Source organism: Carassius auratus, chromosome 21 (assembly GCF_003368295.1).
Source record: "Carassius auratus strain Wakin chromosome 21, ASM336829v1, whole genome shotgun sequence".
In the NCBI taxonomy this organism is placed as follows: domain Eukaryota; kingdom Metazoa; phylum Chordata; class Actinopteri; order Cypriniformes; family Cyprinidae; genus Carassius; species Carassius auratus.
The window spans coordinates 2,795,719-2,867,807 of NC_039263.1; the positions used below are offsets into that span (position 1 = coordinate 2,795,719).

General features: G+C 38.7%; 4 protein-coding genes across 5 annotated transcripts; 2 read left to right on the forward strand and 2 right to left on the reverse strand.

Annotated features, from left to right (window-relative positions):
- Positions 1-15,833: 15,833 nt before the first annotated feature.
- LOC113038215 (15-hydroxyprostaglandin dehydrogenase [NAD(+)]-like) lies at positions 15,834-24,012 on the reverse strand. Its single transcript, XM_026195479.1, has 7 exons — positions 23,841-24,012; positions 22,871-22,994; positions 22,599-22,705; positions 18,544-18,640; positions 16,885-16,961; positions 16,527-16,690; positions 15,834-16,419 (listed from the first exon to the last, which is right to left on the reverse strand). Exons 1-7 carry the CDS (start codon positions 23,931-23,933, stop codon positions 16,269-16,271), a joined length of 813 nt encoding a protein of 270 aa, XP_026051264.1. The 5' UTR covers positions 23,934-24,012; the 3' UTR covers positions 15,834-16,268.
- Positions 24,013-25,447: 1,435 nt separating this feature from the next.
- On the forward strand, positions 25,448-35,686 carry cdc23 (CDC23 (cell division cycle 23, yeast, homolog)). Its single transcript, XM_026195483.1, has 16 exons — positions 25,448-25,592; positions 26,278-26,350; positions 26,432-26,569; positions 26,666-26,708; positions 26,788-26,893; positions 27,970-28,102; positions 28,194-28,371; positions 30,962-31,059; positions 31,241-31,322; positions 32,145-32,298; positions 32,485-32,604; positions 32,717-32,792; positions 32,881-32,942; positions 33,023-33,101; positions 33,764-33,883; positions 35,451-35,686. The coding sequence occupies exons 1-16, from the start codon at positions 25,483-25,485 to the stop codon at positions 35,616-35,618; spliced, it is 1,740 nt and encodes a 579-aa protein (XP_026051268.1). The 5' UTR covers positions 25,448-25,482; the 3' UTR covers positions 35,619-35,686.
- A 10,502-nt stretch (positions 35,687-46,188) lies between these two features.
- Positions 46,189-56,303, reverse strand: LOC113038220 (lipase member H-like). The gene is made up of 11 exons (XM_026195484.1): positions 56,042-56,303; positions 54,631-54,691; positions 51,926-52,296; positions 49,016-49,124; positions 48,835-48,936; positions 48,666-48,755; positions 47,627-47,794; positions 47,459-47,548; positions 47,215-47,323; positions 46,956-47,129; positions 46,189-46,384 (listed from the first exon to the last, which is right to left on the reverse strand). Exons 1-11 carry the CDS (start codon positions 56,279-56,281, stop codon positions 46,300-46,302), a joined length of 1,599 nt encoding a protein of 532 aa, XP_026051269.1. The 5' UTR covers positions 56,282-56,303; the 3' UTR covers positions 46,189-46,299.
- Positions 56,304-61,412: 5,109 nt separating this feature from the next.
- poglut3 (protein O-glucosyltransferase 3) lies at positions 61,413-69,321 on the forward strand. 2 transcript variants are annotated; one of them, XM_026195486.1, is made up of 9 exons: positions 61,413-61,889; positions 62,583-62,777; positions 62,991-63,274; positions 64,153-64,369; positions 64,987-65,183; positions 66,093-66,287; positions 66,377-66,481; positions 68,169-68,322; positions 68,488-69,321. In XM_026195486.1, exons 1-8 carry the CDS (start codon positions 61,667-61,669, stop codon positions 68,307-68,309), a joined length of 1,557 nt encoding a protein of 518 aa, XP_026051271.1. In that variant the 5' UTR covers positions 61,413-61,666; the 3' UTR covers positions 68,310-68,322; positions 68,488-69,321. The 2 variants fall into 2 exon arrangements, with proteins under 2 accessions (XP_026051271.1, XP_026051270.1); XM_026195485.1 differs by having other exon boundaries at positions 61,414-61,889; positions 68,169-69,321.
- Positions 69,322-72,089: the final 2,768 nt, after the last annotated feature.

Sequence of the window (72,089 nt, forward strand, 5' to 3'; positions counted from 1 at the left end):
GCCCAGCTGGTGGAATGACCTCCAGATCTCAATGAGTCTTTACTCATTTTCAAGAGACATCTAAAGACTCATCTTTTTCGCCAGCACTTATGCACTTTCATACGTTTATAAAACAAAAACAAAAAACTGGCTATGCGTTCTGTACTAGACTAACTGAGACTTGTCATGGCACTTGTATACTGTTGTTGTTCTCTTGTTGACCTGACTGCTTCTATTGTTCTCATTTGTAAGTCGCTTTGGATAAAAGTGTCTGCTAAATGATTAAATGTAAACGTAAATTAATGGGACATTCCTATTCCTAAACTTGAGCAGCTTGTCTCCTCAGTCCCCAGACATTTTCAGACTGTTATAAAAAGAAGAGGGGAAGCCACACATTGGTAAACATGGCCTTGTCCCAACTTCGAGATGTGTTGATGCCATGAAATTTAAAATCAACTTATCTATTCTAATCTATAAAATATTGAAATTTGAAACTTCCACATCATTGCATTCTGTTTTTATTCACAATTTGTATAGTGTCCCAGCTTTTTTGGAATCGGGTTTGTACTACTATACTGTCTTGTACCATGCAATTTAAATTTATTCAAACTCTCTCAATCACTTGTTTATGCTCAAAACATGTAGATGTAGTACTAATATAATTACAGACAAGGTGACTTACTCATCTTGTTTTTTATCTTTGGAATCTAATCTTTGTTAATTATAGACTGGTGGCTGAACAGAAATAGAACCTGAACATGATAGCAGGTGAAGGAAAGACTAAAAATACCACAAACATTTGGAATCATCTGATTTTATGAGATGGGGGGGGGGGGTAGCATATCAGTATCATATATCAGCCACCCTGATTTCTAAATATCAGCATCGTCCAGGGAACCACACACATCAGTCACCCTCTAACAATGATTGCCTACTTCTAGAAGAGATGAGAGAGTGTTTTTTTTGGTTAAGGTCCTGTGATCAAACATAAATAAAATCATCAACTGCTACTAGTTCTTACTCTGTACATCTGTAAAAGTCTTGGGACATATTTGTCAAGTCCATCAAAGAAAGACTGCTGGAGATCCGTAGAAACCAGGCGCATAAACTCAGCACCAATCTGTAAGAAGACAATTGAAAGAAAAAAGTACATGAATATAACTGTGTAAATATGGCTTATATGAATATGGCTGTACAGACAATTAAAATGTAAATTTTTTTCACCTGGGCTAAACTAAAGAAAAAAATCCTAAAATCAAAAAACAAAAACAATGATTTTGGGGGGAGAACAAACAAACATGACAACACTCAAATCTAAGTCTGAAATTTAAATATATTTTGAATGTTTTGAAGTAGGTTTGTCAATGGGCTCGCCGCACAAGATTGGGCCGGTGATATTCAGTGAAGCGAGTGTGTGCATACTCATTTACTGTAAGGGAAACTTACGAATCTTGGCTAGATGGATATAATTAATGTTTTCAAATTAAACAGCGGATAGTGGTATATCAAGACATAATAAAACATCCTCCCTACGTTGTTGCATAACCCTATGTGAAAATTCATCAAGATACAACGTGGAGAAAGCTTTATTTATTCATCTGTTGATTATGCAGATCAGCGTCAGGTTAATCAGTCCACGGGGATCTTTTAATTAAAACACAAACCTCTCAAATGCACAATACTTAACATTTTCAAGCTGATTTTGTTCTGACGGTTATCTTTGAGATCATAAGGTTTCTCACTGTCAAGTGAGACAGATTTCTGATAAAGCACGTATGCTTTTTTAACTTTACTTGATAACATAATTTTTACAGTTTTTTTTTTTTTTTTTACAAAATCTTTAACAGTACAATTTAACATAATATAATTATGGTATGTTTACATTAATTAAAAGATTGGTGTTTGCATTCATGTGTATTTTTATCAATATTTATCTGTTTTGTAAACGATCTGCAACATAAATCATTATCTGTCTATTACCAGTGCATCTATATTTTCACAATTTCTTTGACATTAATTATCAGATAAAACAAATATTAAAATTAGTCATGTATTAGTTATATCATTTTACAGGCCATTTTTTTCATTAAAAAAAATATGTTTGATGCAAATTTAACTGTATAAAATATTAAAATATGTTGTGAAAATAAAGATGAAACAAACTGATGTATGTGCACAACTGACAAGTGGACATTAACGAAGATAAATCGCAGCCCACATCTCACAAAGTAAATATTTCACACACGCTTGCTTGCGGTTGTCCATCAAATCTGATGATGATGTCCACTTCTGTCTTTTAACGGTGAGTTTTCTGATGGCTGAATAATCTGATCCTGGATCCACAGGTTCTATTGCAGGTGGGGCATATATACATGCTATCGGTGTTACTGGTATTTATGGGTGTGTTTCTCCTGAGCCTTCTTTGTTGTCTCCTAACTGTCCTTTCCTCCTCCAGTGCTTGGGTCTCATCTAAACACTGCTGGTGTTACCAGGTGTTACGGTCAGCAGCCATGTTCTCCAAGTCCCCAGGTTTTATTTTGCACCTCTTAAGCGCTTAAGCGCTGCTGCATCTAGGACAGACTGGAGGTCTTGTGGAGAGTGAGATACGAGAGCGCAGTCATCTGCATACTGCAGCTCAAGTATCCTCACTCTGTGCAGTTTGGTGGTTGATTGCAGTCTCCTGATATTAAAGAGGTTACCACCTTGCTGCCCCTGATGCCAATGTATTCTGCCAGTTGTTTCCTGAAGCCTTCCCAGTGGCCTTCCCTAGCTGTTCCTGTTTATTGTGTTCCTGTTGTTGTATCGTGCACTTCACCACCCTCTTCTATCAGTCTTTTGTCAAACCCTTATATCTCACTGCAACTGGGTCCTCCTTCCTAGATCCCTGCCACTAAAAGAGACAAACAAACATTAATGTTAACAAGTTTTGATGCATACAGTAGAAAGCAATCGACACTGTCAATTGGGATTTTCTGTACAAAACGTTATCAGTAATGGGACTCCACCCAAAACTTGTAGATTGAGTGAGTTATTTACAGAAATCCAAAATCTTATGTCAGAGTAAACTGATGCTTGTTCTAAATTTTTTAAGCTACAGAGTTGGGTGAGGCAAGGGGACTGCTCTTTGCTATAAATAATGAACAATTAGCAGCATCTATAAGACAGAATGAGGAAATAAAAGACATGGGAAATACCACATTAGATAAATGGCTATCCAAGTTTATTCAAGGAAAGTGACCCAGACTTAAATTTAAAAGACTACTTTGCCCAAAGGAAAATGGAGGTCTGGACTTGACCAGCCTTAAAGGGGGGGGGGGGGGGTGAAATGCTATTTCATGCATACTGAGTTTTTACACTGTTAAAGAGTTGGATTCCCATGCTAAACATGGACAAAGTTTCAAAAATTAAGTTGCACGTTTGAAGGAGTATTTTTGTTGCAAAAAAATGATGGATGGAGCTTATTTTTACAGAGCATCAACGGAGTTGTGCAAGTGTTTTTGTTTGTTCCCTGCATTTCGAAGATGCTTGTTTTACAAACAAAGCCCAGTTTGACGCCGGATTTGCACATCATTTATTTCTTAAGGCTAATGCAATCCCAACGAAAAAGGGTCATGATCGTGTGTTGGAACCGAAGGCGGTGAGTAAAACTGCTTCAAATATCTCTGTGTTGTTAACTTAGCTATCTGCGCGTAAGCACATCAAGTAAACAACATGCGATGTTGTCATCAAACTGCACTTTCCACATGTACAGCTTAAAAAAAAAAATATAAAAATAAAAATAAAAACACATAAAGTGGAACTTAGTCATTTTCCAAAACCGCTAAGCAAATATATATAGTTTCAGTACATACCACATAGAGACGTCGTTGATGCTGCTGCTCTTGTTAAATTTCAGCCTCTGGATCTGATTCTGGATCATAAATAAACGGCTGAATCTGACTGTTAGCCATGGTTTGTTTTGGATGATGTTTTTTTCCTCACGGTAATGTCACAGCTTCCAAACGCTCTCAACGCAAAAGCCTACTGGTGCTCGTGATTCTTTAGCTCCGCCCACACGTCACGCCTCCAGCGGCTCGTGTTTTTCCGGGAAAAATCGGTGCAGACTATCTTTCTCTTATGAATATAATAAAACTAAAGACTTTTTGGAGTTATGAAGGATGCAGTACTACTCTATAGGTACTCAAGATTAACAGGATATTGAGTGAAAACGAGCATTTCACCCCCCCTTTAAATCATACTATTGGGCAACCCAACTGAGATCAATGGTTTGTGTGGATGTCCCAAGACACTATATGGGTTGGAATGGATCAGAGTGAATGCCCAAATTTGCCATTAGATTCAATTTAATTCCTAAACCAAAACATATCAGGGGGAAAGAAGATTACTAATATATGGAGTAAAAAAAAACACCTTAAAAATATGGTCAATTGTGAGGAAAAAACTACAACTTCCCATAACTATTTCCAGAGCTATAATGATTGACCAAATCAAGATTTCTTTAGGTACTTACAAATTAGACATTACCTCCAAAATCATCAAGAACGGGGAAAGCTCTGCTCTCTACCAACCAAAATAGAGCGCTTCTTCATATCAGTAACAGAAAGAATAGTGAAGTCAAAATTTATTTCACATATTTACAAAATATTGTGGGAAAGATTTTAAGAAAATAATTAAGTTATTACAGAAAAAATGGGAACTAGAAATGAACACAATAATAACAGATAAGCAGTGGGAGACTTAATGCAGTCAAGGACACAGGGTAACCAGTAGTCCTAACTGCAAGGAATTTGGATGGAAAATTAAAATGAGATATTTTAGAACTTCTAGTTTATAACATCAAAATGGAGCAACACCTCAGACGGCTGTGGCTTGGTGGGAGACCACACGCATATATTTTGGGAATGCCCAAAGATATCAGAATACTGGCAAAATGTACAAAAAGAAATAAAAAATGTCTCTGTATAGAGACATTTATTGTAAAATTATGGTACCATCCTACTTTGTTATGGGGTACTGCCAGCTGACCTTGAAGAGAATAGCCAAACATGTTTGCTGAGAGTCCTTCTTTTAATAGCGCATACGTTAAGGTCAGCTTCCTGGCTGAAGTCACACCGTCCAACAGTTGCACAATGGAGGGAAAGAATCCAACAATAACAGTTTATAACATGGAGCATACAACAGCATTATTACAACTGAAACCAGATGTATTCCTAAATAAATGGTCTTTAATTTCCCAACATATGAAATGTCTTTCATTAGATATGACTATTGCAATATCTGGCAAAGTTCATTCCCAATATGTCTGACATAAGTGCAAATTTGAGGAAATTGCTGGAGAAAGAGACAGAGTGGCACTGGGAGGATGCTCAACAGCAAAGACTGAAAAACTGAAATATAGTCCAACTTTGAAATTCTTTGATGTGAGCAAACCGATCACATTGTTGGTAGATTCCAGTTCAGAAGGAATAGGAGCTTTGATTCTGCAAGAAGGAAGGCCAGTGGCTTATGGCTTATGACAAACTGAAAATGAGTTGTTAGCCATAGTTTTTGGATGTGAGAAATTTCACCAGTATGTGTACGGAAAGGAAATCATGATTGAAAATGATCACAAGCCATTAAAGAGCATATTTAAGAAGCTGCTGCAACAGGCTCCTATGAGATTACAAAGAATGCTTCTAAGACTACATTGATACAATCTGAAGGTGATGTACAAACCTGGTGAGGAACTATACATAGCAGATGCTCTAAGTCATGCTTATCTACATGAACAGAAGGAAAATCGGCTGGAAGAGGATCTAGCAGTCAACTGGATTACGTCACAACTTCCTATTTCAGAAGAGATACTGGATGCTTTCAAAAAAGCAACAGTAGATGATGCAGAGATACAAATTTAAAAAAAGGCAGCGCTGAATGGATGGGTGAAAAAAAGATCAGTGATGCCAAGATCAATACAGCAATACTGGACATTTCGAGAGGAAATCAGTTATGAAGATGGTCTGTTATTTAAAGCAAATAAGCTCATTGTTCCAAATCAGCTAAGACAGGAAATGATCAACAAAATACATGAGTCACACCTGGGAATTGTCAAATGTAAGGCAAGAGGCAGAGACATTTTGTACTGGCCAGGTATGTCGACACAAATTGAGGATGCAGTATCCAGATGTGCTACCTGCAATGATAACAGGAGCAACAATCAAAAGGGCCATTGTTCCAACATAAAGTGCCAGGACAACCTTGGAAAAAAATGGCTACAGACATTTTTTACTATAGTGGTTCAGCATTTCTGTTATGTGTGGACTACTTTTCAAAGTACATTGTGGTAAAACTACTCAGGGACACGACAAGCTGTGGAGTCATCAGGGAAATGAAATCCATCTATGCAAGACATGGGATTGCAGATATAGTCGTATCTGACAATGGACCTCAGTATGGATGTGCTGAACAGTGAAAAATCTCTTACAGAAAGCGCAGAGTAGTCAATGTGATCCGTACATAACACTACTGGAGTACCATAACATGCCAGTGGAAGAGATAGGATTATCACCTGCACAATAACTGATGGGGAGACGTCTCAAGACAAAGCTACAAACATCATCTGCATTACTTACCATGGTGACAATGTCACAAGTGCATGAGCAACTTAAGCAGAGACAGAAGAAACAGAAGCAGTACTATGCCAGGATTGCAAAATACCTGATCTGCAACCTGGAGAAGGAGTAAGGATCCAAAAGGGAGATTCATGGAAGCCAGCTGTTGTTCTAGAAAAGCATGAACAGCCACGTTCTTTTATAGTAAAGACTCCTGATGGAAAGCTGTTCAGACAAAATCGTAGACATTTAAGAAAAACAAGAGAAACAAACTCTTCAACATTTGAGAAAAGCATTGACATGGATACTGATAGTCAGCAGTCGGTTGATGCATCACAGTGCAATGCACTTATGACAGTAAGAATATTTCAAATGAAAGAAATGTCAATGAAAGCATAGAGAAAGAGCAAGCTTACCGTACAAGGTCTGGAAGAATTGGAAAAATACCTGAAAAATACAAAGACTGAAAGTTACTACAATGTATGTGTATTGTTGGATGTGTAATACATTGAAATGCAATAGTTTATGAGTATATATGCATTTTTGAAAATGTGTTGAATAATTTTGTAGTTATGCTGAAAGTTTGGTAAATGACACTCAAATGTTGTGTTTAAAAGTTTGTGCAGAAGTTCTATGCATCAGTATAAAGGAATGTAGTTAAGGGGGGTGTAACATATTGTATATGTTATACATATATGAGGTTATGAGGACATCTAGTGGTCATCTGATATAATGACATCCAGAGTTACGTGTGTATGCTTTGTTACTTAAGGCAGTTGAATAAAATCATGTTCATCTGTCTGTCTAAAGAACAGAACATGCAGTTACAAGATGACCTGCACATCGGGGACATCACGCAAGTTATGTTGGTACTTCTTCATATTGTAACCTTATCAAAGAACCTAATAAAACATGAAAATATATATTCCAAATATATAATATAGGCTATACTGTAGGGAATTGCACTAGTGATGGTTCATTCCTAATCCATTACTCATCCATTTTTGTTTTTTGTTTTTATGATCAAATTTTTATTGAGCTACACAATGTTATTGTACAGAAACAAAAAGTAAAATAAACATAATTGTGAACACTTCTTTTTTTTTCCTCCCACATACCCAAGGCGACCAACCCCCCCCCCCCCCATCTCCCAAAGGTACATTCAGAGCATACATAATCAGTGAAGAACAAACTCCAAATACAATAAGTAAAAATAACAACATGAAATATAGGTCTTAAAGACACTCGTTAATTTTTAAAATGACCCCTGACCATTTTCTTTGCAGCAGTAAGTCCACAGAAAAGTAACTTCTTCTGAGTTAAAGAGAGAGTATAATAGGAGTCATCATTTAGAATCAAGAGTCTTGGACAGCATGATATCTCCAACTCCAAAATGTCCTTTAATGTAATGGTAACCTGTCTCCAAAAATAATTGACTTCATGGCAATCCCAAAACATGTGCATATATGTCCCTATACACCCACTCGAACACAAGTCACATTTAGGAGAGGAGGAAAGCTTCATTAAATTATGCTTCCTGGGAGTGAGATACATCCTATGAATCATCTTGAAATGGATCAGTTGATGATTAGGATTTTTAGAGACATGTTTGAGGTTAGCCCATACGGAGTCCCAACATATGTCAGTACTGTTTTCAGAATCAGACTAATAAATATTCATGTGCCAAATTTCCACCACATGTAACCTTTTATAAGAGGCTTCCAAAAACATAATGTATAATGAAGAAACCATCCCCCTTGTGTTTCCATATGAGGTAAGCAAGAGTGCAGAGTAAGACTGGGAATATTAGAACCCCAAGGAAGCCCATATGCACGCATGGAAGATCTCAGGCGCAGATAAAAGAAAAATGAAGTGCCTGGTAAGGTTATGAGATGAGCCACGCATTAACTAACGTGTTCCCATCATCGCTTTGCATTAATTTGGCCTCATATTTAAGGAAACTGCTACAAAGAATATATAACCTGGAAGAACCATTTACCGGATCTTCAAGACATCAAGGAGATAGGTTCAACTGCAGTGCAGAAGTCTTCAGAACGTGTCAGAGTGTCAAGGAAGCACAAGGAAGACTGTCTCTTCCTGAGGAGTAAGCTATGGAACAGGACCGTCTACTCCTGAGGAGTCTGCTACAGAACAGGACGTCTCCTCCTGAGGAGTCAGCTACAGAACAGGACCATCTTCTCCTGTGGAGTCAGCTACGGAATAGGACCAACTCTTCCTGAGGAGTCTGCTATGAAACAGGACCATCTCCTCCTCAGGAGTCAACTATGGAAAAGGATTGTCTCCTCCTGAAGAGTCAGCTATGGAACAGGACCGTCTCCTGAGGAGTCAGCTACGTAACATGATTGACTCAGTTATGGAGCAGGACTGTCTCTTCCTGAGGACTCAGCTAAGGAATAGGTTTGTCTCCTGGAAAAGAGTAAGCTACAGAACTGGATTGTCTCCTCCTAAGGAGTCAACTATAGAACAGGACCGTCTCTTCCTATGGACTCAGATACATAACAGGACTGTCTCCTTAAGAGGAGTAAGGTACATAACTGGACAGTCTCCTCCTGAGGAGTCAGCTACGGAACAGGACCGTCTCCTGAGGAGTCAGCTACATAACATGATTGTCTCCTCCTGAGGAGTCATCTATGGAACATGACCATCTCCTCCTAAGGAGTCAACTATGGAGCAGGACTGTCTCTTCCTGAGGACTCAGCTAAGGAATAGGTTTGTCTCCTGAAAAGGAGTAAGCTACAGAACTGGATTGTCTCCTCCTAAGGAGTCAACTATAGAACAGGACCGTCTCTTCCTATGGACTCAGATACATAACAGGACTGTCTCCTTAAGAGGAGTAAGGTACATAACTGGACAGTCTCCTCCTGAAGAGTCAGCTACGGAACAGGACCGTCTCCTCCTGAGGAGTCAGCTACGGAACAGGACCAACTCCTCCTGAGGAGTCTGCTATGGAACAGGACCAACTCCTCCTGAGGAGTCAGCTACAGAACAGGACCATCTTCTCCTGAGGAGTCAGTTACAGAACACAACTGTCTCCTGAGGAGTCAGCTATTGAACAGGACCGTCTACTCCTGAGGAGTCAGCTACAAAACAGGACTGTCTCCTGGGAACTCAGCTATGGAACAGGACTGTCTCCTAAAGAGGAGTAAGCTACAGAACTGGACCGTCTCCTCCTAAAGGGGGCAACTACAGAACATGACTGTCCACTCCTGAGGAGTCATTTATGGAACAGGACCATCTCCTCTTAAGGAGTCAACTACGGAACAGGACAGTCTCCTCCTGAGGACTCAGCTACAGAACCGGACCATCGTCTCCTGAGGAGTCTGTTATGGAATAGGACCAACTCTTCCTGAGGAGTCCGCTATGAAACAGGACCATCTCCTACTAAGGAGTCAACTACAGAAAAGGATTGTCTCCTCCTGAGGAGTCAGCTACAGAACAGGACTGTCTCCTCCTAAGGAATCAGTTATGGAGCAGGCCCGTCTCTTCCTGAGGACACAGCAACATAACAGGACTGTCTCCTTAAGAGTAAGCTACATAACTGGACGGTCTCCTCTTGAGGAGTCAGCTACGGAACAGGACCATCTCCTGAGGAGTCAGCTATGGAACAGGACTGTCTCTTCATGAGGAGTTAGCTACAGAACAGGATCGTCTCCTCTTGAGGACTCAACTGCAGAGCAGGACTGTCTCCTCCTGAGAACTCAGCTACAGAACAGGACTGTCTCCTAAGGATTTGACTATGGAACAGGACCGTTTCCTCCTGAGGTGTAAGCTACTGAACAGGACTGTCTCCTCCTAAGGAGTCAGCTACAGAACAGGACCATCTTCTCCTGAGGAGTCAGCTACGGAACAGGACCAACTCCTCCTGAGGAGTCTGCTATTGAACAGGACCATCTCCTGAGGAGTCAGTTAAGGAGCTGACAGGACTGGAGCAGGGCTGTCTTCTCATGGGGAGTCAGCTACGGAACAGGAACAAATCCTCCTGAGGAGTCTGCTATGAAACAGGACCATCTCCTGAGGACTCAGTTATGGAGCAGGACCGTCTCTTCCTGAGGACTCAGCTACATAACAGGTTTGTCTCCTGAAAAGGAGTAAGCTACAGAACTGGACCGTCTCCTCCTGAGGAGTCAACTACGGAACAGGACCGTCTCCTCATGAGGAGTGAGCTACGGAACAGGACTGTCTCCTCCTGACGAGTCAGCTATGGAACAAGTCTGTCTCCTGAGGAGGAGTAAGCAGCAGAAGAGGACTATCTTCTCCTGAGGAGTCATCTACGTAACAGGACCATCTTCCCTTGAGGAGTCAGCTACAGAACAGGACTGTCTCCTGAGGAGTCAGCTATGGAACAGAACCATCTCCTCATGAGGAGTAAGCTACTGAACAGGACCATCTCGTCCTGAGGAGTCTGCTACCGAACAGGACCATCTTCTCCTGAGGAGTCAGCTACGGAGCAGGACCGTCTCCTCCTGAGGAGTCAGCTATGGACCAGGACCAACTCCTCCTGAGGAGTCTGTTATGGAACAGGACCAACTCCTCCTGAGGAGTCAGCTATGAAACAGGACCATCTCCTCCTAAGGAGTCAACTATGGAAAAGGATTGTCTCCTCATGAGGAGTAAGCTACTGAACAGGACCGTCTCCTCATGAGGAGTGAGCTACGGAACAGGACCATCTCCTCCTGAGGAGTCAGCTATGGAACAAGTCTGTCTCTTGAGGAGGAGTAAGCAGCAGAACAGGACTATCTTCTCCTGAGGAGTCATCTACGGAACAGGACCATCTTCCCTTGAGGAGTCAGCTACAGAACAGGACTGTCTCCTGAGGAGTCAGCTATGGAACAGAACCATCTCCTCCTGAGGAGTCAGCTATGGAACATGACCGTCTCGTCATGAGGAGTAAGCTACTGAACAGGACCGTCTACTCCTGAGGAGTCTGCTACCGAACAGGACCATCTTCTCCTGAGGAGTCAGCTACGGAGCAGGACCGTCTCCTCCTGAGGAGTCAGCTACGGAACAGGACCGTCTCCTCCTGAGGAGTCTGTTATGGAACAGGACCAACTCCTCCTGAGGAGTCAGCTATGAAACAGGACCATCTCCTCCTAAGGAGTCAACTATGGAAAAGGATTGTCTCCTCCTGAGGAGTCAGCTATTGAACAGGACCGTGTCCTCCTAAGGAGTCAGTTATGGAGCAGGCCCGTCTCTTCCTGAGGACACAGCTACATAACAGGACTGTCTCCTTAATAGTAAGCTACATAACTGGACAGTCTCCTCTTGAGGAGTCAGCTACGGAACAGGACCATCTCCTGAGGAGTCAGCTACTTAACATGATTGTCTCCTCCTGAGAAGTCATCTATGGAACAGGACCATCTCCTCCTAAGGAGTCGACTATGGAACAGGACCATCTCCTCCTAAGGAGTCAACTATGGAACAGGACTGTCTCTTCATGAGGAGTTAGCTACAGAACAGGATGGTGTCCTCTTGAGGACTCAACAGCAGAGCAGGACTGTCTCCTCCTGAGAACTCAGCTACAGAACAGGACTGTCTCCTGAGGACTTGGCTATGGAACAGGACCATCTCCTCCTAAGGAGTCAGCTACAGAACAGGACCATCTTCTCCTGAGCAGTCAGCTATGGAACAGGACCAACTCCTCCTGAGGAGTCTGCTATTGAACAGGACCATCTCCTGAGGAGTCAGTTAAGGAGCTGACAGGACTGGAACAGGACTGTCTTCTCATGAGGAGTCAGCTACGGAACAGGAACAAATCCTCCTGAGGAGTCTGCTATGAAACAGGACCATCTCCTGAGGACTCAGTTATGGAGCAGACTGTCTCTTCCTGAGGACTCAGCTACAGAACAGGTTTGTCTCCTGAAAAGGAGTAAGCTACAGAACTGGACCGTCTCCTCCTGAGGAGTCAACTACGGAACAGGACCGTCTCCTCATGAGGAGTGAGCTACGGAACAGGACCAACTCCTCCTGAGGAGTCAGCTACAGAACAGGACCATCTTCTCCTGAGGAGTCAGTTACGGAGCAGGACCGTGTCCTCCTTAGGAGTCAGCTACGGTACAGGACCATCTCCTCCTGAAAAGTCAGCTACAGAATCATGTCTCCAGCAGTGCAGAGCTTGCTCAGGAATGGCCACAGGTTGGTGTGAGAGCATTTGCACACAGTGAGGAGAAGACTTTTGGACAATGGCCTGGTTTCAAGAAGGGAAGCAAAGAAGCCACTTCTTTCCAAGAAAAACATCAAGGACAGACAGAAGGATTTTCTCTGAAGCTCCCTTCCGACTGTTTGGGAAAATCGATTGTTCTGAAAAGAAAAGGTGAACACTACCATGAGTCCTGTGTTGTGCCACAGTGAAGCATCCTGAAACCATCCATGTGTGGGGTTGCTTTTCAAATAAGAGAGTGGGGCTCATAATTCTGCCAAAAACACTCCCAGGAATGAATGGAAGGAAGAATGGTATCAAAACTTCCTGCAAGAGCGATGTCTTCCAATAATCAATGAGCAATTTGGTGATGATCCATGCATTTTTCCCTGAATGGAGCACCATCTCACAAAGCAAGAGTGATAAACAAGTCACTTTAAATTCGTGGCCAGGCAACTACTTGAATCTCAATCCCAAAGAGTACCTGTGGTTAGTCCTCAAAAGGTGAGCTGATAAGCGGAAGCCCAGACATTGTGATCAACTAATAAGGAAATAATGGATCACCACCAGTCAGGATTTGGCCCAGAAGCTAATATCCAGCATGCCAGAGTGAATGAGAGGTTATGAAGAACAAGGGTCAACATTGTAAATATTTAAAGCTGCTTTGACACAACCAGCATTGCATAAAGCACTATACAGATAAAGGTGACTTGACTTGAATGGTTCTGCCGGAGGCTTTTTGAAGAGGTTGTCCATTGTTTCCCAGAAGACAAAATAGGTTAAATTTACCCTGATCTTCAAATTTTAAAAAGTGTTCACCCCCAGTTCTTAATGCATGTTTTCTCCTTTTAGAGCATCAGCGAATGTTTGAACCTTCTGTAATAGTTGTGTTTGAGTCCCTCAGTTGTCCTCAGTGTGAACAGATGTGTCTCAAAATCATACAATCATTGCTGGAAAGGGTTCAAATACACACAAATGCTGGAAACCCACAGAATTTGTGAAAGCTGAAGGATTTTTCTGAAAAAAAGCAGACAGTTTAACTGTTCAGTACAAACTAGAGACTCATTAACAACTATCTCTAAACCATTGAAATAATTCAGCTAACAACACAGTACTAAGAATCACTTTACAGTACAGTTGATTCACTACCACTTTTCGTTGATCGTTTGCCAGCTTAAGTGAAAGTTACCAGGCCTAGTCTGCCTGTTGTGACCTTATATGTACCTCGTATTTGACTCTCTGCTGCTTGCCCTGACTTTAAACCTGATTACTGACGACGATTGTGTTTGCCCTCTGTCAACTGTGTTTGCTGGTGTTTGACCATTGCCTGTTTGACCACGATACAAAACCGCTTTTGGTAGCCTTGGTTGTCCACCAATGTCAAACCTGCAATATTCAAAAACCATCTCGTCAACTACCCCCTGGACTGATTCAACCTCTTCCAATTTCACAATGTCCCTGGTCACATATCACAATTGACTTTGTCACCGATTTACCAGCCTCCAACTGTCAAACAACCATCCTCACCATCATCGATAGATTCTCTAAAGCCTGCCACCTCATGCCACTCACAAACATCGGACTGCCCTACAGACAGCTGAACATCTTTGGAACAAGGTCTTCCGATTCTATGGGCTACCAGAGGATATAGTTTTGGATGGAGGTCCCCAGTTTACTTCACGAGTTTGGTCAGCCTTCTTCAGGACACTAGTAAATGTGAGCCTGACATCTGGTTATAATCCTCAATCAAAGGGTCAAACTGAAAGATTAAACCAAGAACTCACTCGTTTCCTGCAAACTTACTGCAGTCAACATCAAAACGATTGGAGTCGCTACCTTATGTAGGCAGAGTATGCTCAGAATTAACTTAAAAAAACCTCCACTGGTTTAACTTCCTTTCAATGCACCCTTGGATTTCAACCACCCCCCTTCCCCTGGTCTGGAGAACCCAATAATGTCCCAGCAGTCCGTGACTGGTTACACAGAAGCGAGGAGACCTGGAATCAGGCTCACACTCATCACCAGCATCCCATCCTTCGACATAGAGAACAGGCTGGTCGTCACCACCATCCTAGTCCAGAGTATGGTCCTGGTCAGTGAGTATGGCTATCCACAAGAGAATTACATCTTTGACTGCCCTGCAAGAGACTCAGTCATAGGTACGTGGGTCCATTTCAGATTATTAGACAAATCACACCTGTTTCTTTCCCCTACTCAAACCCGCTGGTGGTCCGAATGACGAGGCAGAGGAGGTGTCCAGTGACCAGGGAATGCTGCCCGTCATGGAAGATGGAGAGGAGTCATACCAAGTTCGAGAACTGTTTAACTCCAGGTGCCGGGGGAGAATTCTCCTGTATTTGGTCGATTGGGAGGGGTACGTTCCAGAGCGATCTTAGGTTAATACAAATTACATTCTTGACCCCAAGAGTTCCACCACACCCATCCAAATAGTCCGGCCACCCGACCATGTGGGAGACCCCAGTGTCGCCCGCCTCCTTGCACCAGGAACGCTCACAGGGAGGGTGTTCTGTCACAGTGTTGAAACTCTGTGGTTCCCTCTTATGACCATCAGAGGGCCCCCTTACACAAATATCGACTCTTACACTCTCAAACTACATTTTACTATCAGTCCGTGTCAGGTACTGATCACTCAGCCCAGCTGTAGCCCATTAGCTGGCCTATATAAGCAGTCTGTTCCTACCATCTCTTTGCAAAGTCTTGTATTTGCATTTCTGAGCATTTTCCTTTTTAAAGCTGGCCTGTTGTACCTTTATCTGTACCTTGTGTTTGACTCTCTGGTGCCTGCCCCGACTTTAAGCCTGATTACTGATGACAATTGTGTTTGCCCTCTGTTACTCGTGTTTGAGCATTGCCTGTTTGACCACGATTCTAATACAGCTTTCTTATAGATCCCATTTTGAGTGGTGCATCGTTACAATAACAAAGTTCATGTTCAAATTAAACAAAATATTTGAAACAAAGGTTTGTATTGTTTTATATATTACTACTAAACCACTAACCCATCTAGGAACCACTATACTAGGAACTACAATACATGTTTTTGCAATAAAGGTGTAAAATTTCATTGCAATTAAATTTCGACACACACATGATGTTAGTAGCTTATTTATTTAAACACATTTTGAAAGCAAACCACTTATTCATAATATTTTGAGGTATATCTTAGCACAATATCTGTAAAAAAAATTGATGTTTGCATTGTTTGCTATTAAGAAGTTACAGAACTGTTTTTAGATGTTGCATTATTTCTAGTTCTCTAATTTGTGACTCTTGTACTGAGTCTCAGAATTTCTGGATTTGGAATGTTCTCAAATCAGTAACAGACATGAAATTACAAAGAAGCACCACAGAATAAATCTGACATTTTAGATTGTCACTAATATTTTTGCTAGCTGATTTAGTCAAATTATCTTCATATAAAACCTTTCTAAATGGAAGTGCTCAGGTTTACGTCGTGTCTAGATCTTCAGGGTTTGGTTGGGTTTTAAGATCTCTGATGAAACACTGAAAGCCAAGCTGAAGGGTCACTCGAGACTGACTGGAGTTGATGGGAAGTCTTTGGCCCGTTCAGGAAAGGAAACAAAGAGTGCCTCATCAGGATCAATCATCAGAGCATCTCCATTCTTGCTTTCATCTTTCACGAGAACAAGAAAAGCCTTGGCAACAACATCAGCCCTGCGATGAAAACACAATTACAAAGTTTCTCAGCTTTTATGTTAAATTCAAACCTTCACTTTATCTGTTCCGTATCTCTCCCCGGATACGAAGGATTGTTAACTCACTCCAGAAGGCCGCGCTTCTGCATCATTGTCTCTGTAATTCCCTTCAGTTGAAAGAAACTTCCGATATGCTCTTCTGAACTCATGGTGGACAGAAGATTGGTCTTCACAAACCATGGACAGAGAATGTTGATCCTCACCCCATAGTTAGACAGCTTGGAAACGGCCTGTTGATCAATCAATCAATCAATCAAACTTTATTTCTATAGCCCTTTACAGCAGCCACAAGGTGTCCAAAGTGCTTCACATCAGATACAAATAACACATCATCTTGATGATGAGCAATTAAAAAAAAAAAAAAAGTAAAATACTTTCTCTCTTTCACAAAAAAGCTGTGATGCTTGATATGGAAAATACATACTGCCATGGCACGACTGAATCCCACCACACCGTGTTTGGTCGCAGTGTAGATGGGTGCCATCGGGAAAGGCCCCAAACCTGCAAAGATTCAGTTCTCAGAATAAAAGGAAATTCTGCATCATTTACGTACCTCATGTTGTTACAAAAATATTCTCAGTGTTTTTTAGGGGGTCCAGAGCAATGTCGGACCCCATTGACTTACACAGTAAGGACAAAAGCAAATGACATGAGGTAAATTAATAAATGATGAGAGAAGTTCAGTTTTTAGATATACTATCCATTGATTGTAGAAATTCCTTATAGGTCTAAGAAAGTCTTCACAGTTTTTCTCAGTCGCTTTGGTTCAGGTCTCAAATGATAGTTTTTTAACAGTAGTTCAGATGTCTGAAGCTTCTTGTTCACATCAGATTTGAGTTTCCTATTGATTTGGGCAAATTGCATGTGTTTTGGCATGTGTGCTAATGAGAAATCCACAATTTGCACAATAACTAAATGCAAGTAGCTTATTGATAAAAAACAGATTAGTCGATTCTCAGCGAGATTGTCAAAATCTTCAAAATTTATGTTTATAAATATCTTTATAAATATCACAATCTTCTCAATCAACCCAGTCTGGAAGCATATATATATGGAGTTTGTCCAGCACAATCACTACCATTTATGAGTTTTGGTTCTTTGCTGCTGTCGCCTCTGGCTTGCTTAGCTGGGGACACTTCATTTACAGCGATATCATTGACTTGATTTCAAATGATTGCAAAGATACTATTTTAACTGTTTTAACTGAACTGAACTGGATGATGACATCACTGAATTCAATGATGAGCTGCCTTTAACTGGAAAATGAGTGTTTACTATTGTAATTTTGCATTATTGACTCACTATTTTCCTAAGTAATGTTGTTTGGTTGCTTTGACACAATCTGTATTGTTAAAAGCACTTTATACTGTAAATAAAGGTGACTGACTTGAGTATAAACACATTATATTTGTACAGTACATTTATTTGTAGAAATGTGTTACATGTAAACTGAAAATTCACACTTGCTTGTCCTGAAAGAGCAACAGGAAGACATAAGAATGTGTGGTTGTGCTGATAGCAAAAGACAACAGAGTGTGTGAAGACAAATACACATTGGTGAATTTTCAGTTTACATGTACATTTCTGCAAAATATTTGTACTGCATGAAAATGCTTGTGTACTACAGTTTTTCTCAATACATTTTTATCTACTGTTCTGTTAAAATCTGTATCTAATATCTAAAATGCTTTAGTATAGAAAGCCTGAAGTCAAAAAAGGAGGAAAACAATTGCATATAACAAAATTAAATTAGCATGTAACATGAAATGAAAATTGCATGTCTAAAGTATAAAATGTCAATGAAACATATAACATAAAATAAAATAAAATTTGCATATAACATTTTTTTTTTTTTTTTTTTTGGTGGCCCTGGCAAAATAACTAAGTTTTGAAGCATGAATTAAATGTTTTTGATGAGCTACTAGTAGAGTTCTGATGTTACAGCAAACAGTTGTGACAACTGCACTTACAGTTGTGTTTGAATGTTAATGTTACGACTGTTTCAAAAAATGTGCCAAAGCAATTGGAAATTGTAAAACTGTAATTTGATCTGTGTTTATTTTAAATAGAGACTGTATCAAACCTGCCATAGATGAAACATTGACAATGACTCCTCCATTCCCACCATTTTCCTTCTTCATATGTTCTAGAGCTAGATACGTTCCTCTGACCACTCCACCCTGAGATGAACACAAAACACCTTCAGCTGAAGCAGATGGAGAGATAGAGACAGATGGAGAGAGAGAGAGACAGACAGACAGACTCACACATACAGACACAAACAAATACAGACACAAACACAGACAGACACAAACAAACACAGACACAAAAAACAGAGACAGACACAAACAAACACACACAGACAGACACAAACACAGACAGACACAAACAAACAAACAAACAGACAGACACAAACAAACACACACACACACGCACACACACAGACAGACAGACACAAACAAACACACACAGACAAAAACAAACAAACAAACACAGACAGACACAAACACAGACACAAACAAACACAGTCACAAACATAGACAGACACAAACAAACAAACACAGACAGACACAAACACAGATAGACACTGTGACGAGCGCCCTTGGAGGAATCAGCGTCGCCCTGGCAACCAACGGAAAACACCTGCACGTCCTCGTCACCGGCTGATCAGTCACAGCTGCTCCCCATCAGCCTGCACTCTCTTAAGCAGCACACGCTGAACTCAGAAGATGGTCTCGAACCCAACGCAACGCTGGTCTAATCCCTCTCTCATTTCTCTGCAGAAAGCAGCGAGTGACCGACAGCCCACCCCCTTTGGAGCACGGAGAACGCACAGAAAGCACCAGCACTCAGGAAGCGGCTCACATCACTTCACCAGGCACCTTACCCTCTAAATAAATCCACCCTCCGGGGCATTTAATGCACAAACCCTTTTCGAGTGATTCTTCACCCCATGACAGTGGTGGAGAATGCGGGCAAAATAGTGAAGGATTACCGACAAGTCACCGCCCCAACTCCTAATTTTTTTTCCCTCTCCTTGTTTGTGTCACCAGCAGCACGGAAGGCGGCGTGGGCGTCCCCGTCATGGAGGATGTCCTGCAACGCCTCGCTGAAGTGAGCATCCGCCAGCAGCAAACAGCGGAACACCTCGCCACTCGTCTGGGCAGGACGGAGGATGAAGGACTGAGTCTCGGGCACAAGCCACCCGCCTATTACCAAAAATGACCTGTCAGGCCACGTCGCCCATGACTCCTCCCCCTAGCCCGCTCATCCCGCTGCCTATCATCGAGGTGCCCTTCGAGCGGATTGGATTGGACATAGTGGGGCCGTTGTTGAAGTCTGCCCGAGGGCATGAGCACATCCTGGTCATTGTCCACTATGCCACCTGGTACCCAGAAGCAGTTCCCCTGCGGAAGGCCACCGCGAAGTCCATCACCCATGAGCTGTTTCTGCTGGCCAGCCGAGTCAGTCTCCCCTCAGAGATCCTGACTGACCAGGGAACCCCGTTCATGTCCCGGCTAATGGCGGACCTCTGCAGGCTGCTGCGGGTGAAGCAGTTGAGGACCACAGTATATCACCCCCAGACGGATGGACTCGTAGAGAGATTTAACCAAACCCTCAAGCAAATGCTCAGACGAATGGAGGCGGAGGACAAGCGGGATTGGGACCTCATGATCCCCTACGTGCTCTTTGGGATCCGCGAAGTTCCTCAGGCCTCAACTGGCTTCACCCCCTTCGAGCTCCTGTTCGACAAATGAAGAAAACGGATCGACCGAGTGATGCCGTTAGTCCGGGAACACCTCACCAGGGCCCAGCAAGCGCAGTAACGTCACTACGTCCGGGCAGCCCAACCATGTGAATTCCAACCCGGAGACCGCATCATGGTCCTGGTCCTGGTCCCCAGCTCCGCCTGCAAGTTTCTCGCCTCTTGGAAAGGACCCTACTCGGTGGTGGAGAGGATTGGACCAGTCACATACCGCCTGAGACAGCCGGGACCGCGACAGACGGAGCAACTCTATCACATCACCCTCCTGAAAAAGTGGGTGGGGACCCTGGACCAAGTAGCTGCCCTGAGCCTCAACGAACCCGTGGTTGTGGATGTCAACCCCAACCTCTCGGCTGCCCAGAAGACGGAGCTGCAGCACCTGGTCAGTCAGTTCCAGGATGTGTGCTCCTCCCAGCCCGGCCAGACCAACGTCCTTCAGCACCACATCAGGACACCCCCAGGAGTTGTCAGGCAACGGCCCTACCGGGTCCCGGAAACTCATCGGCAGGCTATTGAGGCAGAGGTCCAACCAATGCTGAAGTTGGGGGTAATAGAACCATCCCGGAGTCCATGGTCCAGCCCCATTGTGATGGTCCCAAAGCCGGATGGCACCCTCCATTAATGACTTGAACGAAGTCTCCGAGTTCGACGGGTACCCCATGCCTCGGGTCGACGAGTTGCTGGACCGCCTTGGAAGGGCCCGGTACATCAGTACCCTGGATCTCACCAAGGGCTATTGGCAGGTACCACTCTCCGAGGCCGCCAAGCTGAAGACTGCCTTCTCAACCCCCAGTGGCCATTGGCAGTACCGGACCCTTCCCTTCGGCCTACACGGGGCCCCCGCGATGTTCCAGCGGATGATGGACATCCTCCTGCGGCCCAACCAGGTGTGAGCAGCCGTCTACCTGGATGACGTCGTGATCCACTCCGAGGCATGGGAAGAACATCTGGATCGTCTGCAGATGGTGCTCTCGGAGCTCCGGCGGGCTGGACTCACTGCTAACCCCCGAAAATGCCACCTAGCCCTCTCTGAGGCCAAGTACCTGGGTCTCCAAGTCGGCCGAGGTCTCATCCGGCCACAGGACATAAAGGTCGAGGCCATCCATGCTTGGGGTTTGAGGGCTATTACCGATGTTTTATCCCCAACTTCTCCTCTTTAGCCGCCCCCTTGACAGACCTGACCAGGAAGGGGCAGCCGGAGAAAGTATGCTGGACTCCACCGGCGAAAGAGGCCTTCGCCCAAGTCAAAGCGGCTCTCACGTCCTCATCTGTACTCCGCGCCCCGGACTTTAGCTGCCCCTTCCTGCTGCAGACGGATGCCTCTGACATGGGACTGGGAGCGGTCCTCTCCCAAATTCAGGAAGGTGAGGAGCATCCGATAATCTACATCAGCATGATGCTGTCCCCAGCCAAGAGGAAGTACGTCGCCGTGGAGAGGGAAGCCCTGGCCATCAGGTGGGCAGTCCTGGAGCTCCTAGGGCCGCAAGTTCACCCTGGTAACCGACCGCGCGCCCCTACAATGGATGGCCCGCGCCAAGGAAACCAACGCCAGGGTAACTCGCTAACTGGTTCCTAGCACTCATGGACTTCCACTTTGAAGGTTGCCATCGAGCTGGGGCCGCCAACGCGAACGCCGATGGCCTCTCCCGAATCTGGACAGCTTACACAGGACTGTCAGGAGTCATTCCTCACCCTCCCCTAACTTCACCCCTACTCTCTACATATGTTCACAGGATCAGAACGACACTTGGGGGGGGGGGGGGGGGGTTGACGAGCGCCCTCGGAGGAATCAGCGTCACCCTGGCAACCAACGGAAAACTCCTGCACGTCCTCGTCACCGGCTGATCGGTCACAGCTGCTCCCCATCAGCCTGCACTCTCTTAAGCAGCACACGCTGCACTCAGAAGATGGTCTCGAACCGAATGCAATGCTGGTCTAATCCCTCTCCCATTTCTCTGCAGAAAGCAGCGAGTGACCGACAGCCCACCGACAGCCCACTTTCACTTTGGTTTGGCACCGAAGAGCACGGAGAATGCACAGAACGCACCAGCACTCAGGAAGCGGCTCACATCACTTCACCAGGCACCTTACCCTCTAAATAAATCCACCCTCCGGGGCATTTAATTCACAAACCCTTGTCGAGTGATTCTTCACCCCATGACAACACACACAAACACACACACAAACACACAGACAGACAGACAGAAAACACAGACACACACAAATAAACACACACAGACAGTCACAGACACAGACAGACAGACTGACACAAACACAGACAGAACCAAACACAGACCAACACAGACACAAACAAACAAACAATCATAGACAGACAGACAGACAGACACAAACACTGATGGACAAACTCATACCAGGTTGATTGCAATAGTTTTTTCCCAGTTCCTTTCATTGATGATCCCTGCGTTGTTGCAAAAAATGTCTATGCGGCCAAATGTTTTAACAATTTTTTCCAAAACTCCTGTAAGGGACAACATGAAAGCATTCAGAGCATACCCACAATCTCATTTACTGCTCTTATAAAGTGACTTGAGTAATAGCAGCATTGTGATACTGTAATTCATATCAGTCTGATCATCATGTAATCATTCCCAGACAATAAAACCTCTCTTAAATGTTCAGAAACCTTTAAAATCTTCCTCTGATGTGACGTCGGCTGAGTAAAATTCAGTCCTGCCCCGTCCATACTCCTGATCAAGTGTGTTCTTCAGTTCATTTCCCAGCGATGTATTCACATCGATTAAAGCCACCTGTAATCAAATTAATCTGTGAGAGCGATTACAGTACAGGACTCTGAGATTCAGAAGTCTACAGTAAAGCAGAGCAAGTGACTATTGTGTCCCTCACACTTTTTAATTTCATCTTTTTTATTATAATATATATATATATATATATATATATATATATATATGTGTGTGTGTGTGTGTGTGTGTGTGTGTGTGTGTGTGCATATATATTTTTTATATAAGCAGATGTTTCTATTTATTCCCTCAATGTGAATTTTACATTTTAATAGTCAGAATATGAATTGGAAAACGAACTTTACTCTTCAGGCGTTTCAACACAATTCAATCAAATCTGACGAGCAGGAACAGTTCCGTTCTTTAAAACGCTTTTCAACTTTGACACAATTTGACGCCCATCTTTCTAATCGATGACAGTTGTTTGTTTTTTTAAACAAACTTAGATCTAAATCTTGATGAAGAGAAATTATTTTGCTTGTTTACTTTTTCATGGCAACAAGGTTTTATAAACGGTTAACATTACGAAGACGCCTCATTACTATACTTATCTGCATCACTGTTACAATTTTCCTAGACACTGTCAAACGATCTTACTGTGCATATAGATACTTCTGTCTAGATCAATGTTCAACCTGCTTTTTATCTGCATCGCAAAGTCCTGTAGCATATTATTTGTCGTTCTAGAGTGCGCATTCCTTGTCATGCGGCGCGTTGAAATCCTGACGCGAGACAAACATTACAACAGCCTTTACAACACTGTATCGTTGAATTCTGCTACTTGTCGTTAATACAAATATAAGCACAAAAGGATATATATATATATCTAATTTTTTTTTTTTTTTTTTTTTTTACCTTTGCCCCGTTTTTCAGGAGTATTTCGACAAAACTTCTGCCCAAACCCTGAGCTGCTCCGGTCACCACAGCCACTTTCTCCTTCAGATCCATCACAACACACACCTGTCACAGAAACCAGAAAACACAGCAGCACTAATGACTAAAAACTATCTGTTGAATAACTAACAGTTACCAGAACAGAGACAAGAGGTTTGGGTGAGTGGGAGGAGTTACACAAACCACACACACCACACACACACACACACTGTATATAGCGGCTCTGCCACAGATGTGTGAGGAAACAATTGTCAGTGTGTCCTTCTAAAAACACTTTAATAAAACCTGTGTTCATTGTAAACATCCTGATAGGTTTGTCAAAGCATCCTGGAGACACAGTTCTTGTGGATTGAGTCTGTCTCAGTTTGTTCTGTTTCTTCATGTCACTCCAGACAGACTGATGAGGATCAGATCACAAAAAAATTACTGCATTATTACAATTAATAGCAAAATGAATGTTTGGCAATGTTAACTGTTATTTCCCACAGACACACTACAGCAAACAATAGAAATAAATGACTTTTTAGCTGCTGGAAATGACATTTAGGGCCACTATTGTATATAAAGTCACATGTAATGCATTGCACAGTAATGATGCTTTCACCATCTGGTAAATCACACATGTTAAAGATCATTTCCAGACAACAGATGAGGTCATGACACTTAAAAAGTCTACAAACTTTTAAGAACTTCCTCCAATGACACATTGGTTGCATTAACCCTTTCTGTGCTTCCTGCCTGATTACTGTACATCCTGTGTGTACAAACCAGTACACAGTGTCCGAGACTCATGCCATCTCACAGAAACCCAGCCTCAGCTGTGAGTGATTATCCACATTTCCTGGAAAGAGAGCAAAACAAGAGTCTTGGTGATGATAATTAACAACAGACCTGACGTGTAAGGAAGAGGAAAGAAACTCTCATTTTGAGCTCTAAGAGACTGCTTTGGATAGAAGTATCTGACAAATATGCAAATCTGAATGTAAATTAATGAAATGGGATTTGAATTGAAACACCATAGATTGTGTTGATTGGGAAGAGAGCAGTTCAAATAAAATCACACAACACAAGTTTTGAAACAGTGCACAAATAACAACATCAGTTTGGTTTATTATTATAACCTCAATTTTAATTATCTGCTATAACACACACACACACACACACACACACACACACACACACACACAAAGACAAATATCATTCTAATAGAATACCAGTTGAAGTCTAGGTAATGTTCCCACTCAGATATCCAAACAACCTCGCGCGTATGTGTGTGTGTGTGCGCGCGAGCTCGGTTACACAGAATGTTTATTCATAGACAGTAAAAAAAGTGTTTATTATGATTAGCATAATTATTATAGTATAATTAGTTTTCATATTTACCGTCGTAAAAAAATATCTAATCAGTTAAAACGCATTTGAGAAATGTTTCTAAATAACGTCTCACAGATTATTCATTGCAACCGTTCTTTCTATTTCAAAATAATAATAAAAAACCCACTCAAAATATAATTTACCTATTTGTCACGGTCTTCTTGGAGGCAGCTGTTTGACCAATCAGCGCTTGCGCTCGGGTGACGTCGGCATGACGTATTTATGAAAAATGGCGGCTACGCGTAGCAGTGAGTTCGGCGATTTGGTTCAAATTAAAAAGCAACTTATTTCTATTACAGCGCAGTGTAAGGAAAGAGGACTCGTCCACAGTGTGAAATGGTAACGCAGATTCTATTTATAATTCAACACATGTGAGGAATACAAACCGTTATTATATTACACATCTTAATGTGTGAGCGTTCGTTAGCATGACAGCTAGCATCATGAAATACAGATATATTAGATCTGTTTAGAGTATCATACACTAACTCTTCCCTGACAGTATCGTGTAATGTGACACGTTCTATAATAACACACACTGTACTCTCTAAAAATATGCCTTGGGATATAAATATGTAAATACACTCCCCATACGCCCCTCTGTCCTACACTAACACTGTTTTGATGTATGTTATGCTGTGTTCAACAGTTCAACATGTTTCTTGAGCAGTAAATCATTATATTATTCTGATTTCTGAAGATCAAGTGACACTGAAGACTGGAGGAATGATGCTGAAAATACAACTCCACATCACAGAAATACATTACACTTTAACACAGATTCACACAGAAAACAGCTGTTTTAAATAGTAAAAATATTTCACAATATTCCTGTTTTTGCTGTATTTCTGATAAAATAAATTCAGGTTTGGTGAGCAAAAGAGACTTATTAAAAAAAACAAAAAAACTTTAAAACTCTTCCTAATCAAACACTTGTGACTGGTAGTGTATGCAAATGAAAATAGGTTTTTTAATCGTTCTTCAGGGTGTAAAAACAACAATAAACGTGTCGTTTGTGTTTCAGGGCATCTGAGCTGGCGTTTTCTTTGGATCCGCTTCCTCTGAAGGAGATCCCTCCAGCGCCGGAGCTCACCGAGGTCCGTCTGAAGCCCTCGCTCTCAGTGAACAGACAGAGAAACAGACACGTGTGTATAACAGACATGTCTTCTCTCTTCCAGGAGGACGCTCGGGACCTGGATGCACTGTGTCTTGCCAAATCATACTTCGATCTGAAGGAATATGACCGAGCTGCATACTTCCTCCGCGGCTGCCGGAGTCAGAAAGCATATTTTCTCTACATGTATTCGCGCTACCTAGTGAGATATTTCTCTCTTGTTTTCTTATGTGAATATTTTAGATCTGTTCTCTTACGAGATGAAATGTGAAGAAAGCAATATCCTTTATTTTCTCAGTCAGGTGAAAAGAAGAAAGATGATGAGACGGTGGACAGTCTGGGTAAGAGTGAGTGTTTTTAACCTGGCAGAGATGGTTTCCGCTCTCTCGTCTTCATCAGCATGTGTTTGGTTGTCTGCAGGTCCTCTGGAAAAGGGTCAGGTCCGAAACGAAGCCCTGCGAGAGCTCAGGGTGGAGCTGAGCAAGAAACACAGCGCCGGAGAGCTGGACGGGTTTGCGCTCTATCTGTAAGCATCACATTAGTTCTCACGTACTGGGTCGTGGCCCAGAAACAGAGTGAAGGTCTGTCCTGATTGATTGAGTATATCTGAGAACCACTGGTTGTAAAAAAAGCAGTGATTTTCTAGAAGATTCAGCACATCAGTCTGTTTTTCTCGATTTTTTGACACACCGCACATAAAGTATAACTGGGTCAAAGACGTTAAGATATCCACATCATAAGAAATTTACAAAAGTGATTTTATGTCAATAGAAAGAACAATGATTGTGAGTAAAGTCTCTACTTTTAAGGTTCCGAAAAGTTTTCGGAGGGTAAATGGTCAATATTTGGTTGAAATTTCTGTAAAAATATGCTTATTCTGACGTGTACATATTAAGATATATAAAAGAATAATGGAACATATTACATTTCATTGGGTTTTAAATGAGTGGAAATGTCTTACTGACAAATGTCTGAAACTTAGGATGTTGGGGGACATTATAACAACCCCCCAAAAAAAGTAAAATTATAACTAATTAGTATTTGGGGTGAGAGTAATTATTCTTTTAATATGGAATAAATGGATTTTTGCTGTAAATATACCTGACAAGACCGTTACACCAAAAGACATTTTAGTCTCTTCTGTAAATCAGAGGAAAATGTATGATGTTTATTTTTTGGTCAAGAAAAACAAAATTACAATTTAAATTAAACCGAGAACATGGTAATAAAATATGACTAGAACTCAGAGTTGAACTGTAAACATTCATCTTGATAATGTCAGATTACTTTGATAGAAAGGTATGTATTTAATTCAGCTGTTAAATTTAAGATCATAATTAGTACCAATTTAGCTCAAACAATTTAGCTTTAAGGTTGCATTAGAAATTAAAGAAAAACATGCTTGTGTCAAAGTGTTTTTGGTCCCAAATATTACTTGTAGTCCACTGTATGAAGATTTTTTTGGGGTATAATATGCCGCAGTAACTTTATTTTGCTGTCCTCTCTTACACAAGTGAAGTGTAGTGTCCTGCGTCCTCTAGTGAGAAACTATCATGAGTCTGAGTAATGTTTGGTGCGTCTCTGAACGTCATCTTTATTCAGTTACGGAGTGGTTCTGCGGAAGCTGGACTTGCTGAAGGAGGCGGTGGAGATCTTCGTGGCGGCGACACACGCTCTTCCTCTGCACTGGGGATCGTGGCTGGAGCTCTGCAACCTCATCACCAACATCGAGATGGTACTTCTCCTTCTGAAGCACACTGTGTGTAGTGTGAAGCGTGTACGCTGAAACAGAGACCGCTGTGTGTGTGTGTGTGTGTGTGTCTCAGCTGAAGTCCCTGTCTCTGCCGGAGTGCTGGGTGAGGGACTTCTTCATGGCACACATGTTCACCGAGCTGCAGATGATCAAAGAAGCGCTGCAGAAGTACCAGAGCCTCATGGAAGCAGGCTTCTCCAAGAGCACTTACATCATCTCTCAGATCGCCGTGGCTTACCATAACATACGAGGTGAGGGGTGCATGCAGAAGAGACCGAAACCTAAGTCAGGACGCTCTGTTATTCTTTCACTGATTGTTTATACACATGGTTTAAGACCATTGAAATGTGAATATATCGCGGGGTTCGTACAGAGTGCTTAAAGTGCTCGATTTTGAAATCTAAAATCATGGAAAACCCTTAAACAGCCAGATTTTTGGGAATGTTCTTGAAAAGTACTTGAATGTTTGAAGGGCAGTATTTATGAAATAAGTGTAATTTCCTTCGATAAAACAATCTTTTACGCAAAATTAACGATGAATATACTGTGAGCTTGTGTTGCTTAACATTCCTCTGGTTAAACCGCGCATGTTATCTTACTAGATTTGTAACGTATATCATGTATAAACCTATTCCAACACAGGAGAATTCATCAACGTATTTCTAAATATGCGATTTCTTGTACATCGCGATTCGAAAATAAATGTCCAAACCCTCGCTCTTGAGTTTAGATGTGGCCAAATATTCAAACTACATGGATTTAAACTTTGAATCCCACTGTGAAGTGAAGCGTGGCCAGTCCGTTGGTGCCCTCTACAGGTGTTTGCTATAACACATAATAAACTAAAGTGGACTATGTTCATATTTTGTGTAGGTTTATTACGTAGACCTATTTTATCATGGTTGTTTAATGAAACCATGTTATTACTTGGTTTGGATACCTTATTTGAACAAATGATTATTGCCACATTGTTTTGAAAGCCTGTTTTTCACCTGCATCACAGGAAAATATCAGATCACTAAATTGTAAAAATAATCAGTAGATTACTTGATTCCTAAAACAATTATAAGTTATAGCTAGGGCTGGGATAAACAATATATTTTTTTAACGATTAATCTAGCGATTATTTTTTCGATGCATCGATTAATCTAACGATTAATTTTTTCAGACCGATTTGATTTCGATTATCTCCCCATTAATTGACTACTAACAATTTATACATGTTGATTTACATATCTGAATGAAAAAAAACATGAATTCCTTAACATTGCAATATATGTTTATTGCTCTTAAAATTACAAAATAAAAGACTGACTAAGAAAGCATTACTTTGCACTTGTATAGAGATAGCATTCAATAAAACCTTGAAGCCTTAAAACACATAGCTTACTGAAACAAGCTTACTGAACACATAGGGCCTAGCTTACTGAAAAAAAGTGCTTCTTTCAGATGAAAATAACAACAACTTGATGTCTAGCATTCAATAAAAAGGTCACCCAAAATACTTGTTTAGAGCAATTGTAATAATACAGTAACCAATGTAAACTTGAGGGCTTTAAGCTAATACAGAGAGTGCTTTTCCAAAATAAATAAAAATTAACAGTGGGAGCCAGCAGCCTGTCATGGAGAAAAAATCTCTGAATGCTCCACCTGAAACTTTGCCGTTCCGCCCTTTTTCTATCGTGTCTAATGATTTTGGTTAATATGCACGAGGGAGGGAGGGAGAGAGAGAGCGAGCGAGCAAGAAGCGCTCGTGTAGTTTGAAGACTGTGAGTGTGCGCGCACAGCCGGGTCTCTCTCGTACGTGCCCTGTCTGGTGCAGCAGTCATTCTATCCTACATCACTCACCGATCAAATAAGGCTTTGACAGCCGCCAAAAAAAAAAAGATCAATGCAGAAAAACCCCTGGATTGGTTATATAACGTTGGACAGAATGTTGATCCGGCCATCGTGTATATTCAGCGCACACAAGGTAAACGTTTTGCAAACGTTTTCTTAAAGAAATAGAAACGGGTCGACGAATCTATTCGCATATTTTGCATCAATGTATTTTTTGTTGTCCCAGTCCTAGTTATAGCCTAGTTAAAAAATCTTAAAAATAGTATTAAAATAATGTCTTATTCTATTGAACCAAGTATGTGTATATCTCATGAGCTAAATGTATTGTGGTGGTGATAAAGCTCATAATTTAACAAGTGTTTGATACAGTTTTCAATCTACAAGTCAATCATATTCATGAAAAAAAAAATCGGTTTGAATAAGAGAAGCGATGACTTTGTCATAATATCCTTTCAAATGTTAAAGTTGTCACAGTCATTGCATGCTTTTGTGCTACACTTTATTTGTGCCATTTAGTTGTATTAGTTTATAAGAATTTTAGAGATAATAACAATATAGTTTGAGAAGTTAGATTTTAGTCCTTGAAAGCCAAAATAAATTGTGCTTAAGTCCTTGAAAGTCCTGGGATTTTATTTAGCAGTTTCTGTACGAACCTTGATAATGTTAACATTACTGTAGGATTTTAATTTAATACACAATTTAATTAAATTCAGTTAAGTCCTGGTTTCACGGACAAGGCTTAGATTGAAGTCAGTTATTCAATTTAGGACATTTAAGTAGATTTTTATTTGTATATTTTTTTAAGTGTGATAATGGTTTACCTTACAGGGGTAATCAATTTACAACGTTAGCACGCATGCGATACGGTTTGCAGTGTGTGTGAGCCTGTTGTCAGAAAGAAACATTAAGTGATGTGCTTCTAGTTCAAAACTGCATCACATCAATCGAGTGTTTGAGGAAAAGGCGATAATCTTAATATTATCTGCTTCATTGTTTCTCCAGATATTGATCAGGCCTTATATCTGTTCAATGAGCTCCGGGAACAGGATCCTTTCCGCATCGAGAACATGGACACCTTCTCCAACCTGCTCTATGTGCGGGTGAGAGCTTTCTGAATGCACGTTATACATCTTACTATGCAGGTTTAAATGACTTTAACATGTTTAATCAATGCTGTATCTCTTTCAGTAAAGATTAAAAAAAAAGATATAGTCTGCTTAAACCCAGCCCTTTCTTACACTGAACTGCATCCATGCATTGACTGTGTCTGTGTGCTGTCAGAGCATGAAGCCGGAGCTCAGTTACCTGGCACACAATCTGGTGGAGATCGATAAGTACCGAGTGGAGACGTGCTGCGTCATCGGTGAGAAACCAGCTGTTAAAGATCTGTGGTTCATCTCTGAACACGTCTGATTCTTACACTTGTGTCTTCGCGGTCAAACCGTGAAATTTAACTTCTTTTGTTTTCAAGAAAATCAATGTAGTGTATTTTTGGTCATCAATATTTTTTGATTACTATTTAGAATTTTGAGGGGGATTTCATGATACAATGCAATAGTTATAATTTTTATTAGTTTTTGTTTTTCATAAAACAACTAAAAATTAGGATGTCTTATGAAATTGTCTTAAAAAAAAGATCCAAATATAGTTAAAAAACAAGAAGAAATATCTGCAAATGGGTTTGGATTAAGATACTTTTCCTTTACCCCAAATGCATCCTGATTCAATAATTTTTTGATATTTATATTAAAAAACAAGACTGAAATACTAAGGAAGAAAACAATTCTTTTTTTGGATCGTGTTCAGGTTTTCACCAAGTCTCATCCCGTTCTGATGAAGCAGAATTGAAAACATAATATTTTTAGTTCAGTTCTGACTAAAGAGTCCCAGAGGGTTCGGCAGGATCGTGAAGAGCTTGTTGAGAGGCTTATCAGTTCTCCATGGAAGTTAACAGATGCTTGATTTCTTTCAGTTTTATTTCATTTGACAGATACTGTGCCAAAACATAATGGCCCACAGCACAAGTGCATGTGCTCAAAACAGTCTGGCTTCCAGTTAGCACGTGTTTGATTTCATAACAGGGGTGTGAGAAAATCAAACAAACTAGAAAATCCAGTTTGTTGAGGAAACTGTAAAATAACGTATCTCTGTAATCATTTAATCTGTGTTTTGTGTCCACTGGCAGGAAACTACTACAGCCTGCGGTCTCAGCACGAGAAGGCCGCTCTGTATTTCCAGCGGGCTCTGAAGCTGAATCCACGCTGTCTGGGGGCCTGGACCCTCATGGGTCACGAGTACATGGAGATGAAGAACACCTCCGCTGCCATCCAGGCCTACAGGTATCATCCGCTCGCAGCTCAGAGACGAACCAGATCAGTGCTGTGCATCATTCCCATCAGCACACTGGAGCACATTTAACTCAGGACTGCTTCACTGAGACTTTCAGTCCAACGCACGTCACATTAGTCAGCTTTCTCATAATAAATGAATATGAATCTATTACTCGTTTCCTTCTTGTGTGGTAGACATGCGATTGAAGTGAACAAGAGAGACTACAGAGCCTGGTACGGACTCGGACAGACCTACGAGATCCTCAAAATGCCCTTCTACTCGCTCTACTACTACAGAAAAGCTCATCAGCTGAGGTGAAGAGGTCTTGGAGGATCGTTCAGTGTGTGTTCCTCAGGATCTGCTGGCTTACTGTGTGTGTGTGTGTGTGTGTGTGTGTGTGTGTGTGTGTGTGTGTGATGGTTTCAGGCCTAATGACTCGCGAATGCTCGTCGCTCTCGGGGAATGTTACGAGAAACTGTCTCAGCAAGTGGAGGCCAAAAAGGTAAAGTGGTGACTCTTGATTTTTCTGCAGAGTGTATGTGTGTGTGTGTGTGTGTAGTAATGCTAACGCTCTGCTCTGGCGTCTTCAGTGTTACTGGAGGGCGTATTCGGTGGGCGATGTGGAGAGAATGGCTCTTCTGAAGCTGGCCAAGTGAGTGTGTTTTCCTCAGGAGTGTGTTGTGTTAGTGCTGATGATGCTTTCACTGAAACCCTGTGTGTGTGTGTTTTCAGGCTTCACGAGCAGCTGAATGAATCTGACGACGCTGCACAATGCTACATCATCTACATCCAGGACATTTTCTCATGTGGAGTAAGTATCTGAAACCTGACACTGCAGCAGCGTTTGACTAGTGAATGTTCTGTAGGAAGACTTATTCACAGCTGACAACGTACACTTCCAAGAACCTTAGTTTTTATTTTGTCGAATATATTTGAACGTTAATCTAACATTCCTTTATATCAGAGGTAGACCACAGGGAAGAGCAGATTATCGCCGAAAAGTCAAACGAAGTGTTTTGGGCACTTAGTATTTTTCTTGCATGCGCGTGCAGTTCAAGATCTACCCGATTATCTGCAGTCCAAGAATTCAGAATCGAAGATACAAAACTATGCTATATAAAAAATCAGTTGTGTAAAATTTTAAGTATTCAAGCTAAAAATCATCATAATTCAGAACTATGTTAAATGCCACACAAAATTCAGTTTTGATAAATGCCACTTGTCAATAATTGAAATTTATACAATAGAAATTCAAATAGTTTTGTCATATAATAAACTCCATACGAGGTAATAGTATTGTTCGAAAGTATTAAATGTTCCTTCTTTATAAAGATCTTGAATTGTAAGTATACCCTTATGTTGAGAAAAAAATACTGTGTAATCCAGCAGAAAAAACATGAATGCATGTAAAACTGGGAAGACTTGTGTGATCTGCTGAGTAAAGGTGTGTGTGTGTGTGTGTGTGTGTGTCAGGAGCAGCTGGAGCACGCCGAGGTCAGCACCGCTCTCAGGTATCTGGGTCAGTACTACTTCAAGAACAAGCTGTACGACGAGGCGTCTCTCTGCGCTCAGCGCTGCTGCGATTATAACGACGTGAGTTCCTCTTCATCATCCACTCACACAACTCAGGGATGCAAACTTGTCACCTTTCAGAACAATTGTCATTTTGAATCCAGAACAGGTGATTCGTGCAGATCTGGTGACTCTTTCCACTAGAGGTCGACCGATTAATCGGTTCTGCGGAGTAATCGGCACCGATAATATCGGCCAGTGTGCTTCAGCCTAGCTGTATTATCAGTCAAATGAAGTACCAAATCAGTTCTGTTCCCGCTCAAATACAAGTGCTTTCAAACTGGGTTTCCAGGACTGTGTAACAAATTCAGCTGAAGTGCTACTCAAAACTGGCCTAATCACGTTCCTGGGTAAATTGGCTATCAAAATTGCTCCAAAATCATGATCCAGTGGACCCTAAGCCTCTTTCCGGGATTTTCCACATCGGGTGGAATTGCATTACACCAGCAGGAACCGTATAGAAGCAGTCCAATTGTGTATTTGTGTGTGTGCTCCGGTTTAGAATTACAGATGCAGAAGTTTCTATTTATGCTTTAAACCTTAATGTTGAGTATCACAGCCAATCACAGGCGTCTCTGGAAAGCATTGACCAATCAGAGGTGTTTACTGTATGTTAGTCAGAATCCATCACTTTCTTCATCTCCTGATGAGATTGCGTCTGTGAGAACTAAAACAGATGACAGGAAGATTTACTGCATATTAAATATTATTTCTGATCAACCCTAAGTAGATCTAGTAGAATTTGCAGACGAACGTGTTTTCAGCATATAGTTGAAGGTTGTTAACATCCAGCATGTCGTCGGAACCTTTGAGCTAAATTAGTTTAGTGTTGCTAGCATGCTTTAATATTGCCAGAATATTTTAGCACTTGGCTAGCATTAGTTATCATGTCATTAGCATGTTTCAGAATTTGGCTAGTATAATTACACGTGCTGCTAGCATGTTTTAACATCGTTACATAATTTTAGGATGTACGTAGATGACGGCATGTTTTAGTATTTTTCTAAAAGTTGATGTAATTTAACTTTTTTTTAAGATGATTTAGCATTTGGTTAACTAACCTATCGTTAGCATGTTTAAACATCAAGTTGTTGACATTTTACTATGTTTGAACATGTTTTTACATTTTTCTATAAGTTGATGGAATGTAAACGTATAAAGATGTCGCTCGCATGTTTTAATATCGTTAGCGTATTTCAGGTTGTTTTTAGATGATAACATGTTTTAACCTTTTTTAAAGTTGATACACTGTTGTAAACGTGTTTTTAGGATGTAGTTGTAGTTTTTTTCTCTAAGTTAAAAGTATGCTATCATGTTGTTAGCAGGTGTAATAAATTGGTAGAATTTTTCTAGGAGTTGATGGGTTGTATTAAGATTGTTACCGTTTTTTTTTAAAGAAGTTGGTAGTACGGTAACATGTTTTAACACGTTAGCATATCTTTGACAGACAGCTAGGTTAAAGGCAGAACAGATTACTTGTGTGTGTTTAGATTTGAGTGTGTACTACTTTGATAGAATCACTGCACCATGGAATAAAGAGGCACTTGTGATAATTAGTGGTGTAACCTGTGTAACCTGTGGTTTTCAGGCGCGAGAGGAAGGCAAGGCTTTGTTGAGGCAGATCTCTGCGGTGCGTGAGCAAGGAGAGCCTTCCTCCACAGACCTGACTGTGCCCTGCGTCTTCAACCCGCTGTCTAACAACACCACACCCGTCAGGAGGGTGTCTCCGCTTGACCTGTCCTCCGTCACACCCTGACACACCTCTACACACTGTAAATAACACCGCTGCCTGCTACAACAAATAAACTGGTCCAACATTGACAGTTGAGTGTTTGATTACAAATCTCACCCATATTATACAGTGGACAGACATCCAGAAGTGACAAACCAACATCTCCGACCACAGAGACTTCCCCAAACGCATGCAAAAGAGGAGCCAAAGCAAGAATGTAGTGCTAAAATCTGCATTTGACCATTTACAAACACATCAAAGAACAAGACGTGTGTGTGTGTTTGGTAATAACACTTACTCATTCTCAAACATTTTGAAACCGATAAAGCGGCAACCATCAAAGAGTTTTACAGGCTACATTTTTGGAAGACAAATGGAATGTAGGTTACTATTTGGAATCAATACTTCTATCTTGCTTCTTTTTTGATTTATTTTGCATAACATACAAAATTATAGCTGCAAGCAGCAATTACGGGGCCAAGCACTCCACCGGCAAATTAAGGAGCTAAGCATGGCATGAAGGTCGGACCACACCAAATGCAACAGTGAGCAATTACAGCAATTTTAGGATGATTGTAATTGAAATGGCTAAAAAAATCATAACAGAACCACTAGTAATATGATTAAATGGCTTCTCACTTTTGACCAAGAGGTGGCGCTATTATCAAATCATTTTGGCGTGTTCTGTGAGAGATGATAATGTTACACACAATGTTTGGTGTCAATATGCCAAAGCATTGCAGCGATACAGCCTCAAGTGTCATTTTGGCATGATGCCTCAAATTCGTCGCGGAGGTATGCGAAAATGGTTTTGTCTATCGACACAAAATCCATATCTTTGTGTCAGCACAGTACCAAGATCATCTGATTAGAATTTGGTGAAAATCGGACCAACAGTTGATGAGGAGTTTGAAAAAGTAGGTTTTCAACATAGATCAAAATGGCGGACCAGAAGTTCTGCTTACTCTGGTATATTTGGTATCTATGTTGTCGGCATAAGCCAGGGAATATTGTGAGTTCAAGTTCATTGCAATAAGATAATGCATTAAAAAGTTATTAGCATTTTTAAGTGTAATTATTCATGGTTAATTAATGGTTTATTACTCTTGACCAATAGGTGGCGCTCTTACCAAATTTATGTTGCATGGTCAGTTTCATGTGACAATAACAGATACAAAGTTTGGTGCAAATATGTAAAAGCTTTGCAGAGATACAGTCTCAAATGCATTTTGGCATTGGTCCAGCAAATTTAATCAAAATGGCGGACAGGAAGTATGGCCAATTTTGGCATAATTGGAATAGATGTTCTTGGCATGACACGAAGAATATAGAGAGACCATTTTCATTTCAATAGTCTAATCGATTCAAAAGTTTTTAGCATTTTTTAGATGTTTCATTATAACTCTTGACCACAAAGTGGTGCTGTCTCCAAACTTTTTGAGTACCTTCAGGGCATGGAGCCGAATATTTTTGTAATTATTTTCACATTGATACGATAATGCGTTAAAAAAATACAGCATTTTAAATCATAATTTAAAATGGCCAACGCCTAAAATGGCTAATACGAGAAATCTGGATATCATTCGACTCAACCTGACTCACTGAATCTAAAGAGACCAGTTGTGTGATTTTTGGCCAAACCATTCTGAAGTTATAAGCCAAAATATGCATTTTTCATATCTCCTGACCACTAGGTGGAGCTGTGTCGAAACACTGCAGGTAGTCTCAGGTCATGCTTATTATAACACACACCAAGTTTGGTCTCAATATGCCAAACTGTTGCTGAAATATAGCCTCACATGCATTTTTGCGTGCTTTTCGTCAAATTTGTTCACGTGTCATTCAAGAACGGTTGGACAAATCAACTTGAATTCCATATCGGACTAAACACGAGTTCGAAAAAGTAGGTTTTTCGAAAATTTTTAAATAGAACAACTAAACCTTGCAAAATTTTGGGGTTAAATCGATTTGGCATAAACCAAGGATTCAGAGGAAGAAATAATTAACATTTTCTGGCTTACAGTTCAAAAGTTATTAGCATAAAAAATATTGAAACTTTGGACAAGTGGTGGCGCTAGAGAGTTGGAGTTAGAGACTTCAAATTTGCTATAGTTAATGTTGGGACTGTCCTCTATCTGTGTGCCAAATTATACATTTTCCCGCAATCGGTTCTATGGGCCTTCGGTGCTTGGCCCCTAATAATAATAATAAACAATCAGCATGTAGGAAAATAAAACCGGTAATAGCCTTTGCTCTTCAAATGAGAGTTTCACAATGAAACAATTTTAAGAGCAAATATCCATCCGACGCACACTAAAATAATTTAACGCACAGCTAACTGTGGATTATTGCGATTATACCATGGTCACTTGTCAGCACTGATAATGATGTTTACAGTGAAACGTGTGACCGGAAGGGTCAGCTACGACTCGTTAGCTTTAGCATTCTGCACGCTTCAATTAGACACAGATGAAATAGTGCAGTGAGATCACATTTAGATGAATCAGTGTTTCGACCGCAGGAGCTCCTTCAGCTTCTACAACACACACACACACACACACACACGCACACACACACACACACACACACACAGTCAGTGTCAGGAAACAAGCTCATTGCTGGAGATCAGGTCTGACTCTGTGCCATCAAGCGCCCCCCGGAGGAGCAAACAGGATCTTCATCTCACACACAAACTAACATCTCCATCCAGTCGGGGAAGACCTTTCTAAGCAAAGAAACCTTAAGGAACACTGTCTCTTGTATTAGCAGTTTTTATTTGAAATAGTTCCAACCAATCACCATTACTTCATCGCACAAACAATAGCATAAGGTTTGAAAACACTAGAATATTGAAATAATGGTCAATAACTAGAGAAGCTAGTGTTAGATGATTTTATTTTTATTTTTAAGAAAACAAGCAGTTAGTAGATAAAAAGAGTGCAAGACTAAAAGGGGCACTTTTTTCTTTCATTTTTAAAGAATAGAATTAGTAAAGAGATGAGATTATTGATGCTGGAACTTCAGCTTTGAACACAGCACAGTTCCACATCTTCACACTTGCTGATCAATCACACAATCTCTGGGTCCTGACTCATTACAGGTGGTTAATGACAGTCAGATTACAAAAATGAAGCACTTGTAATTAGATTAAACTGCATTTTTAAATATTTGTAATCTTTATTGATTTGATGATTACATATTCACACCATAGTAATAATTTAATTGTAATGTATTGATTCTACCTAATTCTTTATTTACATGTTCCTTTCTAAAATATCCTACCACTCTCTCTCACACACACACACACACACACACACACACACACACTCAGAAAGTCTTCCAGCTTCGTGAACATTCACACAGAGACCAGTCACTTGTCAGATGGATGTAATTACACAGAAAACAGACACCACACAGCATCTGAGCACTGGATTTACACAAATCCTCCACATAAGAAGTGTTTTCTCAGCATTGCATCAGCTACTGACGAACACATTCATGTTTAACAGAATTATGGGTTATTTAACCATGTATCATTACGTCTTTGGGAAGCTTTTGTCTTTCAGAAAGATTTAAATGCTCAAATTCAATGTAATGCAGGGATTCTCAAACTTCTTTCACCTAATATATTAAACGATGGTTTATGGCCACATGGCATGCAGGTAAACAAATACAGTTTTTCATCTTTTTTATTAAGCACTTTATTTTGATTGTTATCATTATAAAATGACTTATTTTGATTTGATATTGTTGTGTAATTCATTAGCAGTTCTTTCATGAACCCATTTGAGAAACCTTGACTTAATGCAATGTTTAATGCTGTTAATAACAACTCTCTCTTTCTCGTACAAGAGTATTCAAAGTTAAATCCATGTGATAAATGAGTTTGGTCCTAAAGTGTGTTTGCCATCTAATTTATCCACCAGAGACGTGTGCATATCATTCTGCTTAACGATCCCAGCGTTCATCTTTATGTGATTTAAAACTATTTAAGCACAGAGAGTGACTTCTTTCATATTTAACAACCAGTGAGCAGAAAACTACATCAGTATATATTCAAAAACAAAGACATTTAATCTCAAGTTGAGCTTAAACATGAGAAAGAAAACACTTGTGTACAGTATTTTTAGATCTGTGTGTGTTCGGTGTTAAAGAGACAGCAGTCTGATAAACACACTGCCTTACTACTGTTAATCAAAGGACAAAAGAAAATCATTCACTGATCCTGACTAAATCTATGTCCAATTATAGCGCTTTGAGTATTAAGAAAGAGGTATTACAAATAAAATGTATTATTATTATTAGTTGTGTGGATTCACATTGAAATGACTGAACTTCTCAGAACAATGGTAAATGTGTCAGCAGCTTGAAGCTAAAGTCATCTGTTCTTCTGCTTAATGATGTGCACCTGACTCTTACAGATCATTAGAAAAGAAAGAAAGTGTAGGACAAGGATTTTAGTTCTAGGGCAGGATTTTGAGATGTGGACATGAAATTAATCTTAAACACTTTTTATAATCAGAAAGGCAGTCTCTTTGTTGTGTCCTAACATCAGTATTCAGTTCAAGTGAAGTCTGGGCCGAGTGTGAATAATTCCCAGGCTGGATGTCGTATATCTCCTCGCCGTCCAGCTGTGTTGTTTCACTGAGAGTCCACTGACATCGCTGTCCCAGGACGAACCCGCTGTCAGCCGAGACGTGCTTTCCTCCTGGACATCACAGAGACACTCAGAGATGGCCAAAAACAACCTGAAACTCCTGAGGGACAAAACGGACTCAGTAAAGGACAATAACTAGTATTATTCCAAGTGATTTTTATAGAAACATGTCCAATAATGTCTAAAGAATCACCACCTGCTCATAATTCTCTACATTTTTAGTAATACAAATATGCATACATCAATTTTTTTTACGTTTTGGTTACAATTACTAAAGTTGTATCATCAAAAAAAAAAAAAAAAATCAAATTATTAATCTAAATTTTTCTGAAATGCTAATGTAGATGAAAAAAAGTGCATTGGAAGTATTTACTGCTCTATAGTTTTTATGCGCTGCCCACTTAGATGAACTGAAGATACAAGGCTTTAAATCTCTCAAGATCTGATTAAACATCTCCACAAACAGCATCACCAGCTTCAGTTATTACTAACCAGATTGACTTTATTTCTGTTAAACATCTACAGAAGATCTTATTGAGAATTAATAGAGATTTAGATGTTGACGTCTTATTGAAAATGTTTGACATCACCATCACGGAGATCAGTGTTTGATTTAGTTCTGCTCTTGACCCTTGACTTTTGTTCAGCATGCATTGTTGCAATAAAAAATAATCATTATAATCATAATAATCACTTAAGTGTGTATAAATTATTTTTTTTCCACATTTGAGTTTAATGTTTTCTTCCCATTTAACATTTCAATTCCAAAATAAAGCAAAATAACTGTTGTCTAAACTACTTTAAAGCTGTCATTTTGCCTGTTATTAAAACAGACATGTTGATCTGCTTTTTCAACACATAAATATTTTCTGAAAACACCTGCAAATGCTGGAAAAAAAGCAACAGTATAAGTCAAGGGTCAAGAGTCCAACTGAACAACACTGACTTTAAACAAATAAAACATTTTCAACAAGCGGTCAACATCTAAACCTCTATTAATTCTCAATAAGATCTTCTGTAGACGTTTAACAGAAATAAAGTCAATCTGGTTAGTAATAACTGAAGCTGCTGATGCTGTTTGTGGAGATGTTTAATCAGATCTTGAGAGATTTAAAGTCTTGTATCTTCAGTTCATCTAAGTCTGTGGCTGAAGAAAATTGTAGTTTGTTTCTTATTTCTCTTTCTTTCAGAGCTTGTTCACAGCAGGTGTTTGAATGATTGAATGTTTCAGGAACATCATACTAACCTTTAAAGCTGCAGTAGGTAACTTTTGTAAAAATATATTTTTGACATATTTGTTAAACCTGTCATTATGTCCTGACAGTAGAATATGAGACAGATAATCTGTGTATAAATCAAGCTCCTCTGGCTCCTCCCAGTGTCCTATTGCCATTTGCAGAAACTCCATCGCTCCCGGTAAGAAACAACCAATCAGAGCTGCGGTCCGTAACTTTGTTTGTGTTCAAAATGTAGAAAAATGTATATAATAAGCGAGTACACCATGGATCCATTTTCCAAACCGTGTTTTTAGCTTGTCCTGAATCACTAGGGTGCACCTATAATAAGTGTTTATATTCGGACTATTTTAGATTGCTTCAGGGGTACCGCGGCGGAGTAACCCAGTACCTTTGTGATTCTTCATAGACATAAACAGAGAGAAGTAGTTCCGGCTACGATGTTCTTCCGCAAGACGCAAGCAGTTCTGTTTATTAACCGCTAGAGCGTCAAAAGTTACCTACCGCAGCTTTAAATAACATTCTACTAACATTAAGGAAACTGGACATTTTCATGTTCTTGGAATGTTACAAATCAATGTTCCTAGAATTTTTGATTTTTATTTTAAATCACAATTAAGTTGACAGAACGTTTGAGGAACATCACACCTTTAAAAATGTTCCTCTAACATCAAAACTGGACATTTTAAATGTTCCTAGAACCAACACTGAATATTTGGAGAATGTTCTTGTGACAAAATTCTGTTAGCTGGGACTACTTCTTACATTTTAACTAGAGTAACTTGTAATCTGTAAACCATTAAACACTACTCTCTCTTTACATCTTTGAGCAAAGCGTGCCGCTGCATCTCAGAGTGAAGCTCCTCAGTAAGAATAACTTAAAGAGCCTTTTCACTATTGATGATCTCCTTCACGGTGGATGCTAGGGGTGTGTGGTATATATGGTCCGTGATAATATCATAGTTTTAACCACGACATTATCAAAAAAGGAAAAGGAAAACCTTCAGCCTCTTATTTCTATAATGAGGACTGAATAAGCTCTAGTCTCTATCACTTACATTAGATTCAAGCATGTGACAAAATCACCCCCCCCCCCCATGTGAAATATCAGTTCGTTCAAGGAATTTTAACAGTATTTCTTATTACATTTTTAATCTGGAGAAAAATGTATTTATATCAATTTGCCTGGAATATAATAATTATGTAAAAATTTAAAGAGCTGCTAAAGTCAATATTGTTATTCCTCTTAAGAAATGAAACTGTTTGATTGGCTACAGAACAGACCACTGTTATTGTTTGTGTACTGTGTACTGTTTTGGGCTTAACTGTCACAGAATGGAATGCACAGGATTGTGGGAAATCAAAGACAGCGAAGGATACATTTATGCTCTATATTTACATTTTATAGTATATACTGTATATATATATATATATATATATATATATATATATATAATTATAATATATATAATATATACATACACACACACACTTGTTTTACATGAATGTATTTTTCAAAAATATAAAGAGCAATATGTAACATTTTACCCAGATTTATTCATACACTTAACTTTTATTTGTTGCCCACAGAATAATGTTGCTTCACCAAATGTTTACTTTAATATTTTTGTAAAATGATTGAGCACTCATGATTTTTCTAGAATAACGTTTGCTGCTGAATTATCTATTAACCTAGTTTATAATATACTATATATATATTTTTGTCATGGATTGTGATTATGTCGTGATTAATTTATGTTTAACACACAACACGAGTGATGATCAGGTCAATACACAATAGCATAGAAGTTCTACATTGATTTAAAAAATAAATAAAATGAGTTAGCATTGGTATCATTGCATCCACTGATCTATATATGACTGATTATTAGTCCAAAATAAAAATGGAACTTAAACAATCAATAAACAAAAAATAGTCTACAACCAACTATATTTAAAGTATTGTGCCCAAAATTTGCCCAAACATTTTAAACAGTTGCTACTTGCCCGTTCAGTTGATCAGTGGTTTTCTAGCCATGCATCATTTCTCTCTGGTTTTATGACAGCTGTAGCTTTTATGGTTATTAGTAGAACAGTAAAGCATTACTATTAATGGCTATAACAGTGCTCACTACTACTAATCAGTGTTGAGTTTTACTATGAGGTTAACCCTGCCTTATTTATATACTATACTATACAATAGTAATACTTTTAACCATTAAAACCATTAAAAATGCTTTTCAGTAGTGTGTTTTGAGACGTATTCTATTAGTTCTTATTGTAACGCAAGCCCAATGCCAGATGAGAAAAAGTATCAGTTATTTTTAGGAAGTAATGCAGCATTGTAATGCATTATCTTTAAAAGTATTTTTTTCCCAGCACTGCTAACCATAGCTTAAAAGTAAATAATAATAATAAAAAAAACATGGTTACAGCACTTTTTCTATCATAAATCCATGGTTGATGTTCATAAGGGCAATAGCTCACGTTTCTGTGTGTGAAAGTGAAGTAATGATGGCCTATACGACCATTTCCTATTGCTCATGTGTGTGTGTGTGTGTGTGTGTGTGTGTGTTTGCCAAGCTTGTCTGGCATTACCTGAGTCTCAAGTTACACCAGTTTTGATGTCGGATATTTTGTGAAAATAAACGATGTGGTTTCCAAGCACAAATGATTAAGGCATTAAGGCTGAATAAATCACAAAAGAGTGTTTGGTTTGACGCCTGCATGTGAGTTTCCTTTCACGTTTATGACCTTCAGAGTTTGCCCTAATGAAACAAAAATATATTGCACTATATTGGAAAATATCATGTAATATATTAGGTATATATTCTTATATATATTTATATTTTCCAATATATTTCAATATATTGAAAGCGGCAATCATATTGTATATTTTGCAATATATAATATAATATATGTATCATCAATATATTATCAAAATGTATTCAAATATATAAAATATTAGAAAATAAAAGGGAAAATAATATATTACAATACATCACAATATATTTTAAGAAATGTATTGGTAAATATATTTTCCTTGTGTAAGGGTGAGGCATGTTGCACTGATAAAAATATGAAGACAGATGCTCAGAAGGATTAGACTGACCATTTATCAGCAGTTCCTATGCAGACTGATCTAAAACACACAGAAAGGATGTCCCCTCATGCTTCTCCATCCAAAGACCTGTTTTTCATGCTGTGTTGAGTGATAATATCAAGTCAATACTAGTTGGTCCCCTGGGCAAAGTTACGTCCAGTGGACGTCTTTTTATGTCTTTGCAGATGTTGAAAAGACGTCCACTGAGGTGACAGAATGTTTTTATTATGTCTTATTATTTTTATTTATTATGTTTTATTATTATGTTTTTTTATTTTCGATATAGACGTTCACAGATCCTCCTTACAAGGCTCTGTGACTTTATTTCTGTCAGACATCTAGAGAAGCTCTTATTGAGAATTACCAGAGGTTTAAATGTTGATACTTGATTCATTTGAAGTCACCGGTGTGGTGATCAGTGTTTAGTTGGGATTTTGGTCCAGTTACTTCTTGTGTTCACAGTGTGTGTGTGTGTGCACGTTGGATGGGTTAAATGCAAAGCATGGATTCTGAGTATAAGTCACCATATTTGGCTGAATGTCACGTCACTTTAAAATTGTGTATGCTTCTAGATAATAGGCCTTGTGTTCAGTTAACAATTTTTTTTTTGTTCTGATATTTTTTAGGTTAATTTGATTATTAATGTTGTAACAACTTGTGATATTAAGTTATTATTTAAAGTTGGGTGGACTTTAGTCCTCATTTGTTAAGTTTATTTAAAAAAGCGCCTGCGATAAGTTGCCTTATTTTTTAAGTTAACGCAACCTTTTTTTTTTTTCCTTTTTTTTTTTTAACAGTGTAGAGTTTCAATCACATGCATTGATTACTTAGACTTAACATCAGACCTTATATTTAATTTAATCTTTATATATAACAGCCATTTACAAAGAGGATTCTAAAGCTCGAAGAATAATGTTAGGGTCAGTTTTTCGTAAAAAAAAAAAAGAATTTGTGTGAAACAGTATTACACAAAACACACACTGCTGTTCAGTTTGGGATTAGGCGTCTCTTCTGCTCATCAGGGCTGCATTTATTTGTTTAAAAATACAGTAACATTTGTGAAATATTATTATAATGTAAATCATCTGTTTTCTGTGTGAATCTGTGATGCTCCGCTGTATTTTCAGCATCATTCCTCCAGTCTTCAGTGTCACATGATCTTCAGAAATCAGAATAATATGATGATTTACTGCATTTATTACTGCATTTACTTATTATTATTACTATTGAAAACAATCAATGTTTTTGTGGAAACTGTCATGTTTATTCAGGTTTGTTTAGAAGAACTAGCATTTTTTTTTATATAATTTTTGTAACAATACAAATATCTCTTTCGATCAATTGATAAAAAAAAAAAAAAAAAAAAAACATCTTTAAAAAACAAAAAAAAAAAAGTTACTGGACAACCAACTTTTAAAAAGTAGCATGTGATGAAATGTATTAACAATGCTATTATATTTATAAATGTATGGGTATGTCACAATTTCATTTGTATATGCAGTGAGCAGAAAGGCAAGGCATAAGTTCCTGTAAGAAAAATACTAAGAAAACTAAAGCAATACCATAAATAATATCGCTGAGGCAAAAACAAGACAAATAAATATTTACAAAAAAATATTTATTTACATGACATAAAATCTAAGAAAGTGTAGCTGTGTCTTCACGAAGAGACTCAAGCAACAGACTGTGAATCACATTTCTGAGAGACGATCAGAAGTTGGAGTCTTCACAGGGAATCGGTCTGAACGTCACGTCTTTATTTTCCTTCAGCAGAAGATCATAGCGACACAGAGGCCTGAAGAAACACAAGACAAGCGTTCAGTGACTCACTGCAGGTGCATCCTGGGAAAGTCTCTGAGACGTGTCCTGACGAGCATCATTTAACCTCTATGTCTGAACAACTGTTTTGAGCGTACCGCTGATTTAATTCACACAGAATCTAGCCTGTGGCATTTCCCAATCTCATGTACATTGATGAATGTTTCAGTCTAAAAGTCTGGGGTCTGTAAGATACTTTAGTGTTTCTCAAAGACGTCCCTTCTGCTCAGCAAGGATAAAAAAAACAGGAAAAAATGTGAAATATTTTTACTATTTAAAACATCTGTTTTCTGTGTGAATCTGTGTTAAAGTGTAATTTATTTCTGTGATGCTCCGCTTTATTTCCAGCATCATTCCTCCAGTCTTCAGTGTCACATGATCTTCAGAAATCAGAATAATATTGCATTTATTTGAAATGCAGAAGGTTTTCTAACATTACACATGTCTTTAATGCCACTTCTGATCAATATAATGCAGTCTAGATGAATAAAAGTGTGTAAGAGAAGAGCTCAGACGTGAACTGTTCCCTCAGATGAAGGCACACAGACCTGAGCTGGTTCTGGAGAGGAGTGAGCCGGATGCTCAGGATCCGGAGTTTCGTCCGCGGCCGGAGTCCTTTCCCCGTACAGAACCGGAGCGTGATCTCTTTCACAGGCTGGACGTCTCGCTCAAACTGAGCCAGAATACTGCTCTCCACAAACCTCTCAAACATCAGGGTCTTACTGGAAGAGAGAGCACCAACATCAGCATCCAGAAGATCGATCTGGGAATACTCCTGATACGAGACGGAGACGCTCACACACTTACTGATTGAGCTCAACTCGTGCCTCTTCCTGTCCGTCGCTCAATTTAATGGTTAAATATCCCCAGTGTGTTTTCTGGTTCCATGTGATGATATCAACCTTGTAACCGAACTCTAGAGAAGTCAAAGATTACATGAAAAAGCTGTTACATTATATACATATAGATCTGTGAGCACAGAAGCAGTCATCAGTAGCACAGGTGTATTTGTAGAAATAGACAACAATACATATAATAAAGAGATGCTCACTGCAGAACGGCAAATCTTTATTAGTTTGGAAGTACGTCCTGGTTTGTCCCAGCTGCAGCAGACGGTCTCTCCAGCGCACAGCATCATAACCTGCACACAGCAGTGAAACACGTCTGTCTCAGAACAAGCCCCTTATCACACAGAGTTTACTCAGTGTTCAGAGTTTACCGAAAACAGGGCATCCGTCCGGAGCGAAACTCCCACAGTCCATGCACTTCCCGTCCTGGAAGAGTGTGTAGGAGTCACAGGGGTACGCAGTGATGGGACACGAGCCGTTCAGTGAGCTCATGTAGAGGAACACGGACCTCTGATGGTCACACTTGAAATACTGCGAGCCTGTGGAGGACCAGAGAGGAGTTCAGGACAACACACACACACACACACACACACATATATTCAGTATGATCGAGGATGCAGAGAGCCATGTGTACATTATGAAGAGAATGATTCTTTTGTTTCTTTAAGAGTGCGAGTAGTCTCTTGCAAGTAATTATGATGGAATTGCTTACCCTTTAATATGCCATGCATTTAAAAATTATGAGAGATATTGTTTGAAAGCAAGTAAAAACTGATTTAATATCTTTCAGTATTTATTTAATTTGACAAGCATTTTTAAGTTTAAAGAGTACACAAAAATGCACACTGCCATTCAAAAGTTACGTTTATTTTTTGTTATTTAAGTCTTTTCTGCTCACCAAAGCTGCATTTACTTGCTATTTAAAACTATTTAAATTATAATTTATATTTAACAATAATACAATAGTTTAAAAGTTTGGAGTTAGTAAATATTTTTCCTTTAATAAAATTAATACTTTTTATACTTCAGCAAAGACTAAGGACTTACATTGTTACAAAATATTTCTATTTAAATAAACTGTTTTAGAATTTTTCTTGAGCAGTAAATCAATTCTAATAATAAATCATCATATTATTCTGATTTCTGAAGATCATGTGACACTGAAGACTGGAGGAATGATGCTGAAAATACAGCGGAGCATCACAGAAATAAATTACACTTTAACACAGATTCACACAGAAAACAGAGGATTTACATTTTAATAATATTTCACAAATGTTACTGTATTTTTGATCAAATAAATGCATCCCTGATGAGCAGAAGAGACGTCTGATCCCAAACTGAACAGCAGTGTGTGTTTTGTGTAATACTGTTTTTAACTGATGTTAGATTAAAATGGTTAAGGCTGACCTGAAAAGATGGTTCTGGGGCATCCAGGCTGATCCGCTCCACCGTTGGCGTAATAATCGATGTGACCCAGGACATCACGGTAGCCCAGCGCTGCGAGGAAACACCAGCCAGAGTTAACCTCGTCTAGAGACTGGTGTGATATAGAGTGTCATGTGTGAGAGAAACACACCGTCCATGTCTGTGTGCAGCGCCTCCACGAACTGTGCATCAGACGGGTCGAGACGCTCGCTGACGGGCCGACCGTTAAACTGGGGCCCCGCCGGATCCAGCGCTGACACACACACACACACACATCACCATCACACACTGAAACACTCGACTCGAGCTTCAGGAGAACGGATCAGTCTCACCTGTTATCCTGCCAATGCTGCCGTTAAAATTGGCCCCCGTGAACCCTGAGATGTGGGCCCCTAAACTGACACCAATCATGTGTATGGAGCCCAGATCTGCCCCTTTCTCCTGTGATGTCAAACACACACACACACACACACACACACCTGCATGTTGGTATATGCGGTTTATGGGGGCTCTCCATAGGTGTAATGGGTTTAATTCTGTACAAACTGTATATTCTATCGCCCTACCCCAACCCTACACCTAACCCTAACCCTCACAGGAAACTTTGTGCATTTTTGGATTTTCAAAATAACTAATTCTGTATGATTTATAAGCGTTTTGAATAACAGGGACACTACAAATGTCCTCATAAACCACCTCCTCATTGTAATACCTGTGTCATACCCATGTCATTATACAAATTTGTTTCCTCATTAACCACAGAAACTAGCTCACACACACACACACACACACTCACTGATATAAACACACACATACACACACGTTTACTTCACAGATGAATATGAGAGAAAGCTTCAGAAAGTCAGTCACAGGAAACACTGTGGTGAACTGTTCACAGAAGATGATACGACAAACGAATGGGACTCTGATTCTGCTAATTAACCCCCTGAAGACATCGTGGAAAATAACAATGAATCATTCTAACGTTTCATGTAAATGTAAATGGTTCATGCATGCACATATTAAACAAACATGCAGTGCCGGTATCTTCTTTCACTCTTTGGGCCTCTTCAGTCACTTTTGACCAAAATATTATTATTTTTTCATATATATATATATATATATATATATATATATATATATATATATCTGTGGCATTAGCCCTGTGAACACACACAAACAAATCATGGACACAATCCGGAAATATGTCAAAGGGTCGAATAAAAAACACACTTTGCTCTTCACGGTCAGAACATATAAAATGAACGGGAAACACAAAAACACTATGACTCAATGGATTGCTGATTAACCAAATCAGGCCCTGTCCTCAATCCCTCTCCTCATTCTAGAAGCCTCAGCTTTCTCTCAAATATACATCTCACGGTCGCTCACAGTTTCTGTTTCATGCTGACCTTAAAGAAGACGGTCACCTGCTGTTTGTTCAGGTCTCCACCTGAAGAAGTTAATGTTTTACACTTTATCTGCATGCTTCACCTGTGCACAGACAAACCTGACACCTGTCCTGGAGAAGCAGCACACCTTCAACATCATTACTGTAACTAAAACTACTATATAAATAAATAGAAATTGTAAGAAATAAATAAACAAATAAGTAAAATTACTTAAGATATTAAAAACATTTTATTTCAGCTAGGTGCCCATGCAACATTTCTCATTTCCATTTAGTTTACTTTAAGTTGAAGTACTAAAATAACAAAATAAAAACTGTTACATAACACACACACACACGCGCGCGTTGCTTGTTTCCCAAAAGACAAATAAGTTAAATTTAGCCTGATCTTCAAATTCAAAACATTGATGTAAATTCAAAATCAAGGGGGTGTAAACTTTTGAGCAGGGTCACTTTTGACTTCTGATTTTATTGAAAAGAGCTTAGGCTCATGTAACCAGAAGTTTAAAGATATATGAATATGCTTTTAAGTTTTTCTTTTTATATTTTAGTCAAATGTAATTAAGCAACATTTCAAACCTTTAACCTGCGGGGAAAATCAACCCATTAACAGTTTAAAAGTAGCCACAGGACAAAGGTGGATTTGGCAACCCTACATATAACATGAGTTGGAATCAGATTTGATGAGGAGAGAGAGATGGCTGATTTAAAAGAGATTTAAATACTCTGCAGATTGATAGAGGTTTCCTGATGTGTGAAAATTATGCAACATTAGGGTTTGGACACAAAAATCACGGGAGCAGGCAATAATGGTCAGAAATTCAGTGGTAGCGGGATTAAGAAAACAGTACCTTGCAGCGCTCTAATACCAAAAATGCACTGGAGACTGTAGAAAGAAAAAGAAGAATTCCACATTTTGGGCAATTCAGAAATCCCGGCCAGATGCATTTTTTTTTTTTTTGGTCCAAAAAAGGAAATTTGGTCACTCTAACGTCATGGCAATGTATAACACAAAGTACCTCATGCACAAAACATTTAACACGTAAATGCACGTAATTAATGTAAATCAAGCAAGCTTATAAGCATAGGCCACAAAATTACACATTAACAGACCAGAGGGAATAATATGGATTTTTTTTTCCAGAAAACTTCTTGCACAAAATAAATTCATGCACTTTCAAGGTCCTGCATCAATGTATGTTCATTTTCAAAAACTTTTCAGGACCTTGAAAAAAAATGTTCAGGTTCACAAATTTTCAAGGATTGCAAGGACCAGTGGGATACAACTATTTGAAAATCTGGAATCTGAGGGAGCAAAAAACTCTAAATAATGAGAAAATCATCTTTAAAGTTTTTCAAATGAAGTTCTTAGCAATGAATATTACTAAACAAACATTACATTTTTATGTATTTACAGTTGAAAATCAACATAATATCTTCATGGAACATGATCTTTACTTAATATCCTAATGATTTTTGGCAAAAAGAGAAATGTATAATTTTGACCCAAACAATGTATTGTTGTCTATTGCTACAGATACACCTGTGCTAGTGATGACTGCTTCTGTGCTGCAGGGACACAGATATGAGTTATTGAAGGATGATCAGTAACTATCATGTTTGTATTTCAAGCTCCTGAACAGATTCCTTTAATTTATGAGTGTTTTTCAAGCTTTGAATTAATAATAGTATCCTCTAATGTATTAATAATAGAATACTCTGATGTAGATCTATAGTTCTGTGTATTATATTGATTGTAATATTCTACAAAGGCTGCTCTCTGCTGTTGAGATGAAGGAGACTCGATGGCACTGAGTAGTTTTCCTCTTACCTTCATCTTCTGGATGAGGTCTGTAAGGTTTGCAGCAACCTTGCGTGTGTTATCCACCACTTTCCAGTAGTTGATGTTGGTGGCTCCATGGTTCCAGTCCACCACGACGACGTTCATGTCGCGGCGCACCAGGAGGAGCTTCACGAACTCTGTGAGCCAGACGGGGGGCGAGCCGGTGGGCCGGTAGCCGTGGATGAGGAAGGTCGTCGGGGAGCTGAGGTTGAAGCCAGGGTTGCTGAAGGGCTCTTGGTGGGACAGCAGCTGACCACAGGACACATTGAGCCGAGTGTAGAGCAGTAATCTCACTTTCAAAGACGTCCCGGTCAGAGAGTGCTTCAGGTCCAGGTCTGTCATCTCCTTACACTCCTCAGCTGCAGGGAGACCACAAACACAGCTCTTCACTGCCGCTCGCACACATCCCTCACAGAGGTATCCACATTCAGTCATTCAGCAGATGTTTTTATCCAAAGCCAATCACAAATGAAGGCAACAGAAGCAATCAAAATCAACAAAAGGGCAATGATATACAAGTGCTATAACAAGTCTCAGTTAGCTTAACACAGTACACATGTTTCTGTTATAAAACAAATAAAAAGAAAACAGATAGAACTCAAAAAGATTAGAGAATTTAGTGTTTTTTTTAAAGAAAACAAACAGTAAATAGAGTGCAAATCTTATTCTTTTTAAGAATAGAATTAGAATAGAGAGTGCTAGAGTTCCACAGTTTTATCCATTCACAATAACTTTAAATATGATTAAAAGTAGAGTTCAACCGATATATCGGTTTACCGATATTTTCCCTAATTTTTAAGCATTTTTCCAAAATCGGATATCGGTTTTGTAATATCGGGGTTTACCGATAAAAGTGCCATCGTGTGGGGATCGCCATTACTGAGGGGAGACCAGACAACAACAACGGTGTGCAGGTACTTAATATTACATAGTTAGTCAGCTGTATTTAACATAAAAGCCATTTATACACAAATTATATGCATTACATGAAAGCTTGATATGTAGTTTATGCAGCTTGGCTCTCAGAAATAGAGACCAACTCACAGAGTCATGTAAAATAATCTGTCAAATCCTGTCCCAAGACGGAACTTTGTATGAGTTATGTTAAATAATACAGCCATGAATGAGCGCATGTTGTAAATAAAAGTGCTTAATTTAATTCTCTCTCTGTTGTCTGTGGTCATCATTAGTCTCGTGAAGCCACTTTCATGTTAATGACGTGGTTGATGCTCAGGAAATGCTCCAGCACGGCCACCGCATGTAACTTTTAACAAGATTAACTTGTTTAAAACACCCTAAATTGTATTAACATTTCCTATATAACCATTATTTTGCTAATAAACATCTAAATAAATACAACTCAATGAAAATTAATAAGCCTATTTTTTTACCTTAGTGAGTGATCGTAGTTTGAGTGTATAGTTTTGTGTAAATGCACAATCTAAAAGGACACAAACATTATTAATAATTCTTATATGACATTTAATTTGAGAAATGCAATACAATACTGTTTTGTTTGCTATATTCCAATATTCCCTAGACTCTGCAGCTATTAAACAGCTTATTAACCTACTAATATATATATATATATATATATATATATATATATATATATATATATATATATATATATATATATATAAATAAACCTATAAACCTATAAACCTACTGACCTACCTACTGATATGACTGTCATTTATTTATGTTCTCCATTTATTCTGCTTATTGTTAAGAGTTTTGCTGCTGTTGGTGCTTTTTATAATTAAAATTTGAAGATTAAATTTAACATGAAAGACTGCTAATTTCCAACAATTAAAAAAAAAAAAAAGTTGAAAAGAACTGAAAAGAGGAAAAACCAAAGTGAAGTAAGTTCTTCCTTTACTCAGTCATTTATTTACGTAATAACGGTAAATAAATATCGGTTCTGCATATCGGTTATCGGTTACATAAACACGCAAATAATTGGTATCGGTATCTGTTATATAAAATCAATATCGGTCTATCACTAATTCAAAATAATGCAGCATTTGATATTGATGCTCTTACAGTGACTAGGGCTTTTAAAAGGATAAAAGTAAAGAAAAAAGCCATCTCTTGGATCTGTGGTGGAGGATTTTGTTTCTCGTTGCGTAACTTAAATATAGCTAAGAGCAAAGACATGATTATAGACTCTGGAAAGTTTGCTATTTCTGTCTCTACTACTGTAATACACGGAAGGGACACTGAGCTTGTGGAGGAGTAAAGATTTCTGTGTACAGTGGTTGAAAAAAATAAAAAAATAACCAAGTAACAGAATTTGTAAAATTTTAAGCGAGTAACACAGATAATGCATCATTTTTTTTAAGTTACTTTCCCCAACACTTGAAAGCACCTAACATACATGATAATTACATCTACACTAGGTGAAAAAAATATGTGTGTGTGTGTGTGTTTTGGATTTTACAGGAAAAGGGGGACTAATGCTCCATCTGTGGGGGTTATGTTAACATTTCAAGAGAAATTCTACAGTAACACCCACATTAAATGAGACTGCGTCTGCATTCACACCACAATGGGTAAACACAATGAAGTGTAAGCATTGGGAATAATGTCAGGTGGTTTCTTCTAACTCGCTAATTAAAATAAACAGATTATTACAAATTGCAAAAAAAGTGATATGAAAGGCAGTGGATGTGGATTTAGATCAACATTACCTCTGTGAGCTTCAAACATCAACGTCACAAACACAAGCCTCCAAAACAACGTCCTGCAGACCTGCAGAGAGAGAGAGAGAGAGAGAGAGAGAGAGAGAGAGAGAGAGAGAGAGACAGAGAGACAGAGAGAGGGAGAGAGAGAGAGAGAGAGAGAGAGAGAGAGAGAGAGAGAGAGAGAGAGAGGGAGAGAGAGAGAGAGAGGGGAACCTCAGAAAGTGTGAAAGTTTGTACAGCGGATATCACACACTTCTCATCTAGCAGCCTTTTCTCTCACTTTATATGCTTTTATAGAGCAGCAGTGAAAAGAAGAAAAAAATAACCCTTTGCTTTCATATTCAATAAAACTATTAAGCAGTTTTTGGAAAGCCACATATCACATTTTGCTCATGATGAAACCACAAGTTTCTAAAGACCCCTGCCGACACACACACACACACACACACACACACACACACACACGCACACACACACAGTTTCCGTGAAGCTCATTACTGTAGAATAATAGGGTGTGTAATGTTTTGGCATCATTGATATACAATAATTGTTTTTGTTAATATTTTCATTAATTTTTCTACTCTTTGATTTAGTAATTTTGATGTGTTTAGTTTATGGTTTGTTTTTACATACGTCTGTATCTTTTTCATTAAGTTTATTTCGTTCATTCAGATTGTTGATTTCATTAGTTGATTTTGTTCTTAAACTGAATAGACATGAAAAATGTCTTTCGCTTGTTTATTTATACATTCATTTAGGTGGTTTCAGTTTTTCCCTCACGTGTATGTCTCAGGTTTTGCTTACATTTTGGATTCTGGAGACCAAATGTATTAAAACTAAAAAAAAATTCCCATGATGAAAACAGCTTACTAAATATAAACAATGTTTACTTTAAATACTGCTGAATAATGTTTTCATTAAAACATAAAAAAGCAAGGTTTGTCTGAAGACACAGTTTACGGGATAACAGACTCAGTATTATTATCTTACGATTAAAAGATTGAATTGAATAGAAATGGCACATACTGAACAGTAACACACACAAACCGTCTCTCCCTCTGTGTGTGTGTGTTTGTGTTTGGAGAGTTATTGTGTGGTTGTGTAAAGGGACATTATAGGGAGTCTGAAAAGCTGAAAAGAAGACAAACTGGTTTGAAGCTGCTGTCACGTGAAGGGAATAAGAATGTGCTTTCATTAAAACAGGCAGAAGAAATCCCACCAACATTTACCTCTACCATGACCTCAAACACAAAACAGCACGCAGTGAACCTGACTGACCACTCATGTGAACAATCACACAAACACACACAGCCAGCCATTCACTCATACGACCAACAGACTTAAACACACACTCAGACAAAGAGCACATGTTACAACTATCTGCTACAAGACACAGTTTACAAGAGAGACGTCTTACCATGTTGGACGAGTGAGGAGAGGTTTCTGTCTGACAGTGAGGCTTTATTCTGTCAGGGTTGCTGACAATTCCTCTGAAGACTCCAGGAAATAGTAAGATGACACACTTACACAGCTCCACCCACCACGTCCACAAACATCCGCCTACAGGTGTCACATTCCTGCGCTGAGGAACAGCAAGACCAGACAAAAGCTCAAACTGGTGACAGCAGGGGACTGTGGAGGCACAGATGCACTGCATAAAGGACCAGCAGAGCTTTAAAGAACTATCCAGTTAAAATATTCTTAATATAGGTACACATTTATACAATTATGCAATAGCATTCAAATTAAAATGTAATTAATAAATTTTTTACTGCATTGTATTTTTATTTATTTTAGGTATTTTCACCTTTTTATGACTATAGTGCTGATCATAACTGACCGGAAGTGAAGTGAGAGAGCGATGAGAGGCGGGAGTCAGGATTCGACTCGGGACGTCTGTTGACTTTTTATTGTACTTTACATTTTCAAGTTACATGTTGGTGTATCAACTTCTGACTTCTGCCACGTGTTAACCTGCTACGTGTTCAAATATACCTTGCTTCAATAATAGTTTCCTTCCAGAGGTCTCTGTAGACCACTGCAGCCACGTGATGGAAGACAGCTTAGACAGTAGATCTGTATTTGCTCCAAAATGTCTGTTACCTTCAGTTATTTATTCTTTTGCTATGTCTGGTTTGTAAAGAAAAGCACATGCTCTGTACAGTATGTATTTGTGACCATGTATTCAACTGATCCTGTTCCATATAGGGAACTTAATTCCAAGTATTGGCAGTCATAAAACGTTTCGGCCTTCAGAAAGAGAAAGCGAAACTGGACTGAAAAGCATATCTGGTTATTTTTGTAAAGTCTAGTTCCTTTTGATCGATGTCCCTTATCTATATTGAGACGTGGCTTCAGCTCAGATCACAAGATGTTTTGTTCTGAAGTCATATAAAAGAGGTCCGGACACCCTCCCTCTTCAGCTTCAGACTTTTGTTTCTCATCTTTGTCTTCTCCTCTCGCTTTTTCAAAGTTGTTGTCAATAAATTCACACTGGAGATTTATCAGAGCCACAACAGGTGCAGTTCATCACAAACTATGAACATGTTCCACTAGCAAAACACCTCCCCAGCTAACAGAATTTTGTTACAAGAACATTCCCCAAATATTCAGTGTTGGTTCTAGGAACATAAAAATGAACGTTTTTAAAAGGTATGTTGTTCTTCAAACATTATTTCAACTTAAATTTGACTTAAAATTCAGCATTCTAAGAACATTGATTTGTAATATTCCAATAACATAAAAATGTCCAGTTTCCTTAATGTTAGTAGAATGTTATTTAAAGGTTAGTATGGCGTTCCTGAAACATTCAATAAAAATTCCTTATTGTGAGTAAACAGAGGTTTAGATGTTGACGTCTTATTGAAAATGTTTGACATCACCATCATGGAGATCAGTGTTTGATTTAGTTGTGTTCTTGACCCTTGACTTTTATTGAGTTGCTTCTTTTGCAACAGTTGCAGATATCTTCAGAAAACATCTCTGTGTTGATAAATCAGCTTAACATGTCTGTTTTAGTGACAGACAAATTACTGCATTAAAGTAGGTTGAGTTGCTCAAACAATGTGAAAAAAAAAAACCTTGTAATGCTTTTATTGCAATTCAGATGCTGAATGTTGATGCTTGGGAGTGTGTAAATATGGTCTTTGTTAACTTTTTGTTTAAAAGATGTTTTGCGTCATTAATACACTCAGTGACATCAACATTAAGCGTATGAATCCCAACAGTGGTGACATACTTCACACCAGCACACAGAACACATTCAGGGCTCCCACCTTAAACTAAATCAAACACTGATCTCTGTGATGGTGACTTTAAATAACATTTTCATTCAGACGTAAACATCTAAACCTGTCAATTCTTCTGTAGACAGTTAACAGAAACTGAAGCTGGTGATGCTGTTTGTGGAGATTTTTTTCAGATCTTGGTTTAAAGTCTTGTATCTTCAGTTCATCTAAGGCTGTGGCTGAAGAAAGTTTGTTTTCTTATTTCTCTTTCTTTCAGAGCTTGTTCACAGCAGGTGTTTGAATGATTGAATGTTTCAGGAACATCATCCTAACCTTTAAATAACATTCTACTAACATTAAGGAAACTGGAAATTTTCATGTTCCTAGAACCAACACTGAATATTTATAGAACATTCTTGTAACAAAATTCTGTTAGCTGGGTCCTAATTATTTACGTCTATTCTGAAATAATAACTCCACGCAGTAACAATTTAAATGTTCAGCTATAATTTTTAATAATTGAATTTTTCGTTTCATCAGTCATCAAAGCTGGGTAACTATTGTTCACAGAGACAGAGATTTACTTTAAATTTCACCAAGATGATTACTCACTAAAAACTCACACAGATAATGTTCTCAGGCCGTCTCAAGTCTTCATTTGACGTAACAAGGTGGTCAAATCTAAGTGTGTGAGTTGTTTACTTAGTTTTTTAAGTAAGTCTTACCATCAACGCTATAATATATTTCATTCAGACTATATCAACACTATATCGCATGGACCAATCACATACGAATATCGTGATGGAGCCATTGCTTCCTCTCATTTGAAATACCCCCCCCCCCCCCCCCTGGTTATTTCATTTTATTAAAATGTAACTTTCAAAATTATAAAATTCAACAACAAGTTCTTGACAGATATTTACACGTTTTGTAAATACAAATATAAATAATTTTTATACAAAGAAAGCAAGCTCAAAGCACGCTATGAGGGTCTGTTAAAAATAAATATAATATATATTTTTTTTTCTGTTTAAATGTGTAATGTGTGATTCTCTCTCCAAACCCATATTTTCATATCTGGTCCAGTCGACGAGGTGAGTATATTCAGAGAGGGACGTTATGGATGTGGCTCTATGGGCAGCCAATCAGGTCACAGCAGCAAACCAGAGGATATCAAATATGTGTTGAGCGCATTATCTTCAACATCCATTTTTAGATGCATGATATCGTAGAAATGAGGTGTTTGCATACCACACGGGGACAGGACTGATAGCAGCAGGTGTGTCAGATTACAAAAACACAATAGTTCTTCTGTTAATAATGTTCATATTGTTCATATTCAGAGGTCATAAACTGGGGTCTTGCTTCCCCAGAGTACCTCAAATCATTGCTTTAAATTCATTCACCAAGACTCACCTCTTCTGTTGCTCTGTGTCCAGTGCTGGGAAGCTTACTGTGTAACTGTAATAGGTTACAGATTACAGGTTACCCTGTTTAAAATGTTATAGTAGTGTAACTATTTCAATTACTTTATTAATGTTACTGATTACTTTACTTTTCTAAATTTCTAATGAATGTTTATTTTCAACTGTTAATCATTGTCAAACATTTACAGTATGCAGGGTTAACCTTACAGTAGTGCTCAGCACTGTCAGAGTTTGACAGTCCTTCATCACTTGAATTCAGATGAGCACGTTTGAACACATCCACATTAGACTTTGGTTCTGCCTTTCACTTTTAGATTGATCTGGAATTCAACGCAGATTTAAAATCATAATAAATAGTTTACTGATCTTTGCATAACTACAGGAAACACTGCATCTAACAATGGTTTGGATAAAATATTTAATTAAAAATGACAACAAATAAAAGCATATACATCTCAAATAAAGTTATAGCATGTGTCCTATTTTTTGTACTGAACTCCTGAAACATTGGTGTTTTTTCTTGAAACTGCTGTCTCTTTGTATATAATATGATGATAGTTTTCTCAAAATAAGTCAAATGCTCTTGAAGTGACTCAAGTGTAAACCCCTTTGTAATCGTTTACATTTTCATAAGTAACTGTAATTTAATGACACATTTTTATTCATAGTAACATTAACTGATTACAGTTACATTTATTTTACGTAACGCCGATACATGTAACTAGTTTCTCCCCAACACTGTTTGTGGGTAATATTTTGCTGGAAAAGCATGAACAGATGAACACTTCAGTATATACGGATGATTCTATAATTGCAGGCACATTTGGTGTCAGAAGTCATTGTTTTTTAAAAATTTTAATTTTTTTTTACATTTGTTACATATTGTTATGAATTACAAGTTTCTACAGTCAATAACAAGATAAAAAATTGTGTAAAAAAGGTCTTTAATAGGATACAGTAGGATACAGGAAATGATGTCACTCTCCCTCACTGATAAGACCTGAAGCACTGAACAGTCTGTGAGCTCTCTCTGAGAAAATATTTAAATCTAGAAAGTTCTTACACCAGGAGTTATTTTGAAGAACGTCAACGCTGTTACCACAATATCAAAAGGGAAACAAAATGTATTACTGATCACACATTGAATTATTTAAAGGTATTTTAATCATGATTACATTAGTGCCATGTGCTCTTAACATTTATGCTAGCAAGTGGAGTTTCTGGCAAAAAATTAAATAAAATTGTCAAATCTGTTACCATCAAACTCTGTTACCAAGGTAGAGTAACAATGTGTCATAGTGTAACAGAATGGACAGTGCATCGGTTAATTCTGTCAACTTAATTAGATTAATTATTCACTGTAAAATACAGTTGTTTTACAGTGCATAATCAATTAAGACTTTATTAAAGTCTTATTTTTGTAATGTTTGAGAACTTTTGAGCTTTGAGTTTAAAAATGCAAAATTTTTTACAATTAATGAACAAAAGACAGATCAAGCAGTGCATTTCTCACCCAATAACAAACTTTTCAAGAATGTGTTCAGTCCATGTCACATTTTACCTATGAACTAAATAATAATAAAAAAATTCTAAAACAAAAATAATTAAAAGATAGGCACATGCATTTTTTTTTCATTAAAAACCATTCAAATAATTGCATTATTGCATTAAAACAAAGTTTTTCGAAAAGCTGAATTACATTAACAAATTACAAATTAAAACAGCTGCTTAAAACCTTTCAAAAACAATGAAAAAAATAATAATAATACATACGCAACATGTATTTTATATGGTTGATGCCTTTTACATACTAAGCTATACATGTTTAAATTAATGTGTAATATAACAATTAAATACCATACATTAAGCCATCAATTAATGATGGTTCTGTAAAATATGTGTGTTTTTTTAAATTTTATTTATTTCTAGTCCTTGTTGTGGGTGGAGCTTGGCTTTATGTTAATCACGCATAACTATTAACATGTAAGTTAAAGTAATTTTAAAACAAACCTAAATTGTAAAACTGACCCAGCAATAGTTAAAACCAAAAGGCGTTCACAGGTTCACGAACCATTGAAATGAATCGGCTCCGACTCGCTGATTAGGAACAGAAGATCCCGGAACTCTTGAATACTTTTTGAAACTCGCCGGATTTATTTTTGAGGCGCACCGCGGCACAAGCGCCTCACTCAAAATCCACCCTAATTATTCTTAAAGTGTTACTTCCTACTTTGATGCATCAAGTCCCGTTCTATAACGCTCGAAAAAGCAAAACACGTCTGTATTAGTTATGTCAACAAATCATTAGCAGTTGTGCAGCGAACTTTAGCTGTAGTTTAGTATTTGTTCAGTCCCCCGTTGCTCTGATCGACGGGAGCTGCAGTGAAAATGGTCCCTCGTTTAAAGATCAGAAACGCTTTCTCAAATGTTGTCTTCGCCTCGCTCGTCGCTGCAGTCTGTGTAAGTGTGGGCTTTAGTGGGACTGCAGAGATTGACGCGCGGAAATGTTTAGTTTGGGGTCCTGGACTGAGTCCCGATGCTGTACTTCCGGTCAGATACTTCTACATCCAGAGCGTGGACTCCCAGGGACACAACATCAGCGCGTCTCCCGGTGAGAGAAACATGTGACAAATATACTGTGGAGCGCAATGAAGTATATTGTTAATATTGAAAATATATTTAGTTTCAACTCTCAAATACAAATAATAAATAAAATGTATAAATAATAAATAAAAATATATTTTAAAATGTATTTCAGGGACAAGAAAATACATTTCTAGGCTAGTTGCAACTGTGGATGGAATAGCCAAGAGATCAAATAAATTAAACTAAATAAAAATAATATATACATATGGTTAACATAATATATATTTATTATTATTATAATATTATAATATTTTTTATGATTTTATTAATTATTAATAACTATTTAATTATTTAATTATTAATTATTAAATATTTATTATATTAATAACTTAATAAACATACTTAAACAATATACTGGTAGAAAATATATTTATGCAAATTAATTTTGAAGCATTTTTTATCCAAAATATTTTTGTCCATTTTTTATATGTATTTAAAAGTATATTTGAAAAAATAAATAAAATAAAAAATAATAAATAAATAAATGTTGTAGAATATATATATATATATATATATATATATATATATATATATATATATATATATATATATATATAGTTTGTGAAAGTTTATAGCGGTGTTTAGTTGCTGTTTCTTTATTCCTGTGTGTGGTGTGTGTGTGTGTGTGTGTGTGTGTGTGTGTGTTTGTTGGTTTCAGCTCCAGACTCGTTCAGAGTGAAGGTCTGGTCTCTGGAGAAGGAGTTTGTCCGTGTCCATGTCCCGGCTCCTTTAGATCGGGGCGACGGCTCTCTTCTGGTCAGATACAGACTCTACGGAAGCTCCTCCAAGGGTCTGAAGATTGAAGTCTTGTATCGAGACGAGCCCGTGGCACACTCTCCCTACACTCTCAAGGGTGAACCCAGTCTTTCCTCATATCTCTCCAGTTTTATTTCTAGCATTGATAGCTATGGTCTATAATATATTCTAAATTTTCCTGTTTTGTCCTCACACATGTAGTGGGATCACATAAGAATAGCGAGAGTTAACAGCAAACACACCCTTGTGGAAAGAAAGTGCTGTTAATTGTATTAATGTATGCAGTGTGATAAAGTGTTGTCTCTGTCAGGGCCGGTGTATCACGAGTCCTGTGTGTGTCCCGAGCCGGATCCGCTCGTCTGGAGGAGCGCTCTGCAGTGTCCCGAGGACGAGCCGCAGATCCAGCAGGACTTCCTCTCCTTCCCGTCCATCGACCTCCAGCGGCTCCTGAAGGAGGTTCCTGAGCGCTTCTCCAGACGAGGAGGACTGCTGCACTACAGCCTGATCCACAACCAGCTGCACCGCCGCTCGCTCGGCAAGTACACCGACTTCAAGATGTTCTCCGACGAGATGCTGCTGTCCCTCGCGCGCAAGGTGAGACGAGTCCAGCTCGCTGTGTGATTCACTAACCATGCACACAGTACAGAACACAGACCAGTGCATATCACTGCCTGCTTTAAGATGTTAAATAATGGAGCAAATACTAGTAATCTGACAAGTGCAAACATTGCATGTGATTCTTTTGGATACTCTCCTCCTATAAATGTTATAAATGCATATTCAAGATTTTTTTCCCGTGCTAATTCTGACGGTAGTATTTTAACGCCAGAAGACGGCACAGTTTAAAATCTTCTCATGCAGGTTTTTTTTTAAAGTGTTGCTTCTGTCAGTCGTTCTGCCCCAAAATGTCTGGAATTGTTTACCAGGAGAAGAAGAGAAACAGGTTCCTAGCACTCATGTTTCTGAAAGACGAGTTAAAACAGGTTTTTAAAGTTGCCTGTGACTCTGAATTGAGGTTGTGTTCAGGATTCATTCAGTTAATATACTTTAATATATATTGACCATGCAATTCCACACAATATCTGCACCCTTTGACGCACTTTGAGTTGCAGTCCATGTATGAAAAGTGCTATATATATTATTATTTGTATTTTTAATTTTACATGTTTGAAACAACGTAAGGGATAATTGATGACAGAATATTTTTTTTTTCATTTTTGATTCATTCGATTCATTCAAACGACTGATTCACTCAAAATTATTATTATGAAATGATACTTCTGTTGTAACAATTGTGAAAAGTAAGATGTTGCATTAAAAATGTTCACAATTTTTGTTACTTTTTTTTTTTCATTTAGTTATATTTTCAGAATCCAAATGAATATTTTTATGTCCAGGTTTGAGTTATATTTTTTCTCAGACGTTTTGCTTCGCTGTGGTGATTAATGTTCTGTGTGTGCCGTCTCCACCAGGTGAAGTTACCGGATGTGGAGTTTTATATTAATGTGGGAGACTGGCCGATGGAGGACAGGAAGGCGGGAGATAAACCCGGTCCGCTGCCCATCATCTCGTGGTGCGGCTCCACGGACACGCGTGACATCATCCTCCCCACGTATGACATCACACACTCGTCTCTGGAGGCCATGAGGGGCGTCACCACTGACCTGCTGTCTGTGCAGGGCAACACAGGTGCACATCCACACCCCGTCCACTAATACTGCCAGAGAAATGTGATCGTTAAAGTTAAATGAATCTATCTAGTGCACTTCGAGAGAACAAAACTAAGAGCTGCAGCTCAAGTTCTGAACCAAGAAATCTTCAGTGAGTGAAGCTGAACTTTAAAGGAGACACGACCCTCTTTTTATTTGTAATATTCTGTCTCAGTCTAAATTACATTCACACTGGTGTTTGACAGACAGACATATTACAATATAATAATAATGACAGCAACTGACATGCATTTAAAACAAATACACTGTAATATAATGCATATATATATATATATATATATTATGATTGCTTTACATGTGAGTTTCGGACCGCATTTAAACCTCTAGCTGTCAGTAATTCATGCCACACTTGAAGCTTTTATTCTGAAGGAAACTCAAACACAAACACACACTCTCTACAGATCTAGTGAAACACAGATCATCTGCTGTCTGTTGTGTTCACAAACACACACTAAACTCCCAGCAGGTGAAATAAAAGAGAACGAAGCGGTTCTGAGACAGAAAACACCAAGTGTGAGCTTCACTTAGAAACAGAAACCTCGTGTCCAGCATCAGCGTCTCTCTCTGGTTGTCCAGGTCCTGTGTGGTCAGATAAAACGGAGAAGGCGTTCTTCCGAGGCCGGGACAGTCGAGAGGAGCGTCTGCGTCTGGTTAAAATGTCCAAAGATAATCCAGAGCTGCTCGATGCGGGAATAACTGCGTATTTTTTCTTCCGCGACCGAGAGAAGGATCTGGGAAAAGCACCGCTGGTGGGATTCTTCGACTTCTTTAAGGTTAGTGATGAAGTGGCTGTGAAATCACCCACAGAATATCATTTAAAGCCTTTATTGTGCTGAAAGAGAAAATATCAAGTAGACAAATAGTAGCTTTAAAATAAATGACCCAACAATCATTTATTATACAATGGCTCAACATAAACTGTGGAACATAAAAAGATAGCTTAAGAAAAATCTCAGTGTTTTTCTTCATACAGTGACATACAGCTTGATCAACAGTCTTCAGTATCTTCTTTCATGTCGTGCAAAAGTCGTACAGGTTCGAAACGACGTAAGGGGAACTGATGACAGAACAGTTTTTGGTGAACTGTACGTTTAATATTTTTTTTGTTTATGAAATGATGAAATGAAAACTAAAAGTAAAACGTTTTTGAGTCATTCATTCATGTGATTCGTTCAAACACCTGATTCACTCAGGAATGAAGTAAACGGCTCTCTCTTTGAATCATTGATTCACATGATTCGTTTAAAACAAGGATTCATTCAGACACTAAACACCGGAGATGCACAACCGATTGCTAAGAAAGCTAACATGTTTTGATTTTTACTTAATATTCTAATGATTTTTGGCATCAATCTTTTTTTTTTCTAATTTTGACTCAATGCAATGTATTGTTGTCTATTGCTACAAATAGCACTCATGTGATATCACGTTTCATATTATATAAATATGAGACAAAAACTCATACAGGTGCATTTGTTTGCCACAATATCTTGAATTTGAGTGCATAACTGCATTTATGGATGCATCACATTATTCAACAGCCTGAAACTGAACCCTGAAATGTAAGATGACATGCATGAAATGCAGAGCGTTAAAATAGCTGGATCGTGCTACTGTTTCATAACAAATAATTGAATGTGTTAAACAGACAGCCCTAAAACTGCTCAGTTCTCGTCTTCTAGTACAAATACCAGGTGAACGTGGACGGGACGGTAGCGGCCTACAGGTTTCCGTACCTGATGCTGGGGAACAGCTTGGTCTTCAAGCAGGACTCGCCGTACTACGAGCACTTCTACACACATCTGAACGCAGGAGTGCACTACATCCCTGTGAAGAGAGACCTGTCTGACCTCCTCCAGAAGATCCGCTGGGCTCAGGTACACACTGCTGACATCATCGCTGTGTATTGTTCTGAGCACACACACACACACACACACACACACTTCTCGTGGTTTGATATGTGCAGGAGAATGACACGCAGGCGGAGGCCGTAGCGAAGAGCGGACAGTCGCTGGTCAGAGATCTGCTTCAGCCGCACAGACTCTACTGCTATTACTACAGCGTTCTTCAGGTGAGAGATATTAGAGGATAACTTGGGTTCGGCACAGTCCTCGGTGTGACATCATGACCAAAAAAACTAAACATGAACTAGATTTTTATTTTTCAACCCAACTTTGGGTCAAATATGGACTAACACAACTTTTCGGGCTAAAAATTGAAAGTACAAATGTAACCCAACAGCTGAGTTTCTTCACACTTGACCAAAAGTTGGGTTTTTAGAGGTTAAACTTAAAATATATATAATAATATAAATATAAAACCGTAAGCACTCAACATGTATGCAAACGTAAATTGCACATAATGCAATAAGCATCTAAATCATAAAATAACAGATTTATCTAAACATACATTGAATAATTAAGGCAAGGCAAGGCAAGGCAAGTTTATTTATATAGCACATTTCGTACACAATGGTAATTCAAAGTGCTTTACATATGAGAAAGTAAAATAATCATAAAGAAAAAAATAACAAAAATAAAACAAGTAATTTTACTTTTAAAATGATTAAAACATTTTAAAACAGTTAATAATAAAACAATAATAAAACATAAAACAGTGAAAATATAGTGCAATCAGTTCGGACATTGCACAGTGCTCATTCAACAAATGCACAGCTAAAAAGATGCGTTTTGAGTTTAGATTTAAATGTGACTAGTGTTTTAGCACATCTGATCTCTTCTGGAAGCTGATTCCAACTGCGGGCAGCATAGTAACTAAAGGCAGACTCCCCTTGTTTTGTGTGAACCCTTGGTATTTCTAACTGACTTGATCCTAATGATCTGAGTGCTCTGTTAGGTTTATATTCAGTGAACATATCTGCAATATATCTGCAATATATTAAGACATCACGAGCAGGTATACGGGTAATAACAGGTCAAATATGATGAGTTTATAGGCTAATATTTCATGACAATTGAACAGAGGCATTAATATGCAAAAATAATATTGGCATGTAATCACTATATTGAACACCCTTTTTAATTAACAAAACATTATTGATATTTCAATTTAAACCTGAACTACAGGGAAACAACTGTAAGATTTTAGTTTTTTATGATGATTAATTTTATTTGAACATAGCTTTACAATCATTTAAAAATATATATTATCCTCAGAATTAGCAGTAATTGCTTGACTGAAATCAGCTGAATTCCTCGCTGCTCGAAACCAGTGCAAGATTATGAGACCGACTTACTACTTTACTAACAAAACCAGAAAAAGGACATTTCAAAATGTTTGTTTTCTAGCAAAAAGCCCTGTCGTTCAGTTGCTTTTGGTCGGTTAGAGCTTGTATGTTTATAGTGTACATGGAGTGTCTTTTATAGGGTCATTGTATGTGCATATTCAGGCTATATATCATTTATGAAAGTATTTTTTCAGACAAATATAACCGGTATACGATAATGTCTAAAAATGTAAAGCTTCAGTTGATTGCTGGCTGGGTCAAAATGCATCTAGAACACGAGAGGTGTGTTGAGTGTACAATACAATTTAATTTCTTAAAAAAGAAAAATATGCAAAAAAATGTTGTATGCTTTAAACCCGCAAATGTGAAAAAAGGTCTATGGGAGGGTTAAATGCTTAAGCAAAAGGATTTCTTGCAGGAGTGCTGCAGGATCATTTTTGAACCTGTTTGTTTCCTGATGAGCGCAGGGTCATAAGAGGTCAGTGGTGTGTAATTTTGTGTGTTTCTACAGACGTACGCAGCTCGTCAGAGCACACGGCCTGCGGTTCATCCCGACATGGAGCTGGTTCCTCAGCCGTCTGATCCCAGCACTCTGTGTGACTGCCAGCGGTCTCCAGACGAGCTCAAACCCCAGCAGAAGAACGAGCTCTGAGGACCGGCGACACCCAATCAGAATCAAGGATGAGGACCAGCGACACCCAATCAGAATCAAGGATGAGGACCAGCGACACCCAATCAGAATCAAGGATGAGGACCGGTGACACCCAATCAGAATCAAGGATGAAGACCAGCGACACCCAATCAGAATCAAGGATGAGGACCGGTGACACCCAATCAGAATCCAGGACGGGCGGCTGAGTGCTGCTGGGAGTGATGTGTTTAACACATAATGATGTGCATTAATCCCACTGTTTTAAATGACGTTTTTTTTTTCCTTTTTGCACCTGATTCCTGTTTGATATGTTATTGAACCGAGTATGTGTTTTGTTTCCCTCTTGTTTCACCTTCCTAGGATTTATTTAAGTGTAACCAGGTTGATGGATATCATGTCGCATCAAATGAGTTTTAACGAATGCTTTAAATGAAGCTCATGTAAGCTGAGCATTATTTTGTGCACGGGCTACACTCGAGCACAGTATCACACTAAAAACAATATGAACCATGCTTCGAATCGTTGGATTCTTTGAGGTCTGTGCAGCTGATGATATGAAGCCCAAGCAGCGCTTCGATTCTGATGATGGGGAGTTTCTGACTCAAACCTCTCAACAAAGCCAAGTCTGTCTGAAATGATGTTTTATGTGCTTGCCTTAAACTTAAACACATTCCATTGGTTTCATTTGTGCCTGATCAGCTGGAGCTCATGGGAAACCAGAACTACAGTATTTTACCATTTTGTATGAATTTGTGCTGTGTGAATCATGCAAAAACATGATTTTTAGAAATAAAGTAAGATTAGACAAAATTTCACAAATTTTCCACTAGTTTACCAAAATGTGAAAAAGTCAAAGTGCCATGAGATTGTGATGTCTTGCTGTATGAGACTTTTGGAAAACCCTGTGATATATTTTGTTTTGAACCGGACATACATTTTGTATTAATGTTTCTATGTACGCATTAAAGAAATAATTCACCCCAAAATAAAAATTTGCTGAAGATTTCCTCGAGGCCATGCAAGAGTTTCATATGAGCAGGTTTGGAGAGCTTCGCTCACCACCGGATCCTCTGCAGTGAATGGGTGCCGTCAGGAGATATAATTACAAGAAATAAAGACTTGTGAGAAATACCCCCGGGTTTCACAGACAAGTCTCAGCCTAAAATGCACGTTTGAGCCGTCTCAACTGAAAACATCTTTATTTTAATATGAGTGTTGAGATGCACACCTCGAATGTTTTCTTTGAAGGCATTTTTATCAAAGTTAGTCCTGGCTTAAGCTAAGCACTTGGTGAAACCGAGTCATAAACTCACAAGGGCCCTTCATGAAGGTTGTTTACTTTAGTTTGCATCGTCGCATAGAAACAGTGTTTCCTTCAGTGGTTTTACACTGAATTTATAACAGTTAAGGAGCATTGTTAGGCACAGTGCTAAGCGTCTTTGGGCTCATTGCTTTAATTTATACTTGTAAGTTGACAGCAGGTGGTGCTTTTGGAAAAGCAGAATTGAAGCCACTTATAAATCAGCACGTTGAGTATTACACAGACAGGCTGAAAGAAAACAACATCAGTTCCCTTCAGACAGTGTCGAGCCGTCATGAGATCTGCTGGAACTCACCAGGAGTGAAGCAGCTGCTTCATAGGTGTAATGGTTTTTATACTGTACAAACTGTATATATTATGGCCCTTCACCAACCCTACACCTAACCCTAACCCTCACAGGAAACTATGTGCATTTTTACTTTCTCAAAAAAACTCATTCTGTATGATTTATTAGTGTTTTGAAAAATGGGGACATGGGTTATGTCCTCATAAGTCACCCTCTCCTTGTAATACCTGTGTCATACCCATGTCATTATACAGAGTTGTGTCCTGATATGATACACACACACACACACACACACACAGGAGCACCAGCATCTCAGACAGTAAGACTTTTAGACACTCGAGTGCACTGCACAGACAGTAGTGTGAGTGTAGTGAGGCGTCTCTCCACGTGCCTGTGCTCAGATCCTCTCCCAGCAGCGCTCCCGTCTCCTTGATCTCACTCTGCAGCTGCACCGGAGTCTCTTGAGGATCATAGCTGGAGTTCCGAGCCAGAATCTTTGGAGAAGCACAGAAACTGGAGTCATTCAACGCACCTTCAAACAAGAGGCGTCAACTCACATGTAGGGCTCTATGAAATCACTTTATTTCTTCCTAAATTCCATTTTTCCCCATTTTAACTTTTCTGGATTCCACTATTATTATTACTTTTTAATGGTTAAATTGTCTTATTGATTAAAAAAAATTAAACCTATACAATCAAGTGCATTTTTACGGACCTATATGCATTTTATTATATTTTTATTGTTACCAAATTCAGTTTAAGTATGTCTAATTATTTGAATTCATGAAACAACTTTATTAAAACTGATTTTTACAACAGCCCTATAATTTTTATTTATTATTATTTTTATTTTATTTTACTGTTGTCAGATAGAGGCATAAAAACAGTATTATAATTCATATTTTACTCGAATGAAAAGCATCTTTATTTAGGAATAAATCCATGTCTTCAAAAGCATGAAACATGATTGAAATGCATCATCCAGGTATTTAAAGTGCACTAAGCTATTTATTTTCAAACAAACACTTTCTTTTAATTGAACTTAAATCATGGCCTATATATTAACTGATCTGTTATTATTGTTCAGTAACACTTACAGGTTCCTTTAACATTAGTAAACATTAATAGAAATAACAATGAGTGCATTCAGTTCCAATACTGGCCCAAAATCCTTGTTTTTAGAATGGTAAAAGCTTTTTTTTTTTTTTACTGAATTCGCACTGTTGTATTGAGTCACATTTATCATACAACACAGATAAAAGCATATATAATCCCACTGTATTAGTATTTAAATAGTATATGATTATATTAGACTTTATTCTTGAAAATATGGTGCTGTATTAAGCAGTATGTAAAAACTGTTTCTGTTGCTCATGAAAACGTTTCTAAAACGTCTGTGTATTTTACAAATATTGCATTTAATTCACTGATTCATACCGCCTTTCATGTGTCCAAAATAGAGCTGCAACTAACGATTATTTTTTCAATTAGTCGACTAATCTAATGATTATTTTTATTACGATAAATAATTAATCTAATGTTCTTTTTTTTAAATTAGCTAATGAATCCTTTGGATAACTTAAAAAAAAAATATATAAAAATATATATAAAAAAAAATATATATATATATAAGTAGAACTTCTAATATAATATTTCAACCTTTATTCATTTTCAACCAATGTGGTTGAAGTTTTTACAGTATAAAATAATAAAGAGGCAAAGAAAATTATTTTACTATGGTAAATATGAGTTTATGATAGTGTTTATAATTAAACCACAGTAGCCATAAATTTACAGTTGTCTGAGACGTCACAAAACATAAAATGTAGTCAGGGTTCTGCTATGGTTTAGCATTGGACATTGTCACTCCCCAGATCGCTATCAGACTTCGCCGCACCTACTATCATCCTGATTCATGTTACTTGTTTATTTGACTGCTTCATTAAATACCATTGACTTGCACTTGCTTCCTCCCCTTCTTCCGCCGTTAAACAGCGTCACAGAATGAGGGTTGCCGCACTTCTCGATGAACATGTATTTCTCCTCTTCCAACTGCAAAAAGCCACATAAATGACATTGAGCTATCATTCAGATAAAAGTCCAATGCTCACCAGTGTTTGTTTGTACATGAGTCCGCCGTGACCCAGACACTCCGGCGTCAGGCCGTCCACAG

Excerpts from the sequence above, each read along its gene's own strand:
- LOC113038215 (XM_026195479.1), bottom strand. The coding sequence starts at position 23,933 with ATGGATCTGAAGGAGAAAGTGGCTGTGGTGACCGGAGCAGCTCAGGGT. Across the intron at positions 22,706-22,870 it reads ATCAGAGGAAGATTTTAAAG|GAGTTTTGGAAAAAATTGTT; the intron begins GTTTCTGAACAT and ends TGTCCCTTACAG. Across the intron at positions 16,420-16,526 it reads CAGAAGCGCGGCCTTCTGGA|GGCTGATGTTGTTGCCAAGG; the intron begins GTGAGTTAACAA and ends TTTTCATCGCAG.
- LOC113038220 (XM_026195484.1), bottom strand. The coding sequence starts at position 56,281 with ATGCAGTGCATCTGTGCCTCCACAGTCCCCTGCTGTCACCAGTTTGAG. Across the intron at positions 52,297-54,630 it reads GATGTTTGAAGCTCACAGAG|CTGAGGAGTGTAAGGAGATG; the intron begins GTAATGTTGATC and ends GTCTCCCTGCAG. Across the intron at positions 46,385-46,955 it reads CCTCTCCAGAACCAGCTCAG|GCCTCTGTGTCGCTATGATC; the intron begins GTCTGTGTGCCT and ends GTGTTTCTTCAG.
- cdc23 (XM_026195483.1), top strand. The coding sequence starts at position 25,483 with ATGGCGGCTACGCGTAGCAGTGAGTTCGGCGATTTGGTTCAAATTAAA. Across the intron at positions 26,570-26,665 it reads ACATGTATTCGCGCTACCTA|TCAGGTGAAAAGAAGAAAGA; the intron begins GTGAGATATTTC and ends TTATTTTCTCAG. Across the intron at positions 32,793-32,880 it reads AGCAAGTGGAGGCCAAAAAG|TGTTACTGGAGGGCGTATTC; the intron begins GTAAAGTGGTGA and ends TGGCGTCTTCAG.
- poglut3 (XM_026195486.1), top strand. The coding sequence starts at position 61,667 with ATGGTCCCTCGTTTAAAGATCAGAAACGCTTTCTCAAATGTTGTCTTC. Across the intron at positions 61,890-62,582 it reads CAACATCAGCGCGTCTCCCG|CTCCAGACTCGTTCAGAGTG; the intron begins GTGAGAGAAACA and ends TGTTGGTTTCAG. Across the intron at positions 62,778-62,990 it reads CTCTCCCTACACTCTCAAGG|GGCCGGTGTATCACGAGTCC; the intron begins GTGAACCCAGTC and ends TGTCTCTGTCAG.